Consider the following 63,930-nt stretch of genomic DNA (forward strand, 5'->3'; position numbering starts at 1 on the left):
ACCCCGTACCCATTTCCTTCCCTTTGGCTCCCTTCTGGTTAGATCTATTCAAACCTGCACCATATTAGCTCATTAGCCCATCCCTTGTTCTGTTCCCCATATATACACCACCTCTGCAGTTCCTCAGTTCTGGTTGTTTTGTTGTTACTTGGCTCCCTGTGTACGATTCTCCCTGACATCTGGTTTTTGGATTTTTTTATTTTCTTTTGTTGCCTTGGACCTTCCATTAAATCTGCAAGAACTCATCTCTGCCTCCTCGGGTGCGTTCGATTTTAAACCCTGCATCCTCCAATGACCCGGTCTATCGTGATTAAATTCTTCGAGGTCAGTGAAAATAAGGAGGCCGGAAGGGTTTTGGCTGTGAATTCAAACGGGTCCATCCTTCCGTAGCTTTCACCGCCGTAGGCTTTGTCGCCTAGCAACCGTGAGAGTTGACACACAAAGCAGGAAAAAGAATGAATACCGAACTTCTCACCGCTGTTTTGGGTGTTTTTACCATTTTCCAGGAGCTTCAACAGCTGCATCGTATCAGATTTATAGTCCCCCACACTGCAGATATATTAGAATCTGTCCTAAAATTAAAGCCAAACCCATTTATACAGTAACAGATAAAAACCTTTCAATAAACCAAACATTACCGCCACATATCTGATTCAATAACCATTTAAAACAACAATTTTCATTCATTGCAGACAGAACTATTCACATACTACACATGCTTCCAATATTCACCACTGTTTGACGGCAAATAGCCTTTTCCTCTGAACACGGAGCAGCCGGCTCACTTGGACTCGCAATGAATCATGGGATACCCAAGGTTTCTGAGGATACAACGCACCCGTCCTTCAAAACAGGTAAAAAGAAGCATGCATTTTTTTCTTCCACATAACGAGGAGTCTTGCAATCTGAACCGACCTCGGCGCCGTGCTATGATGTAATCAGCCGGCCTTTGGACATTCTCCTAGAATAGAATACAGAATAGATGTGAAGCTGCTGGTGATTATCTGCTTATATGCTTACTTTATATGAAATATTAATCAGGACAAGTCCAGCAGGAATATCAGCCCCATCAGCGCCCTGACAGCACGTAGCTTCACACCCCAGATGTCCTTCACTGTTGCAGTCAGATCAGATCAGATGAAGCTTTCAATGGTTGTTGTCTGTTCAGGTCATCCCTATTGATTAGTGCTGATTGAACTGGATGTCAGCAGCAGAAGCACCAACCTGGGAGTGCTGTGCAGCCTGACAATAGCCTCCTTCTTTGTGTTAATTGCCTTTAACTTGTAAGGTTTTCATTATTAAAATATTTGGCTGTTTATTTTGTTTTCCAATGTTTATCACCCAAAATAACCTCAGATCATTAGCTTATAGCTGGATAGGACAGCAAGTATTTTTTTTTCAAAAGCAGTTTTATTTGTATCGTTATCTATTTCTAATGTTAGCATGTTATCTCCAGTTTTGTTTTTATTCAAGAAAAATGCAGCAGGACTACACTGTAAAATGCATTCAGTTAACTTTACTTAAAAAATGATGAAAACTCTTTAGCTTTTGAGCGTGCTCAAAGATGACCCTGCACATTTAGAGGATGTTTGGCTCAACCTGCTGCTGTGAAGCAGGATTCTCCACCATGAACAGAATCAAAAATTAAATCTGGATCCAGGCTCAAAATGAGTACCTTGAAATTAGGAATTGAGAATGGCTTAGTCTCCATTCAAACCCAGGTTTAAAGCCTTGCAGGGCAGCCTAAAACCAACTGAGAAACATTAAGACAGAAAAAAGAAGAAGAAAAATTTTGTCTTCTGATCCTGTTTCCCTTTTTTTTCCGAATCCAACACTAGCTTTACGAAGGCTATGACAGAAACATCCTATTCTCATTGTGAGTGTGTATGCACTGTAATTTCGTACGTTTTTTTCCCGTCGTATGCGCATGCGCATGTGACGCACCATTCACGAATATAGAATATAAATTACAATTAGCCCTAACCCTGACCCTAACCCTAAGATATAAAGCAAGCAACGTAGTTAGAGACACGAATAAGTGCTGATTGCACTGTTTTTCCCGATTTTACCTCCGTCCGCGGATCTGCTTTTTTTTTCTGTCTGCCAGCGCATGCGAACTGATGTGGTTTTTTGAGGAAAAACGTCCAAATCGTACAAAATAGTGTGCATAACTTTTCGTACGATTTCATACGAACTGATAATGAGAATATGTTGACAGAAACTGTTGTCCTAAAATTTAGATTTCTCTTCTATTATATATTAATTTATCCTATTTACTCACTATAAAGGTTTTCACTCAGTCTGTTTTACCTTAATGGCCACACCATTCTCTGCAGGATGGTGTTTGTAGATCAGTCATAGCTTCTTCCCATAACAAGCCAGATTCTTTCTCAAGGTTTATTCATAACATGTTACTCTTTAACCAAAGTGTTTGTAATTTGTTTTGACTCTGACTAGTTTTCCATTGTTGTAAGTAAGGAGGAACGAACGCTGCTCAGGCAGATAAGGGCAGAATGCTGTGCCATAAGGGCTGAATGATAAACTGTTCTCTCTTTGCAAAGATATGAATAAATGTACCGACTGAGTGAAATCCATCGATTTCCATTTATTTAACTAGAGTGAATAGTTGAATACTTTTTTTCCACTACAAAACAAAAAAAAAAACAGTCAGTTTAGGTGTTTTATAAAATATGTGAATCAGGAACTTATCTGTATACCAAACTGAACGATTGTTGTTCTCTACTTAAAAAAACACTTTAGATTTTAAAATGGAATTTTTATTTTAATTTTTTATTAAAAATTTCAATGTATAACATGGATGTGTCATGATTTAATTAAAGGTCTGACCCAAAATGCAGAAGACCAAACAGAGAGACCAGGGAAAAGTTTAACAGGTTTATTAGGATAATGACATGAGTCCAATGCTGCTCTGAACTCTGCTCAACCGGAAGTTTCCGACAAAAGGTGTCCTTTATAGAATCCAGTCTGTGTGGGATGTTCCAGTGATTGTCTTGTTTGGTGTTGGGCGGACAGGGTTTACTCAGAGTGCGGTTGTTCCTTGGTGAATGGAGAAGCTGACCGCCACTCAGATTTCCTGCGGTACTTGAACGGCTCGTAGTGGAGATGAATCCCTAGCTCAGTGTGAAGCTCAAGCGATCTCTTGGGGGAAAAGTTGACTCAAACCTCCAGTTTAAATCCTTAGCTCAGTTTGAAGCTCTGTTGATCCTTCCAGGGAGAGAAGGTCAGAAAAATCCAGTTTGCAGGATGACTTCCCAGTATTGCCAAACACTCTGGCCCCGAGGTAGTGGCAGTCAGCAGCTTAAAAACACTCCACAGGTAATGAGGCAACGAGCTGCAGGTGTGCAGGGAGGCCCAATGAGGGCGGGGCACCACCTGGTGGAGGAAAAAAGGAAACACGGAAACAACCCACAAAAACTGGATTCCTGACAGTGTCATGAAGCGGTGTTTGTGTGGAGGACCCAAACGCAGAGACCAGTAGGCAGAGGTGAATAAAGCCTGTTTATTCTGGTTTATAGAACCAGGGGCAGGAATCAGAGTCCAACAGAAAAAAAGCAAACGAACCTGAACCAAGGAGACATCAGGGGTAAATCAAACTAGAAGCCAGGGAGAGACGAGACAGGGCAGGCAGATAACAGACAGGAAGCAAGACGGGATGTTTGACGAGGATCCAGCAACAGGAACTGAACAGGGAGGGCTTTTAAAGGGGACAGAGACAGAGAGAGAGCTGACGAGGAAATTGGCAACAGGTGCTGGCAGGACAGAGAAACAGAGCAAGGGAAGACACAAGAGGGCAGCAGAGGGCAACAAATGGATAACTAAGGAAAACAGGAACAATCAGACAGGGACCATGACAGATATAGAATGCATAAAAACCTAATTTGATTTCAGTGTTAAATTCTGCTTAAAGTAACAGATTATAATTAATAAAAATGTCTCCAGACCTTTACTGGTTGATGATTTTCACTGATTTATAATTGGTTACCCCTGCTTTAAATGTTTAAGGCAAAGGATAAAAATACAATTTTAAACATAAAAAAAAAAAACTCTTCCTGCAGGTAATATTTTATGTTAATTAACTGATTGCCCTTTTATAATTTTGGTCACAAAAGCACCGCTTTCATTTTATTAGAATATTGCTTTATTGATCCATCAGGGTATCTGATGCTACAGCTGCATCTTATTTGCAACACCTCCTTAGAAAAATTCACAGGCTGTCATGCTTCCTCTCCACCAGGGGCCTCCTTCAACTTTAATGGAGCCAATTAGAGGCACGAGCCCAAACGCGTGCCAAGGGAGGCTCGCCTCGCTCAGATCCCATCACCAAACATTTAGGGTCCTTTCTTTATTTGTTCATAAATACAGACGATTTGCATCAAAAATAATCATCTTCAGGTGACATTTTTAACTCTTCATCCTTCTGGGAGGATTTTAGTGAGCTGGGATCAGAGAGGAGGGGGAGGTATCTCCATGCATGCAGGAAGGATGCTGTGTAGTAGAAAGGGGAGGAAAGGGGGAGGAAAGGGGGAGGAGTGAGCAGCTCCCTGGCGCAGCGTCAGTTTCCATCACAGGAGCCTCTTTCTGCTGAAGGATCTGGGTGACTCCCTGCAACGAGATTATCCCTGTCACCCTAAAATGCACTGACCCTCTCACCCCCAAAGGTAAGATCGTTTATCCCTCCCCCCATCCTCCCCCATCTTTAGTTTTTATTCTATTCATTGATATTCGGCGCTGTCAGCATTTCACATTGCGCTCATTACAACCTATTAAAACGCTTCTAGTTCCGCACTTTGCGGCTCAATAAAGCGGAAAAACTGCAATAGCTCGTTATAAATGTTGACTTATTAAATGCAATAGTTTGGAAATGTGAGGAAATGGTGCAGGAGGTTGTTTCTGGGCGCGTTTTGCTGCCAGATGCGCTCCATGTCCTGGTTCCTGCAGAGCGCCTCTCTGCGTTAGCAGCACATCTTCCAGAGGAAAAACTGGCTTAGAGGTTTACATCTTTGTTCAGATTAGTCCGTTTAAACATGATAAAAACCTCAGCTTTGGATGAATTCATCCATGTTTGCTAATTAGGCTTTAGTTTTGGCACCGATGCCCTTGCCTCTCCTTTCTGCTCATGGCTGTTGAATTGCGCCTCAGGTTAGTTTCCTCTGAGATCAATTATCCACAATGTTCCTGATTAGGTCTGTTTTTTTGGTTTGCTGTGTATCATCGGGGTGGATTTAAACGCGGCTTCCTTGGAGGCGTCCTGCGTCGTGCGTCAAAATGACCTTGTGGAAACCCAGCGGGAGGATAAGATGGAGAACAGGGAGAGGAGCAGGCTTATTTCTGGTTGGCTCTGCTTGTAGCTGTGGAGTCCTGTGGTGGGAGCTGGACTTTTCTGCAGGAGATGCTGTTTATCTTCTCATGGAAGCAGAGTTTCCAGCCTCTAGAGCTGCTGAGTGACTCATTCCTCATCTTTCCTCAAATTGTGATGCATTTTACAACTTTGCCTGATGCCTTGTTTCTGTGTGGCAGCCATCACTGCAGCCCAGTCATCCTTTGGGGTGAGATGCTGCAGTGTCCTCTCACCACACAGGCTGGATATTCAAGGAAAAATCTTCTTACTGGAACCAAAATGTTCTAAATTAATTCCCATCCAACCTGGAGGGAAGGTCTGATTGGTTTCCATCCTTTAGACAAAGAAGTTTGAGTGTTTCTGCTCAATACTCTGACCTCTAGGATCAAAGTTTTCTGCTGGGATTTCTTGCTGAGTTCTCAGAATTCAGTGTTGCTGCAGATTACCATGACAGCCTGACTCCTACAAGCCAGTCTTATATTCTTTGTTGAGTTGAATATAAAGCAGCATCATAAATGAAATCCCAATTATCTGCATGCTTTTTGCAATATCTCAATACTTGGTAGGCTGCACTACTGTAGGCCTTTAAAGTCGTAGGGAAATCATATTTAAATGTTAAATAATTCTGGCTTAAACATGTATATAAATGTACGCTTTATCAGATTATATTGTCCCAAAATTTAGAAAATTTCTATATAAAAAAAATCCTGTCTTAAAATATATATATTTTTTTATCTTATCTCTTAACTAAAGCCCACTGTAATGTATGGTGGAGGATCTATGATGATCCAGGCCTTGTGTTCTTCTAAAAGCTCAGGGTTTGATTGTATTTTTCTAATGTAATGTAAATCTCTAACCTGACTCCGCCAGATGGATTTGCTCCGCATATCCATCTGGAAACCTTCCGTTGAAATAATTTTGGGAAGGGGCGAAAATACTGGTTAGCTGATTGGCCTATGTTGGTGATAGACGGGCCAAATAAACCAATCAGATCAACGAAGCATATGACGTACTAACAGAGCGACCACGAAAACACAACCACAAGCCAGGCTACTCTTGCTGAAACCAGTCAGGAGAAGAGCAAAAACATCTTTTCCTCTGAGAAAAGCCTCCAGAGCAGTGTTTTGCTCTTCTTTCAGTGAAGAAATACTCTGTAAATCCGATAAAACTTGCTCGATAGCCACGCTAACGCTAGTTTCATCGGCTGAAGCCGCCATGTTCTTTAGACTGAACTGTCGCGCTTCTTGTTGCGTCACACCTCAACCCGCCTCAAAGCCAACGCTGATTGGACGTTCGTTTGGTGAACGGCTCCAAATTGTCTTTAACGGAGAGTCTCCAGACTGATCTGCGAGTGAAACCTTGAAAGCTCGCGAGATCAGGATGGTCTCACGAGGCTACCATTGTCCCACAATGGGGAAATTTACTCTGAGACCCAGAGTGCAGGCTGTGGGGATCGAACCGGGTACTTAAAAACCTTCTCAGAGTCCTTCCCAGCACACTGCTCCTTATGTCTTAAAAGTTAGATTATTCAGCTGCAATAAAATGAAAATTAAAAATACTATTATTGGTTTCTTTCCATCTTCTACCACTAAGTTTGTACTGAGGGGTTCTGAAACTGTCTCTACTGATCTATTTTATAAAGCTTACAGATGATGGATTTAAACAGGATGCAATTTTCTTCTTAAAGATGTTCAATAAAGGCAGATATGCAAAGATACCCATCATGCATTTCCTTTTTTGGTTTGCATTTAAACAGAATTTTCCTGCAGTTTTTTTATTTATTTATTTATGTAAACACCTTCTTGGTATATAAAATCAGAATTTACCAATATTGAATGGCGCATATTGATTTATTGATCCATCAGGGTATCTGTTCACACTGCATATGTGGTGAAAGTCTGTTTGTTTGGGTTGAAGCAAACAGCTGCATTTTGTTCTTGAATGTTGGATTTTCTTTTTCTATTTTTGTCTTGGCCCTGCGATGGACTGGTGACCTGTCCATGGTGGACCCCACCTCTCGCCCCTATACAGCTGGAGATAGACACCAGCATCCCTCAGGAACCTGCTTGGGATAAGCGTGATGGAAAATGGATGGATTTTTGATATGCTGGGATTATTCCTTAAATCAAGGACTTCCTAAGCATTTTCCACGCCTTGGCAACACATCCCAACAAAAGGCATTAAAGAGTCAACTGCTTCTTGTGAAAAACATAATGTTTTAATAATTGATGAAATATTTCTCTATTTTTTCATAAGTGACCATGATATAAGTGGGATAATGCGCTTTGAGGTGTCCATTATCAGAAAGCTTTCTGCCTCTGTCCATTCATACCTGATAATAAACATCTAAAATTGTATTATCCCTGAAATACCAACTATTTTCATAATACTTGTTAAAATAGAAGTTTTATAATAATCCCCCCTTCCCAGAATTCAATACATCTATTTTTCATTTATTTAATATCCTTCCATTTTCTAGCGCCCCCTGGTGGCCCTACCTTTAAAAACCACTGCCTGCTCTCTCCTCTAGCTGAACAAAACCCTTTAATGTTTAATATTATTCAGCTTTATGATATAATTTTGACCTAAGTTTTTTTTTAAACTCTACTAAATACATTTTCAGGCCAGTATGCAGCATAGAGCAGCAAGAGATACGTAAACAGCAAAGCTAACTAAGCTTAAAGTCGTAGGGAAGTCATATTTCAATGTCGAATCATTCTGGCTTAAACATGTATATAAATGTACGCTTTATCAAACTATATTGTCCTAAAATTGTGAAAATTTCTGTTTACAGAAAAATTCAGTCTTAAAATCTGCGTTTTTTTTGTTATCTTCTGCAGGCCTAAATTTGGCCAACCATATATCAACGGTCATCTGTCAATCAAATTTTTTCGGTCATAGCATCTTGATTCATATGTCGCAGCTAATATACGCAAAGGTTGAAATCAGAATCCTTTCCTTCCCCATTGAGTTGCGTCCCAGTGTTCCCAGGGATGGACGTCTGTGTCTTCGGCAGGCGTAGAGCTAACAGAACTGGCAGCGTTGCGAGGCAAGGGCTCAAACATGTACGGCTGGAAGCCTTCTACACCAAACCAAGCTTCTGCTGCCCTGGCGTCCTCTTCCACAACATCTTCGTCCCCGCTTTCCTCCTCTAAATAAAAAATGGATGACGGAGGAGACTCATCCACGACCTCCGACACTAAACTCTCCTCCTCTTGCATGTTTCCGCTGTCCAAAGCGTTCCTTGACAGCGTCGTTTCTAAGTCACCAATTTAGTGCTACTTGGTCCCAATGGAATTTCCCATTGGGAACCTACTAGCACTAAGTTGCTAACTGGTTAGCATGATGCTTCCGACAAACTGGCCACAACCAAACTTGCTTGTGAACCTTCCACCACAACAATCCCGCCCCCTTGATAAATGACCAATCAGATTCTCTTTATTGACTTGTGTAAATCCAGCCACCACTCAGGAGAACTGGGAAATGCAACGATTGGTTTAGTTTTATTTATTTAAAAGTCATATTTATTTTCTCCAGGATTAGAGCGATGCCTCTCCCTCCTAACCTGAGTCCGCCAGATGGATTTCCTCCGCATATCCATCTGGAAACCTTCCGTTGAAGTAATTTTGGGAAGGAGTGAAAATACTGGTTAGCTGATTGGCCTATGTTGGTGATAGACGGGCCAAATAAACCAATCAGATCAACGAAGCATATGACGTGCTAAAAGAGCGATGACAAAGAGGAGCCAATTGATAGATCAAACTCTTGCCAAAACCAGTCGGGAGAAGAGCAAAAGCATCTTTTCATCTTCTTTCAGTGAAGAAATACTCTGTAATTCCGATAAAACTTGTTCGATAGCCACGCTAACGCTAGTTTCATCGGCTGAAGCCGCCATGTTCTTTAGACTGAACTGTCGTGCTTCTCGTTGCGTCACACCTCAACCCGCCTCAAAGCCAACGCTGATTGGACGTTCGTTTGGTGAACGGCTCCAAATTTTCTTCAACGGAGAGTATCCAGACTGATTAGCGAGTGAAACCTTGAAAGCTGGCGAGATCAGGATGGTCTCACGAGGCTATCTACCTCCAGCACCCTTTTCTATTATGGCTTCTGTTTTCTCATGATTTGGCTCCTTACTTTGGCTTTTAGTAGCATTAATTGTCTTTAAATCATTTTTTCTTGCCGTTGTACCTGTTTATGTATTAAAGTTCTCACTTGGATCAAAGTTCTGTTGCATCCTGATCTATTACTAAATCCTACTTTTGTAAAAAAAAAAAAAAGATAACTATTTAGTTATTGGCAAAACCCTGTTAATTAAGCATGAACGAGTTTCTCCTTGTGTTTTTGCACATGTTCATAAAAGATTTGAGTTGGTTTAATGATCAATGATGACTCTGTTGGTCCTGGCCCGTGTCCCAGTCTGAAGCACAGTATTTTCATTGTGAACGAGCAGCTGCAGCAGCAGCAGTAGCTCTGTTTGGTGTTCCTATTTTCTGCCTGCTGCCCTGCTGATTGGGCCGTGCTCCCGTCTGTCCTCATAGATTAGCCCTGTCACACGTTCCAGCTCGCCTCTCCCCGGGTGCTGGAAGCAATAAGTCGGATACAGTAGAGGAGCATCTTAAAACAAGCTGTAAACCCAGTGAAGGGCTGCTCTGCACCCTTTACTGCTCCATCTGGGGGTTTGTTGAGAGCAGCTATTAGCACAGCTGTGTGGACATTTATGTGGCTTTTAAGGACTGAACCGCTTCATTTGTTCATCTGGAAACATCTGTTTGGACGTTACGTTTTGTCTCTGCTCTGCAGCAGTGATGCTGGAAGCAGAGAAATAATCAATGGTCTTTTCCGTCAACTGAAGATGAAAGAGGGTTGAAGCAGCAATTAGTGTCAAACGCACCATTAATATCTCACAGCGCATCTTATTTCTGCCAGAGATGTCTTCATAGCATCCTCTGGTGTAGAAGGAAATTCTCAACACTGATATCAATTCAATTCAGTTTATTTCTATAGCGCCAATTCACATCATGTCATCTCAAGGCACTTTCCAGTTCACCAGATCATCCATTCAGATTGATTCAAAGTTTTCTATTAAAGGAAAACCAGTTGATTGCATCGACTCATTGATTCGAAAGGCAATCCTTCACACTAAGCATGCTTGTAGCGACAGTGGAGAGGAAAAACCCTCTTTGAACAGGAAGAGCGGCCATCTGCTGAGGCCGACTGGGGTTCAAGGAGACAGAAGCAGACATAGAAAAAGAAGCATAGATACAAAAGGCAACTGTATCTCTGCTTCTTTCGTACCTTTCCAACCTTTCTTAGATATCTAAAACAGTGCTTTAAGTGGGAAGAAAAAGTGCCGGTTCTCCTCTTAATGCTATACAAATATGAAATACCGTACAATACTGAAACACGGGTAAAAATTTTTTACGGATCTATCTATCAATCTCTAGATCATAATGAAAAGAACAAGAAAATAGCTTCCCATCAGACACCCTAATATACAGTAGAATTTTTACAATTGTACTTTATTTTTTTCACCTCATTTTAATCCATCTTAAAAATCTGTTGTAATACACATAACAAACTGTTATCTTGTATGAAACTATATCGACCACTGTTGGTGCAAAATATTGTTTATTTTCAGGTGGGTGGGGTTCTCTTTCATTGTTCTCAGGTCCCTCTAATGCAGTGGTCTCCAACCCTGGTCCTCAAGATCTACTGTCCTACAGATTTTAGATGCATCCCTGCTTCAACACAGCTGAATCAAATGAATGGCTTGAAAAGGTAATCAATCATTTGATTCAGCTGTGTTGAAGCAGGGATGCATCTAAAATCTGTAGGACAGTCGATCTTGAGGACCAGGGTTGGAGACCACTGCTCTAATGGCTAGCATCGCCTCTGACCTTACCTTTTGTCTCAAAATATGTCACAGGCCGTTTTGCAGCATCAGGTTCCTTGTTAGAAGAGTTAATGTTTGCAGAGTCCCACCTGCTTACCAGTGTGTAGTGAAGGAGTGTTCAGAGTGCTGCTGTTATTCCTCCACTCTGCTATAGCTCTTTTGTTTCCTTTGGGAGCCAGGTAATTGTTACAGGGAGGTTATTTTCCTCCATTTCATCAGCCCCATGAATGCATGCCAAACATTTTGCATCTGCAATTGTTTTTTTGTTTTTTTTTAAACAGCAAATAGCCTTTAAGCTGTAAACTATGGAGGGACGGCAATGCGGTTACATCACTCCCAGTATGTGGTGAATGTTGGTATAAAGTCAGGGTACCCTGATGGGTACGGTTGAATTCAATTCAATTCAGTTTATTTCTATAGCGCCAATTCACAACACATGTCATCTCAGGTCACTTTACAGTTCAACCAGATCATCCAGTCAGATTGATTCAAAGTTTTCTATCTAAGAAAAATCAGTTGATTGCATCGACTCATTGACTTTTCAGCAATCCCTCATACTAAGCATGCTTGTAGCGACAGTGGAGAGGAAAAACTCCCTTTTAACAGGAAGAAACCTCCAGCAGAACCAGGCTCAGTGCGAGCGGCCATCTGCTGAGGCCCACTGGGGTTCAAGGAGACAGAAGCAGAGATACAAAAAGCAGCTGTAAAAGGCGGCCCCGTCCAGGAAACACACAGCCAGGCAGACGAGCACCGAGCCAGCTCCCATGCCAGTGAATTGATGGTACTACAGTACGTACTGTTAAATACTGGAAATGGTACATAGTAGCATCAGATAACTTGAAGCGCTTATCTAAACATTTTTTTTTTTACAGAGAAAAAATTGTTTCAATTTTATTGAGAGCAAATAACATCTTTTAAAAAAAGGAATTTTGAAGGAAATCAGTTTGAAAATTGGAACTCTAACAAATTTCCCAATAAAAATAAAAGGTCTTTAAAGTAATCTGTGATCCTCAGATATTTTTACAGTTCTTTTTATTATATTTTTTCCAATCCCGATCCATCCATCTTCTTCCACTTATCTGTCAGGGCCATAATGGGGCCGGTTTTCTGCACTTTGCGGGTGAAAAGTGGGGTACACTCTGGACAGGCAACCAGTCTTTCACAGGGCAACACAGAGACATGCAACCACGCACCAAACAACAACTTAGACTTAGACTTAGACTTCTTTATTTGTCATTTTGTATGCACAGGGTGCATACAGAACGAAATTGCGTTACATACAGCTTATGAACGTTGCATTGATATTTCAAATGGCACGAGTTATAGAAAAATACAAAAAGTGCAGCAGTGGTCAAAGTGTGAACAGTGCAGAGGATAAGAGACAGTGTGCAAGTTGCAGTGGTTCAGTGCAAAATGGCATTTGTGCAAAAAATGCGTTATTGAAAAATACAATGAGATGAACAATTTAAAGGGCTAAAAGTTAAAAGTTCAGCAGCATTTGATGCCCGATAATGTGCAACTTAGAGATGCCATTTAACCTAACAGGCATGTTTCTAGACTGTGGGAGGAAGTTGGAGTACCTGGAGAGAAGCCATACACGCATGAACATGCAAAATTCATGCAAAGAGACCCTGCACCAGGAATCAATTACCAGAACCTTCTTTTTGCAATGCAACATTGCTACAAACTGCCCCACCGTGCAGAGGTTGAACTTTCATATATTATAATATCAGATTGATGGACTGAGAAATGCATTCTTGTCATATCCTGTTTTATGTGTGTCCTGTGTGTGGATATAAGCTGAATGCTGTTGTTGACGCCCAGACAGCGCAGGCTCATTTCTAATTGTTCCTCACACAGACCAATAGAAAAGTTGTTCCATCTAGAAGTGTAGAGGGCAAATAAACGAATTTTAATTAATGTCTATCTAAAAAATCTGATTTTTAATGGAATCTGAATAAAAACATTGAAATTTGAAAAGCAATCCAGAAAACACATCAAACTACAAATATAGGTTGCACTTTCAAATAATGATTGTGAAGTTAGGAAGCTGAGACGGAGGCATTCCTTGCAAAAAATAAGGTCCAAATTTATTTAACATCCTCAGAAGGAGAGATAGGGCTCCAACTGAGGGGGAACCAACTCACCCCCTGCATAAAGAACTTTCTCACACTTGAACATTGAAGCAAAACAACTTGAGTTCATCAAGGCCATTCCCTGTTCATATATATCTTTCACTGTCCAGATGGATCTCCTCAAAACAAAAATCCTCTCCTTCATGCCCTGAAGGAGGCTGTGTAACTCATTCTTATCTCTCATGACCTTCGTTTGGAGCCTATGAGGCTCAGAACAGACATACCTAAACATTTTTACTCCACACTATTTTGGAAATTTTCAAAGTTCCATTCCTAAAACCGATTTTCATTCAATTTCCTTTTTCTAAATATGTTCTTTACTTTCAAATGTATTGGAACAAATGTCTCTCCATATTTCGTATATTTTCCACACAAATGGCTCTGATGCAAACAGAATCAGCTGAGCTATAGCTGGCAACGATCAAATTCACACGAGCATGAAAAAAACTCAGCACTTATTGCTGTCAGAGAGACGTGCTTCAGAAGAGTGCCTGCACGCATCATAAGTTCAGCTTTCACAGGTTTTATAATTACCTCCTTTCAATCCCTGCAGGTTCTGGGTGAAGATTTTAGTCTTTCTGTTAAAGCAGCAGAGCCACACATTTAATTGCTTTGTTTCTTTTGGGGTAAATTAAAAACAGGATTGTTGGAGTTAGTGAGGTTTGTAGAAGCAGGTTGGACAGATATGATCTCTACAAGTTATTTATAACCTGAAATACTAACTACAAACCTTCAAAATTCCCAAATTTCTTTACTTTACAATCACAAACTTTATTATTTTTTTTTTATTTGAGATCAAAATGAGGTAAATGTAAAGTGGAATAAAAAGGAGGTTATTTTGAGGCAGGTAAATGTGGATTACTTAAAGGTGAGGTTAGGTTAAAACAGTAACCATAGCTTCAGAGGGAGCATAGCACAACTGCAAACCAGGGAGGATGTAGCCTTCCAACTAAACTAAAAAGCTTAGCAAGAACTGTATTAATCAGGGAGGCACCTGAGAGGCCTGCACTGCAAAAACTGATCTAAAAAAAAGCAAAAATATTCTTCAAATAAGTATTTTCCCTTAATTTGAGCAGGTAAATATATGACTTATCTTGAAATAAGGTAATTGGATATTATTCAATTCAGTTGACTTCTATAGCGCCAATTCACAACACATGTCATCTCGAGGCACTTTCCAGTTCACCAGATCATCCAGTCAGATTGATTCATTGTTTCTATCTAAGTAAAACCAGTTGATTGCATCGATTCATTGACTCGAAGGCAATCTCTCACACTAAGCATGCTTGTAGCGACAGTGGAGAGGAAAAACTCCCCTTTAACAGGAAGAAACCTCCGGCAGAACCAGGCCATCTGCTGAGGCCGCCTGGGGTTCAAGGAGACAGAAGCAAAGAGAGAAAAAGAAGCCAAGAAACAAAAGGCAACTGTCAACCAGCTCCACAGGCGGCCCCGTCCAGGAAACACAGCCAGGCAGATGAGCTCGGAGCCAGCTCCCATGTCAGAGGACGAAGAGAGCACATCTAGTTAGTCACAGTCAGAGAAACAGGACTACACTGAAAAACAGGCCAATCTCCAACATCTATAAAGGTGTTGATACCAGCAGCACAGCTGATATTTCTCTCCAGGATGGAATCACAGCCAAACAGGAACAGACCAGATGAAGCTACTCTGAGGAAAAGCAGAGAGAGCAGAACGTTAATGCACTTTGGACTGAGTCAGTTTTCCCTATTTTGGATGTAAATAATTGTATTTCATGAAATACCTGCTTTAATCAAGAGGAGATACATTTTTTAAAGATAATTTGACTTTTATTTAAAGTTTATTCTTGCTGTTTCACTAGAGGAGCTTTATAGAGCCACAGCTCAGGTTGCAGAAAAAAACTATTCATAGAACTTTAACTTATGCATGCCAAAAATTTTGAAAAAAGCCAGTCTTGATGGTCAGGTGTTAAAGCTAAAAAAAGGGTAATTTTTAAAGGACTCATAACCTGGTATTTTACGTTTAAAACCCCTGACTTGTATATATGCACGTGTATGTGCATGTAGCATTAGCAACATTAGCAATTAGCCATGGCATGCTTTGCATCGTTTCAACTTTCTGGCACAATGGGTAAAAAGTAACACTAGCAGCAAGAATATTTTCAGGACAGAAACCTTCATCTCCATCCAATCTGATTACATTGAAGCTGCTCTAAAAAGAAAAGGGATACATTTTGAGTCCTTAGAATGAGAAATAATGAGACATTTTTTTTCAAAAGCATTGAAATACCTCGTCATGGAACTACCTAATCATTAGAGGATACTTTATGCTGCTCAGAAACAGACTGAACATCTGCAGGAGGAGGTGTCCTTAAAATGTGCAAAGCTTCTCATGAAACCGTAAATCCAGAGAGCTGCAGATGCCAGATCTGATGACATCTGCATATTACACCTTCGACTGAAGCCTCACCTTGTCGGGCGGTTCTGTTACAGAAGCACACATCTGCTGAGAGGGTTTCAGATTTAATGAACACACTAGAAGTTCCTCCTCCTGATGAAAACTGGCGTAAAAAAATAAAGCTTCATGACTGTTATATATCTCTTTCATTTCTGATTTATTGATTCTCAGCCATATAATAAACAATTAGATGCATTACAGTTTCATCAGCAGTTAGCTTGTTGAATCATTACTCCATTAGAGAAAGCTGAGCTGCTTTCATTTGCCCTGCAGAACGTTTAAATGCTTCCTTCAGCTGGCCTGTCTGACTCCCCCTCAGACTGGTTAGCAGAGACCAAAGCCAAAATGGATGCAGGGGCCTGACGTCACAGTGTTCGACATAATGTTGCTAGCTGACTTGGTGCCACCGTGGATGCCGAGCCGTGCAGCATGGATATGATTCATGTTAGGCTGCAGAATCGCCCTGAGGAGGTGTAGCTGTGACCTCGCAGAGCTGAAAAAACATCCAATCATCACAGCTGCGCTCATGTCTGGAGCTCCGGATTGAATGGTGCAGGAATAGGATGCGGCTAGAAGAGCCGTCACTCGCCCCGTGACTTTGTGCAGATGCCAGAGTGGGGTCGGTGCAGATGAGCGAGCGGGAACTGGAGCGAGGCCAGTTTATTGCAACTATACATCACGGCTGGGAGGGGGGAGTCAAAGCTCACACCTTTGTCCTTGTGACCAGAAAAGAGCTTATGAATAATTGAAGAACTAAAAAGAAAAACTAACACTAGAACTTTTATAGGTGCAGTGAGCAAACAGGAAAGAAATGCTTTTGATTGTCTGTATGAATTAAGACCAGGGGAAGAAAAAACACAGAATTCAAATTGTTACCTTAACCCTATTTAAATGTGACCTTTAAAATTTACAAATATGTCAGCCCTGCCACCAACCTTTGCTCAACATGAAAGGTTGAGAGGCTAAATCTTTTCATCTGCCTACATCCCCCAGAATGCATGGAATTGTTAAAAAAAATTATGTTTTCTATAGATATTGATCAGGCTTCTATATATTATATGTATATAATTGACCTTTTGCCCTATTTAACATCTAAATGAAATGGTACTCGTCATCCTTTACTAATCCAAGGGTTTCGGCAGAGAATCCCAGACTTACTCCTGGAGCTGAGAGACATAGTCCCTCCAGGGTGTCCTGGGTCTCCCCCTGCGTCTCCTTCCCCTCTGATGCTAAGGCGTCCAAAACAGACGTCTAAACCACCTGAGCTCCGTCCTCTCAGTGTGAAGGAGAAGCAGCTCTGAGCCTCTCTTGGATGGCTGAGCTCTGCACCCTAACCCTGTCCCAGCCACCCTGCAGGATCTTGTTCTTTTTGTCATGATCCAGATTTCATGACCATATACAATATTTGAGGGTAGAAAAGTAGACCAAGCAGTAAATTAAGAGGTTTCCCTTTAAATCACATCAAAAGAAAAAAAAATAGAAGATGGGAAACTTGTTTTTCTCTTAAGCGCATGCACAGAAATAGATAGCTAACAGGACGAGCATGTAGGACGGCTAACCCTAACCAGAATTATTGACAATAAGGATGATATACTGGGAAATAAAATATAATCCTCTATACCTTTAAGAGATAAGCGTTCAGATATTGTATTTTAAATGCTTGAATGTAACTCTGCAGATTAAAAACAGTTCTTTAAAGGGAACTAACTCTGGCCAGTGTTGCCAACTCCTCAGTAAGGAAAGTAGTTATTGGCTGTGCTAAAAGTCGCTAGAAGTCGCTAAATGTTATCATCGCCTAATTTGCATAATCTGCCACAGGAAGTGATGTGCATGTTATTGATAAATAATGTCATTACAGAAAGACAAACAATATATATTCAGACCAAATAACATTTTACATTTACATCCCGCTCGCTCCCGCCTTGAATGTAAATCGGGGTGGAGCGGCACCGTGTGATCAATTTGCGCCGTCAATCCCCGCGCAAGCGTGCTTCATTTGCAGTCTTGACGCTGATTGTAAACATCCTGCGGCTCTGAGCGGGAGAACGGGGTTGGGATGGGGGAGGCGCCCCACGGCAGCAGCTGCCGCTGGAGGACAAGAGTAGGAACGATACATGCTTTCACGTAAGAGTCTCCAAAAGCCGCCAGTGACACCGTAAAAAGTCGCCACATTTGTCGCTAGTCGCTTTTTTGAAAAATAGTCGCTGGAGGGGTCTGAAAAGTCGCTAAATATAGCGACAAAGTCGCTGAGTTGGCAACACTGACTCTGGCTCAGTCATATGAACACCATACTTTCAACATTCAACACCAACACTGGATTTTGCTGGGTGTTGTTGCGGCTCTGTATGTTGGACAGAAGCGCTGCTGGATAGAAATACCTGGGCGGAGTGCTTCATTGGAGACTGGAGATGCAGGCTGATATACTTGGATATCCGACCAATTTCCGTTATCAATATCTGATCGGGACGTCCCTAATAAACCCATTCGTTTAAACGTAGACAATAGTTTCGAGTGTTAAATATGCAGTGTCAAACTACATTAACTCTTTTAGAGTTATTACAAAAACCGGAGTAAGATGTACATATAGAGCTAATTTAACACTTTTTCAGAGTGTTGGTGTTAAATTTAACTCTTTAAGTGTTACTTTAACACTGCAACACTGATAATTGGCTTCCTGCCATTGTGGATATAAAATGAACACACGGCTGCATAAGGTCCTTGTGTGAAATATGATGTAATGTTTCTGCTGCACTTAAGAGAGCAGAAACGTCTCAGTTACAGAGAAAAGAGAGTGAGTTGATCACTCCTGCTGATGTTTCAGGAGGATTCATGCATCACTGGGCTGTCAGGGATAATTAGATACCTATATTATCACGGCTTCTGTCTGGAGCTGGAACCTTTTCAATAAAAAATAGCCTCAAATTGATCATCTGCTATGAGGTGTGCATCACTCCTGAGGTTATCCCAAAGCCAAAGCAGCCTGACACAAGTTTTTCTTCCTATTGGTTGTTTCTGACACTTTGCTCTTCAGTTTTATTTATAACCAGCTTCAAAATGAAACGCTGCTCTGCAGGACGTTATCAACCATCTGCAGCTCGAAAGGAATCAGCACTTCCGTACCTTTCTGTTGGCCCCCCCGCCCTCCCAAAACAAAGACATATATATGCACACTGTGGATGGATGGGATGAGAGGCAGGTGTGGGCAAACAGAGAGCTGGGATGAAAACCCTGCAGTCACAGTATCAGGAAATCCAAATACGGCTGGAGAAAGATGGTGCGTTATGCAAACAGCCGAAGCTTTTTACCCAAAAAAAAATGGAAAAAAAGACATGGTGAAACACAGGGAAATTAAAGAAAGTAGGAGGAAGTTACCCCAGAACACACCAGGATCTAAGATCTGCCTCCTATGTTGAACTATTGAAACCATGTTTGAAAGGCTTTCAAAGACTTAGAGGGAGAAATACTCCAGAATTCATCTGTAAGCATGATGCTCCAGCTAAACCAGGATGAACAGAAAACCATCAAAATACTTAACTGTTAATATTTTATGTGGAGTTTTGCTGTTCTGCAGACATGTTTATTATTGAATGAAAGGCTTTTGGCCCCTGCAGTTGCGTTCGCCTCCAAGCTATTAGCAAGTTTTTCTTCAATAGCTTTTAGGTCATGTGACTGACTGGCATAAAACAGAAGATGCAGACTTGTTTTTATGCAATTCTTTTCCTTTAAGATGGAGAAGAAACATGATTTATTTTTGTATTGACATGTCCAGAAGCAGCGAGTCAGCAGAGAGCAGCTGACCAGGGTAGAGCTGCTCTCCTAGATTGCATCGCATCATCAGCTAAAGGTTGATTTATACTCAGAAACCAGCTCATCTGTGTGTGTCGCAGTGAACGCAAATGTGCCTCCGCCCCTTTCGCAGACACTCTGCTGCACCTCTCCAACATTGCAGGTGATTGCAGACATTGCCGCCGACAGGAGGCCTCTGATTGGTCAAATCTACATCCTCTCTACACTATGCATATTTCCTTTTTGGTTCCTTACTGGCTTGTTTTGTTTGTATGACCGCCATTGTGGAAAACGACTCGTGAAGTTTGACCAGCTAGAAGAGCGAGGTGCGCGAGAACGCTGGGAACCTTTTTCCACCTGGATACCCGCTCTTTTTGGCCCTCATGTCCCTCTGTTACAGGTGTGGGTTCTCTCCGGGTACTCCGGCTTCCTCCCACATTCTAAAAACATAACTGTTAGGTTAATTGGCTTTTCTAGATTCTTCTTAGGTGTGAGTGTGTGCGTGAATGGTTGTATGTCCTGTGTGTCTCTGTGTTGCCCTGCGATGGACTGGCGACCTGTCCAGGGTGTACCCCGCCTCTCACCCATTGACTGCTGGAGATAGGCACCAGCACCCCTCGAGACCCCAATTGGGATAAGCGTGTCAGAAAATGGATGGATGAATGATTTTTCTGAAGTTATTCATTAATTCATTTAATTCATTAATACATAGGTCAATCTGAGGTGAGCCTAACATCCAGCTGGACGTTCTTCTTTTAGTTATAAACGTGGCAAATCCTCCCTCTAACAGAAAACAGCAAACAGATCCGTTAGCGTCGTGTTGCTGATGTCGCTGAAGTGGATGAAGCTGTTAGTGCTGCTTATTGAGTGGATGTGTTCAGTTTACACACTGCTTTAAAACTGATGGTGTTGTGTTTTAGCTCTTTTATTATCTTTTTCTCCCTCATCCATCTTCTCTCGGGGCCTAACTGCCTGCCTGTCTGTTTGCTTGCTAAAAGCTGCCTGTTGATAGATGGATCACTAACATCCCTGAATTAACTTATCCTGCTCCGATCACAAAGTGCCAGCACCTGACAAAGAGGAAGATGCTTATCGTAACGATTCGGTGTTGGATATTCTCTTAATTTGTAGCTGTTGTTGCTAAAGGAACAAAAAAAGGAGTTCTTTATTTTAATTTTTATCTATTTATTTTACAGTGTTCTTTCTGGCAATATTACGGAGCCCCTGAAGGGACATGGATGAAAAAATAAACTTTTGCGAGATCCCGCAATACTTTTGCGGAAGTAAAACAGACACACAACAGTGGAGGCGCAAAGTGTACTGCTATCGGAGGATAATACACCCATGTGTCAGCTTTTTAGAGAAGTCCCAAAAGACGACATTACACGAATAAAGAGAGACAATGTCAGTATGCAATCCTACGGGGCCCCTAAAGGGACATGGAGGAAAAAATAAACTTTGCGAGATCCCGCAATACTTTTTTTTTTTTTTTTTTTTTTTTTTTTTTTTACAGTGTCCTGTCTGGCAAGGTGGCAATAAGAATAATTGTCTTGATGCCAAAAGGAGCCCAACAGATTTTACTTTCACAAGTGTAGCGGTATCGCAATTGCCATACCGCTCCACTTGTTTCATGTATATAAATTGCTTTATTATAATTATGCAGGGAGTTTTACAGTTCATATGGACACTGCAATGTAAGTAGAGCAGAAAAACAGAAGAAGAAGAAGGAAAAAGAAAAAGAAAAAAACAGGACAAAAGATGAAAGAAAGAGGAGATAGGAAGGAGACAATGACAAAACATTTTCAGTCTGCTTAAACACCTGTAATGAGATGGAGAAAAAAAAAAAAAAAAAGAAAAAAGAACAGCACAACCAAAAAACATGGTACGAGATATACAATAAAGCAAACACCTTGAAACTATCACTAAAGTAATATTATTAAGTCTGACATGTACTCTGTGTTACCTGAAGATATGAATGTGGGGTTTCTGTTTGGAAGTGAATCTCTAAGTACCTGAAGCCTAGCACCTGTAGTTGTTTGTGAGGGTGAACTTGTGCATGTAAAGTTTTAACCATAGAAAAAAATGCTCAATAGTGGTTGTGGAGAGCCGGAGAGGCACACCCCCCAGAGCACTGAGTCCAGCGCCGGGAGACCCAAAGCCCCAGGCGCCCAAGGGGACCCCAGAAGCGAAGGCACCAAGGCGGGGCCAGCCCCGGAAATCAGACCCCACCAAGGCAGGAGGAGAGACAGCCACGAGGAAGCCCCCCAGCCACCGCCATGCCGGCGCCCCGGGGAGCCGCGGGGACGAGTCCGCGGGCCCCGCCGGCAGCCGGCCACCCCGAAGTAGGGCCGGGCGCCGAACACCAGCCCCCCCACGGCGCCGACCGAAACGCCCCAGCCCCACAGAGCACCGAAACACGCCCCGCCCCCCCGCACCAAGCCCCGGCGACCGGCCGCAACACCCACCGCGACCGCACCACCCAGGAAAACACTAAGACGGCCCCGCCCCCGGCCGGGGCCCATGCGCATCCGCCGCGAACCGGCCACGAGCGCCGCGGGACCCCCCCCAAAACGCCCCCCCGGCCAAAAGCGCAGCCCCACCCCACCAAGACCGATGCCAACAGCGCGCAACGAAACACACCGCGCACAGAATCAGCCCGAGAGCAGAAAAGCCGCCCGGCGCAAAACCGCAAGAGGAGCAGACCGCAGCCGGCGCAACCACCCCCCCCAGCAGCCCGAGGGGCAGCACAAAGCCAGAGCGGAGCGAACCGCGCCGCCCCCCCCACCGGACGATGCCAAAGCAGCCCAGCCACGTCCGCCACCCCCCCCGCAGCCCGCACCAGGCCCCGACACGCGGCCAGAGCAGCTCCGCCGCCCCGGCCCCCCACCACGCGCCGGTCATAGCCACCCCAGGCCCACACCCGCCCCGCAGCCCCACCCGCCGCGATCAGTGGGAACAGAGCAGCCCCGCCATGCCTCCAGGAGGGAAAACCCACCCGAATACCCAGCCAGCGCAGCCAGCCCGCCCAGACCGGCCCCCCAACACTACCCCCGCCGGAGCCGCCCGGACCCCCACACACCAGCGGCGCGCCGCCAGCAGGACCCCCACCCAGCAGGCCCGCCTGCCCCCCGAGAAAACAGACATGCCAAACCCCCCAAAGAAAAAAAGAGAAAAAAAAAAAAAAAAAGGGGCCCCCACAATGCGACAGCGGACACCAGACACCGACCCGCCCGCAACCGCTCCCCCCCACCGAGGAAGAGAAAAAAAAAAAAAAAAAAAAAAAAAAAAAAAAAAAAAAATAAATAGGTAAATAAATAAATTAATTAATAATTACAATTAAAATAAATAGGCAGGAGGAGAAGTGCGAGCGGAAAAACCGGAGCCCAAAACAGGACCCAAGACCCGCACCCCACCATGCCGCGCAGCTCCCCCCCTCCCCGAACCGATACCACAGAACCGGCATAGGAAAGAAACACCGCCCAGGAACCGGCATCGTAGCGAAGGCACCGGCACCGACCCCGAAAATCCCCGAACAACACCCAGCCCCACCCCGAAGCGGATCCAGTCCCAGGCCCCAGGGATCCGAGGCCCCAAGGGCACCCCACCCCCAGACAGGAGCCCCAGCAAAGCCCCGGCCGGCCGGGGCCAGTGGAGAGGCCGCCAGGAATGAGCCAGCAGTCCCCCGGGCATCCACCCCCAGCTCCACCAGTGCACCGGTGAGCCCCGACGCCAGCCAGCGGAGGGAGAGCAGGACGGGGGGAATGGGCTCCGCACTTAGCGGAGACTTGAGATGTATTTGGGAGAGGGTGCGGTTGAGACCCCAACCTGGGAAAGAAAAAAAAAAAAAAAAAAAAAAAAAAAAAACACACCATCTCAATCATGCCTTCCCTCCCTAGTGCCCCCACTCGTACCACAGGAAAAAAAAAAAAAAAAAAAAAATTGAATAAAATAATAATAATAATAAATAAAGAAAATAACAACGCAGACACACATTCACACATAACACTCACATCCAATAATACCAGGACCAAAAACCCGGTGACACCGGTGGTCGGTCCCGGGACTATCGGATGACCCCATAAGTGAACCTAAAATCCGGATGTGAGGGGAGGGGAGCGGCGACACCGCCACACCAACCCATCTCTTTCCTGCTTCAAGCCCGGCCCCCCACCCCGCACACGGACCGGACCACCCCCCGCAAGAGCCCCCCCCGGGACCGGGGCCCACCCATCCCGCGCCGGCCACCCAACCAGAACCGCCCCCCCCCCCGAAAAGAAAAAAAAAAAAAAAAAAAAAAAAACCTTCAACCAGGCACTTCATGCCCCTCCATCCAACCTTCTTTGGGGAGAGCAGAGGTGACAGCCCCGCCACCAGCAGGCCACCTAGGCCCCGCAGCCAGCCCCAGCCAAAACCACGGACCAGGTGGCCCGCTCTTCCTCCAGGCCCCAGACTCCAGGCGGCAGCCGGAGAACAGGGTGTGAGAAGACCCCGATCCTCACTGCGCCCGCTCGAATGTGGTGTTGTTGCGTGTTGCTCTCAGATGCAATTAAAACTGGGAGTACCAAGAGGGGGTGTCCGGCACACTCCACCCCCCCTCCAGGAGATAGACGGTGCCAGCACACCCTCCCCCTTCGACAACCCTCAACCCTCAATGTCTAGATGCGATACTTTTACGAGATCTCGCAAAAGTTTATTTTTTCCCTCTATGTCCCTTTAGGGGCTCTGTACAATAAGGTAATATGAATAATAAGAATAATTGGGGATACAGAGGTAAATTTCTCCAATGTGAGATCAATAAAGTTCAATTAAAACAATTTTGAATTAAACAGAAGTTACTCAAGCGGCTGCAGCTAAGCATTATTAAACCAAAAAAAGATGAAGGTGAGTACATTAGCATGTGTCACACAAAGTGCAAATGAAGAAATCCTTTATGGGCCTACATCCTGTCATTCAAAGGATTGTGGGAAACCATAGTGCTTCTAGCAGTGGCTAGGAATAAGGTTCCTTTGCCACATGAATTGGCTCCAGGTAGTATCCTTCTAGCCTCGTGAGACCATCCTGATCTCGCGAGTTTTCAAGATTTCACTCGCTAATCAGTCTGGAGACTCTCCGTTAAAGAAAAATTGGAGCCGTTCACCAAACGACCTTCCAATCAGCGTTGGCTTTGAGGCGGGTTGAGGTGTGACGCAACGAGAAGCGCAACAGTTCAGTCTAAAAGACATGGCGGCTTCAGCCGATGAAACTAGCGTTAGCGTGGCTATCGAGGAAGTTTTATCGGAATTATACTGTATTTCTTCACTGAAAGAAGAGCAAAACACTGCTCTGGAGGCTTTTCTAGGAGGAAAAGATGTTTTTGCTCTTCTCCCGACTGGTTTCGGCAAGAGCAGCCTGGCTTGTGGTTGTGTTTTCGTCGTCGCTCTGTTAGTACGTCATATGCTTCGTTGATCTGATCGGTTTATGTGGCCCGTCTATCACCAACATAGGCCAATCAGCTAACCAGTATTTTTGCCCCTTCCCAAAATTACTTCAACGGAAGGTTTCCAGATGGATATGCGGAGCAAATCCATCTGGCGGAGTCAGGTTAGTATCCTTCTCCTTCGTCCTAGCTCCTTCCTTACTGCCGGCACAATAGGACTTAACATGGTTACTGCTGATGCTTTTCAGCCATTGTTTATGTGTCCTTACTGATTTGAGATATTTGGGTCAAGCCATTGTGTCTAAGACTTACTGCCTACCGATGGTGTTCAGAGGGCTTGTCAGTGTGCCCCAGGGGAGTTGTGGCTACAGGTTGGATTGCCACCATCAGTGCATGAAATAGCTCCTAGGAGTCCCCTCCCTCTAAAAGACTCTTTCTAAGCCTGTGTCATTTTCCTCTGATATATCTCTCTGGACTTGTTTTTCTGCTACTACGGTCTGTTTTAAGTAACTTTTCTAGAAATGTCATTTGATTGCTTTTTGTCAGTCAGAGTTAAGCTTGTTTAATGAAAATGATTTGAGCTTTAGTGCTTCTTCTTGTCGCGAGTTATACTCACAGGCCGCTGACACCACTAACATGCCGTGTTTCTTTGCTTTTCCAGGGTTTGGTGTCTCAGTGGTGACCAGCAGCAGTGCAGGGAGCCGTCCACGTCCTGCCTGCATCATTCCACAGTATTCCCGGCACACCCGCATGTGCTGATCTCCCCTGTTCTCTACAGCATCTCCTCACCACCTCCAAGTATCTAAGATGGACGATGACGGGCGCTACCGAGACGGCCGCTCAGACTTCATCCGCGGCGCCAAAGACATTGCTAAAGTTGCCAAGAAGCAGGTTGGCAAAAAGGTAGGCCGCGGAGTGGACAAGATGGCCGACGAATATGTCAAACGCTCCTACAAGCGCTTCGAGGAGGAAGACGACGACGATGATTATGCAGGTGTGCCAAGCAACGACGGGGGATATTATCGGAATGACAGCCGAGCCAACGATGACGAAGGCCACAGCGATTCCACCGAAGGGCATGATGAGGATGATGAGATCTATGAGGGGGAGTACCAGGGCATTCCAAGGGCCGACTCTGGGAAAACTGGCGGCATGGATGGGATGGGGGTCGCTGAGGCGCAGCAGTTCAGGGACCTGTCAGCCTTTGAGGGGGAGGTGAGGAAGGATCGCGAGGAGTTGGCCCAGCAGTACGAGACCATCCTTCAGGAGTGCGGCCATGGGAAGTTCCAGTGGACGCTCTACTTTGTTCTGGGACTGGCGCTGATGGCGGATGGTGTGGAGATCTTTGTGGTCGGCTTTGTGCTTCCCAGTGCGGAGAAGGACATGTGCCTGTCAGAGCCAAACAAAGGCATGCTGGGTAAGAGGTTTGCTTCCTGTTAGACTGTAAAACCTCTCATATCTCTGTGCTCTGCTCTTTATTAACTCTGTTTTAAGTTAAGTACCCTGTCTGGTATCTCAAGCTTCCAATTATCATTTCATCCCCTTGTTATCTAAGATAATACCTCCGCAGTGTCTCTTCCAGCAGTTATTCATGTTTTACAGTCTAGTAGGACCCAGTGTGCCAAACTGCCAGCTTGGTCTAAATTGAGCTCTCAGGCACACAGTATTATCAGCCTCAGTTCACCTGTTTTATTGTGTGTTTGTTTGTATTTGTGGATCTGAAAGGCAGCGTTGGCTTTGTTTTCCTTTGTGTGTGTTGTTTGTCTTTCTCATGCTGTGTACAGCACGGCTGGCTCGCTCTGTTTGCTTTGAGTGGAAGCTGAAGACTCCAGGATTGTTTTTCCTACCCTGTGGGTTTCTGTTTAATCAGAGTCCAGGATCACATGATCATCTGTCATTAACTGCACAGCAAGGATACATAGGAACCAGATGTATATCAAGAATAACTATATCCATTTAGTAAATGAAATGATTTACTCCTTGTACATTGTAACTTTACTCCTATTGGTAGGAATTGTTTTTTGTATTCTATTTCAGAATGACTTTGGCCTTTGATATATCTTTTCAAATGAAATACAAAATTCTTTGTGATCCATTATGCATTTTTATTTACTTCCATTCAAAATAGCTTTAGTTTTAGTTACTTTTGTAATGTGATATAAAGTATTACTTTTTATTAGTTTTTCAAAACCAAAATCTCTCCAAAATGTATCATGTTAAAGGTGCAGTAGGGGATCTTGGGAAAAAGGTCCAGCAAGCTATATTTTTAAAGATACACAACCATACCTCTCCCTTGAAAACCCCCTTGAAACCACGCCTTCAAAACACATGAACGCGTTTGCGGTCTGCAGTGCGTCTAGAGCAGCAGGAGCAGCGCTGATGATGCAGATCACTATGATCACTCCTCTGAAACAGTTTATTAACGCCAAATTAATTTAAAATGCTGAAATCTGCCGGCAAAACATGTTTGCTTTTATTATCCTGGTGCCTGCAGTTTGGATTACATACATGAAAAACACCTTCCAGTCACCGCGGCAAACCGCAAGGAGGCAACTGGGCCATAGGCTGCTGTTGAATGGGGTTCCTAGTGACAGCGCACTGCCGGTTTACGGGGGTCTGAGCGCCTCCGGCAGAAATAATATTTGAAGGCAGGATGGTAATCTGGATGAACTGACAATGTTTTCAGGTGGACTTTTTACCCACTGATCACAGCAAATATAGCTGCCATTGTTCCAGGCAAAGAAAGGATAGAGTAGCTCCGCCCAACGGAGACCCACTTTTCCACCGCGCAGCCAGAGCAGCAAAGATGCTTCAGCTGCGCGTCAGAACTAAACTTGTACAAGCATCAAATATGAAGCAGCACAAGCATTTTTGTTGCTGTTGCTGCCTTAGGTGTGAATAGGGTGACCAGACGTCCTCTTTTTTCCTGGACATGTCCTACTTTTCATACCTAAAAAAATGTCTGAGGGAAATTTCAAAATCGTCTTAGATTTTACTCGACTACAGTGCAGCAGAACCGAGCCGTGAGCTCTGGGGCTGGGGAAAGAGCGAACGTACATGACCTGGTGATGGTAGCCTGGACACCGGCGGCCCCGTGCATACTGTCACCGGGTCGGGTTGGTCGCTCTGCCTCCCGCCGCCGGGGTTGCCAGTCCGGTCAAGTCAGCAGCCCCAGCTGCCCCCAACAAGTGTCCTCCTTTTCAGAAACCCAAATCTGGTCACCATAAGTGTGAACATAACATAACAGTGGCTAGCTTCCAGCCATGGCGTCCTACAGGGGGGAGGGACAAGCAGATGACCATGATTGATGTTTCATGGAACCAATCGTGTACAACGGACCGTCTTTTGTGATTGGTTGGGGTTATTCATTGATTTCTCACTGAAGCGGGGACCATATATTTTAGTTTCACTGCCAGACCTTCTATTTCACTGCTTGCTAAGCAGCTGTGGGAAGATCTTTAAGCCACATGGTAAAAAATGCGTCAGAAAAGATCTCCTACTGCACCTTTAAGTTTCAACTCAATTTCAATTCAATTCAGTTCATTTACATTGTGCCATTTCACAACATGTCTTCTCAAGGAACATTACAGAGATATTTAAACCAGATAATACAGTTAGATCGGTTAAAATGTTTCTATATAAGGACTCTCATCTGATTGCATTCAGTCATTGGCTTTGCAGGATTTGCTCCTCCTGCATGAACATGTGGTGATTGGAGACATTTGTTGGGGCTTTGTCATTGACTTTGCAGCAATCCATTTCATTGCGCATGCAAGCAGCGACAGTGGAGATGAAAAAAATTGCTCACTGGATATGGGGCCAAAATTGTTGCTTTATTATTTGCAAATGTGTGTGGAGAGATGTGTATCTGTATCTCGATTTGTGTGTGTGCAGTGGGATTTGAAAATGTGTAAATGAAACTGTAAATGTGTGAGGAGATTTGTGTGTCTGTACAACAATCTGCAAATGTGTAAAACTACTGTGTGTGTAATCTGGTTTACAAATGTGTAAAAAAATCCACAAATCTGTATTCAGATGTGTGGATCAATCTGTAAGCACACACAGACACACTTATGTCTGAAGTACTTTCGGTTCAAGACCCAGAAATACAGACGAATCATTGCTTACAAGTCGAGCGGTTTCTCGGTTGGCTCTCTTTACTTTATTTTAATTTAAACAAAGGAAACAAAAAACCCAACTTATTAACCTAATGATGAACTTTGGAACAATGTATTGATTCATACCAATAAAAGTGACAATCAGATGTAAAGAAGGAAATATTAAAACATTTCATCCAGAGTATCAGAAAGGGAAATTTGAAGCAGAACCTAACTCAATACACTGGTAATATTGTGTTTGAATATTATTATTCATCTATTCACCATCCTGGAGAGAAATATCAGCTGTGCTGCTGCCATCAACACCTTTGTTTATAGATGTTGGAGATCGGCCTGTTTTTCAGTGTAGTCCTGTTTCTCTGACTGTGGCTGGATGTGCTCTCTTCATCCTCTGACATGGGAGCTGGCTCGGAGCCTGGTTCTGCTGGAGGTTTGTTCCTGTTAAAAGGGAGTTTTTCCTCTCCACTGTCGCTACACGCATGCTTAGTGTGAGGGATTGCATTCAAGTCAATGAATGATGCAATCAACTGATTTTCCTTTAATAGTAAAATTTGACTCAATCTGATTTTATGATCTATTGCACTGTAAAGTACCTTCAGATGACATTTGTTGTGAATTGGCGCTGTAGAAATAAACTGAACTGAATCCTTGCTGGTGTCTGGTCCTCTTTGAAACTCCTGCAAGGGAGGGGTTTAGCAGGAGGAATTTTAAGCATTTGTTTTCCAGATTGACTTCCAGACAGCGCTGATAAATAGAACGGACTAAGATCAAATGGGATTTTATAAGCTAACCTGCACCCTTTTTGGTGTTTGCTAACATTTGTACATTTTGTACTTCAGGGAGCTTGTAAAGGCCGTGTTGCAGCTGACATCACCATGATATTCCCTGTATATGTCAGTTCTGGCAGCATGCTGCAGGGGCGGCGATTTGGCGTCTTTAAAGGAGTTTGAATCCTCCTCCATCCCTCACCCTGAAGATTTCACCTCTAAAGGAAGCAGGATAAATGCTTAGGTTGTAGGAATACTGGGGTATTTAGGGGTGGAGTCCTCAGCTAGGAGACACGACCCGCTTCCATCCTCTTCTTTGCCTCTTACGCAACATGTCTGACTCATTGCAGAAGAGGCTTTTTTTTTTCTTTGCTCCAGCTTCTCTGCATCCCCTGATTTCCTGCTGTTCTCTAACTCCCCCCACCATCCTGTGTGCTCCATTAGCACTCAGTCTCAACATGGAATCATGCCTTGCATACAGTGGAGGAGCCTCTGCACATGTGCGGTTCACACCAGCCGACTGTAAAAGCTCATTTCATAAAACACTGCCATCTTTTTTTTTAGGAGGAGGCTTCCAATTGCAGGTTTTTAGGTCACATCTTAGGGGGATATTTATTTGAATAAGGAATAGATACTCGGGACTTTAGAGTGACACTTAAATGAAATTGTGATGCAGCGTTGATGCTCAGTGAGCGGGAGGGAACGCAGTGGTTGTCATTGATTTGCCCTTCTCATGAAGCTGCCCGTTGCTGCAGCCAGTTAACCAGAAACTGAGGAGGTCTGCACAGAAAAGGGCGACTTCTGTTACAAACTAAGCTCAAATGTTTGCGTTTTCCAAAATTTCAGGCCATGTTCCTGTTTAGTTGTTATTATCTGAGTGTAGCAACTGCTGCAAAGATTAGTCTGTTTTCCCAGAAAGACGCTGGTGTGGCTTTTTTCCTGCAGCATTCAGGAACCTTTCTGTGTTCTTATGCCTGTTTGGCCTTTTTAAAGGATTTAGTGAGTGAAATGATGGATGAAGGGAAACAGATGGGATAAAGACAAGATGGCAGATCTAACTAGGCCTGTCTGATTTACTGGTTCCTGTGGGACAGGGCTGGCATGAGGAAATTGGATTGGATGCTTTTGCTACCTGGCTAAAATTAGCAACAGTGTTTGATGCACATTAATGTAGGTGGAAATGAGGCTCTAAGTTGAAATTTGCTTTGATAAACATAAAAATGATGATTTTACCTGAAGTTATAGAAATTGTGTTCTGCTGTTAGAAAGCTCTGCATGAAGAACAGGGGTAACCAGCTATTTATAGTGACCCCCCCCCCCTTTTTATTCCTCCCCACACACATCCACTTGATTCCTCTGTCCTGGCGCCTCGAGGAGCTCTGTCACAGTGATGACGCGCCGCTGCCCCCTCCTCTCTTTTTCTCCCTTTTTACTCCTCTTTTCATGCTCTCCATCTCCTTCTCCTACCACTTCCGCCTGAGATGCTCAGCTCGGCGTAGAGCTTCGCTACCTCTCTTTAACACCTTTTCCAGCTCATTTCTTTCTCTTTTTTTCTGCATCACTGCGGTTTGCTATAAGCTTTATTTATAACATCCTTTTGTTTCTACAAATCTGCTCTTTTTCCTTCTTGGTGGTCTAAGATGTTTCAGTTCGACTGAAAAATGAATTAAAGATGAGAAAAAGAGTGTAGAATATAAAACAGTGTTCTCATCTTACATATTGAACCTTTTGTTTCTGTTTAAGTTTTTTATTTTTTGTGGTTCTTGAGTTTGCTTTATTTTGTTCCGTGTTGTTCATTTTTGTATTCATAGTTTTGCTCTTCCTGGTTATGTATTTATATCTTGGTCTAGTTTTAGTTATAGTTATGCTGTCTCTTGTCTTTAGGTTAGGTTTTCCATGGCTTCGGTTATCTCCAGTCCCTTCTATTATACTCTAGTTTTTCCCTTGTTCATTTCTTATTTTGTAGTCATTAGATTTATTGCCTTTTATTAGGGCTGGGTATTGTTCAAAAATTTTCGGTGCCGGTACCAATACCGATACCTTCACTTCGATACCGGTTCCTGAACCATACTTTTTTTGATACCAGTTTTATGATATCAATTCGAAGAAAAAGAAAATTACACAACATAAAAAAGTACAAATCTTGAGTTTTATTTTAAGCTCTGATTTTTCCATTTACATTTTTCCTCTTACATAAAAAAATTCAGTGTCTAATATTCACTGTTACATTGTGAGGACCTTTTTACTTAACAGTTTTCCTTTAGAAAAATTAACATGTCTGCTTTCTCAGGAGACAAACAAGCCCGTTGAATGGGATTCCTACTGACAGCGCACCGCTGGTATGTGGGGGTCTGAGCGGCTCCAACAGAAATAATATTGGAAGGCAGGATGGTAATCTTGATGAACTGACTGCACTGATTAAGTTTTGAGGTGGATTTTCTCACTTAAAAACATAATTAAAACTACTTTATTCCCACTGATCACAGCAAATATAGCTGCAAGGCAAAGAAAGGATAGAGTAGCTCCGCCCAACCCATGTCAGACACACTTTTCGAATGCGCAGCCAGAGCACAAAAAGCAGCAGACGCGATTTTGCTGCTCTTGCTGCGTCCGTTGTGAACGCAGCATGATTCACTCCGCTCTGGCTTTGCTCCGCCCACGGGCTGCTGAGAGGAGGATGGTCGCGCCGGCTGTGGTCCGCTCTTCTTGCAGTCAAACACCGAGCAACTTTCTGCTCTTAAATTGTTTCCGTGCGCGATGTATTGCATTACGCACTTTTGGCATCAGTCTTAATAAAGTGAAGCCGCACTTTTGACCTGGGGGGCATTTTAAAGGGGTTCCATGACGCTCGCAACCAGTTCACAACAGATACACATGAACTCTGGCTGTAGGCGTGACCACCTGTGTATTTTTCCTGGATGACGCAATCACGTTAAGTGTTACAGCCAATCACCGAAACTTGGTATCGAAAGACGAGGCATGTTTCGATACTCTGTAGAACCGAAGCATTTCGGTCGGTACCATAAACGAACCGATGTTCGGTACCCAGCCCTACCTTTTATACCTATTTAAGTTATTTTCTAGTTACTTTTAGATCACAGTGTTTCTCCCTGGTTATTCTTTGTTTCCCCCTAGTGTCCTTCCCTTCTAGTTACTCTGTCTACACCTGCTCCCTATTAGCTAATCGGTGCTCCCATTGTTTCTGTCTCACATATATACACCTCCTGTTCAGCTGCTCATTGCTGGATCATTCTTTAGGTTTATTCCTAACTAGTATCTATTTTTTTGTTTCTTGAATTTCTTGTCGATCGGTCTGCATTCTGTATTTTTACCTCTTCATTAAATTTAGCAAGAAATTATCAATGCCTCTTCTACTCTGCATTTGGGTCTACAGCAACATTCACCAACCCTGACAAACAGTTTTCAGTACAGTTCATCTAATGGGAACAAATTACAAATCCTAACTGTAAATAAAAGAAGAGAAGAAGAGTATAAGACATTGAACTTCCTTTTCTCCCTGCTGTTTAATAATATTCATTAAGGGAAACTTCTTTGTGTTCCCATTAGGGAAAGAGAATTGGCTTTTTTTTCACAAAATATAAAAAAGAATAATCAGGAAAAAATATGTTGTATGAATATATTATTTTTTTGCCCCTGCTTAAATATTTGTCAATTGTTTTAAAATAAAAAAAAAAAAAGGTAGTAATGAGCTCATAAATAATAGAAAATCATTTGCTTCATTAGGCATCCAAGCTGCTTGATCATTTCTTACTGATGAAGATTTCATAATCAATGACAATCAATAGACATTGGATTATTTGGTAAAAGCTTCATTTTTTGTACTATCCAGAGTTTTGGGGATCTCTGGGCATTAAACGACTTTATGAGAAAAGTGATCCAACGCAGATCACGGTTTGGCTGTTTTGTGTTAGTAATGATTAAATTTGAATGCTGGTGTCTCTGGCTGCAGTTTAAAATGTCCTCTTAGCTTCTAGTTCAGAGTGATCTCGCCTCAGACGTATCAGTGAGACCTCGGGTTGACAGGATGTCAATAAATAACTGACTGGAAGTGAGCGAGTGTGGGAGCGTCAGACAGATTTACAGCAGCAGCTTTGGATTAGTGGATGTCATGTTAGCTCCTTGATTCTCATGTTTTTTGGGGGGTTTATCTGGATGCTCAATTTTTCCATCTGTAATCTTTGGAGCACTTTTATAAACGTGTAACACAAGCGATCAAATAATTCGGCATTGATTTAAAGCAACGCTCTGTAACTTTTTACATTAAGGCTGCAGCTAACAATTATTTTGCAAATCGATGAATCTGTCAATTCCTTTTTCGATTAACCGATTAATATTTGGATAGCCAAAGGTTCCTTAAAGAAGAATTTTTACGAAATTAAACCAGGTGAAGCAAAAACTTTTCCACTTGAGGATTTCTGGATAGAGCAGATTAAGAGATTGCATTTTTTTTTCTATCTTAACTGCAAAATGTTTATTTATTTATTTTTTTTTACAGCCAAGTTTCAACCAACCAAGTTCCAAAAACTCACTTCAGGGAGATGCTTATCTAACTCCCCAACACCCCCCACCTCCATAAAAGGAACGTCCACCTCTCCTTCTTTGGTTCTTTTAGATAACGTATTTATTTGGGGAAGTTTTTTTCCGTTCTTCCAGCAGATCTTCTTTCCTTTCTCTTTTCTGGAATCCGCTTAAGTATTATGCGTTCAAAATTCTAATGTTTATGTTTGTATGTGTTTTAAATAAATCTGCTTGGATGTGTATTTACCAAGTGTAAAAAGCCTGACTTCATAAAGGGATTTTCTTCTCTTAATGGAATAATATTTTGGGATCTCTACCAATATTTGGTAATAAAAGCATAATTTTATTTTTGAAACAGAACAAAAACCAAAAACATAATCCTCTTTGCTACACAGGTGGATGTAAGTGGAGCTTATTTTCGTCCAATTTGTATAAAACGCCTCACAAATCTTTCAGACGCTGATTAATAAACTCATATTTTAACGTCCATCATAAGACGAGAGACAGACTTCTAAAATTCTACACAAACTCCTGCTTTTTTCTGAGGAATCTCCTACTGTTCTTCCAGTTTCATAATTTATGTAAATCTTTTTGGAATTCCATTAAGGTTTCCCAAGGAGGTAATTTAAAGCACATTAGAAATCTAATGAGAGTGAAAGTATGTTTTAAAGTATGAGACACGGGTTTGTTGGAGAAGAATAATCTGTTATCATGCCCTCTGCCTATGTCCTCGTCTTCATTATCTCTTCCAGTCATTTCGCTCTGTCTCTCATCTCTTACCGATCAACTGACTTTTCCTACCTCCTCCCTCAGGTTTGATCGTGTACCTGGGGATGATGGTTGGAGCCTTCGTCTGGGGCGGCCTGGCTGATCGGATCGGTCGGAGACAGACGCTCCTCATTTCGCTCTCTATAAACAGCGTGTTCGCCTTCTTCTCATCCTTCGTCCAGGGCTACAGCTCCTTCCTTTTCTGCCGTTTGGCCTCTGGTGTTGGGTAAGCAGGCAGATGAATCATATAAGGAGTCACAGCCGCTGATGCAGAAACAGTAGATGATTTGATTTGAGTTGAAGTGCCAAAAATCACAAAACAGATGCTGCTGAAAAACATTTAATTTGTTTTATTTACTTGATTATCAAGTAAAGATTGATGGAGATTTGTAAGAATTCATTTGTCAGAACTAATGAACTAACAAAACATATTTTGTCATGAACAGTGTGTTTTCTTTTTTCAAAATAGGCTTTATTTAAGTTTTTACTAAAAAATATCTTTAAAACGTTGTTTAATGAGCAGACTGACACCTCAGCAGTTCAGCACCAATGCATCTATAAGCCTGTTGCCTATTTACCTCAATTTTCTTCAGGTGAGAAGTTCCTGTGTTGTTCTGTGGGTGTGGCGTCAAGTGCCTCCATGTTAAATGGGTCTGACAATCAAACTGTTATATTCAAGATGGATTTTGTTAGGGATGCACGATATAATCGGCCCCCTATCGGTATCGGCCTTAAAACTGAATATCGGACATCGGCCACCCCACCGATATTTAACCCGATATTTGATCAGCTTCTGAGTTTCTAAAGTCTAAAAAAAAAATATAAAAAATACTACTTCTTCTTCTTCCTCAAAAACTTCTTTTTTACAGACTTAAAAACTTCTAAAGACGAGGGAAAAAATATTGATACATTAAAATATCACAATAAATTCATATGCTGATATATTGCCATTTAAAAACACCATATCAATCTCTTTACTAATGAAATATTGCTATATGTCATCGTTATGCTACGAAATCCCCCGAAAATTCACGAAATTTTGCCATATTTTTATATGTTGATATATTGATGCGGTATCGATCTATTTTACTAACAAAATCTCACAAGAATTTGCAAAATATCACGAGAGTTTGTAACAGAACGATGAAATTTCACAAGATTTTGAAAGTAAAATAGATCGATACCGCGTCTTTAAAAATATATTTGATATCAGAATATGAAAATATATTTGAGTATATTATTTTTCAAAGTGTCAGAAATGGATAACAAAACTGCTATTTCAATGACTACTTATTTTTGTCCAGCTTTAACATCGGTATCGATATCGGTTATCGGCTACATGAGTTTTAAAATATCGGCATATCGGATATCGGCCAAAATCCCAATATCGTGCTAGATTTTGTGATTTCTCAAACTCAACTCCGGCACTACCTTACATAACTTCACGTAAGGATAAAGAAATAAAAAATACATACATTAAAATTGATACATTAAAATATCTGCTTCGAGAGGAGAAAATTGCTCTCTGTGCGCGCCAGCTCCTCCGACGCCCGCTCGGGATCATGCTAGGGATCTCACCTCGCGCACGATTTTCTATCCAGCGGCCACGCTCGAGGAAAGCTGCACTTTTGAAAGCGTCTCTGGCCTGACTGATTTTGTCCGAGCGCAAAGAAAAATGTGTTTTGACAGGTTGAGCAGAGACAAACCTCTTCTGTAGTCCTCCTCCTGATTGGGCCTTAACACATTTTACTTCACGCAGGGAGAAAATCAGTCTGAGGGCAGAGACACTTTAGAGAGCGCAGCCGTCCCCAAGCGTGGCCGCTTGATGAAAAATCGTGCAAGCGGTGAGATCCGAGCACGATCCTGAGCGCACCTGGGAGGAGCTGGCAATTTTCTCCTCTCGAAGCGGCAGTTCCTCTCACATTTGTGATTTTATTGTGCGATGGTAGATAACCATGCGCAGAAGTATTTTAACATACATGTAAGTCTGTTTATTTTGCTTGTGGGCGTTTTGAAATAATTGTGACGCCACACAAATGTAACATAATGCACTAACAAATGCTAAAACAGAAAAAAGACATTGTTACAAAGCGCTCTGAAATAATCAACTCCACAAAACCACAGCAAGAGTTCAGCACAAAGCAACTGTTCTGAATGATCGCTGTTTCCTCCAGTCTGAGTCCCATGAGGAAACCCTCCCCTTTGTTTGGCCACTGTCAGTCAATTATTTTAATGTGTTCTGCCAATCAGCATCGAGCAGCCAGCGTAACGACCCGCCCCTGCTCCACGGATCCTGTACGAGGCTTAGCCACTGGAAAAGGCAGACCTTTGCTTGTCCAATCAGGGCTCTGGTTTCTTGCTGTCTTCTTCAATGCACAGAGGCTCCAACCTCAACAGGGATTGCTCATAGTGACTGACAGGCAGCGTCCTTCTGCTCCAGAGCAGAGGAGAGATCGCATCAGAGAGCGAAATAATACATATTTAAAAGATGGAGAATAATAAGCGTGAGAAAATAGAAGAAATTTAAAAGGTGTAAAAAATGTTTTTTAACCATTTAAGCATTTTTAATGTGAGGGATTGCATTCAAGTCAATGAGTCAATGCAATCAGCTGTTTTTCCTTAGATAGAAAACTTTGAATAAATTTTACTGTATGATCTGGTTGAACTGTAAAGTGACCTGAGATGACATGTGTTGTGAATTGGCGCTATATAAATAAACTGAATTGAACCTTCACTTTTACTGCATAACAATGTAAAAAATTCACCTTTGAATTCTGTTTCCTTTTTAATTCTAAATCATTTTTTTTTAATCTGCTACTAACTTTGTAAAAAGCATAATTTTCCTTTTAATCACCTTTCTCTGTATTCTGCCTCTTTCTGTAACTCTACAGCATCGGTGGCTCCATCCCCATCGTCTTTTCTTATTACTCAGAGTTTCTCGCCCAAGAGAAGCGTGGCGAGCACCTGAGCTGGCTCTGCATGTTCTGGATGATCGGTGGGATCTACGCCTCCGCCATGGCCTGGGCCATCATCCCACACTATGGTGAGAAAAAAAAAAAGCAGGATTATGAGTCCTTCTCAGGTCAATCATGTTATTGAAGTCATTTCAGAAAATAAGTGATTATCAGAGAGTAGTGCTCTGAAAGACACAGTATCCATTAGAATCATCCTCCACTTTATTTCAAACCTATTGCCGTTTGATCTTGATCTGTTTCTGTTTCCCTGGGTTATAAAGAGTCTGAAATGAACAGGTTTAAAAATTATTACTACAGAGTTTCCTCCAGGAGTTTTTTTCCTGTGGTTGTGGACTAATGCCGGGGGGTTATGTGTATCTCAAAAACAAAACAATAAGACACTGCTTCACTGTTGTTAAAATGTTGGAATGCAACATATATTCTCCTAATTAATGGATTTTTATGAATTGCCTTAATCCACACTGCATAAATCTAACCAAAGAGACAGTAATCAGAGGCACACATTGCAAGGTGAATAAGTGATTCTACCTGTGTGGTAATCAGGAAAACATTTTATTTCAACACTTTCCGGGAAGAATTTGAGAAAAACTGCGCTAGCTACACAAGAATTGATTAAAATAAAGAGATGGTGTGATATAAATAAACTATCGTTAAATTTGAAAAAAAAAAAAACAAAGCTCATGATATTTGGAAACATTAAAAAAAGTAGTGAAATAAAGTTAAGTATTGATTATGTAGAATTAGAATTAGTTGATGAAATAACATTTTTAGGTGTCATTTTAGATAATAAAATTAGTTGGAAGGGACATATACAGCTCGTCCGGTCACAGCTGGCCAGATGTTTGGTTGTTATAAATAAAGCCCGGCACCTTCTAACCAAACAAGCTTTATACACATTATACTGCTCATTGTTTCAGCCCTATCTAACCTATTGTGTTGAAGTGTGGGGTCATACTGACAAAACAAACATTTAACCATTGATTATTATGCAAAAGAAAGCAATACGAGTAACGAATAACAAGCATTATAGAGATCACACTCACTGTTTATTCCTTGATTCAAGAATTCTCAAATTTGTAGATCTGATCAATTTCAGAACTGCTCAAATTCTTTATAAAGCAAGAAATAACTTACTTCCTGAGCACATACAACAATTGTTTTCTGATAGAGATGGAAAATATAATCTAAGAGGAAAATTAAATTTCAAAACTAAGTATGTTTGAACAACAAAAAGAAGCTTTAGTTTATCAATTAGCGGAGTGAAGCTCTGGAACAGCTTGCCTGAAAACATTAAACAATCTAAATGCATCCAGCAATTCAAAAAAGAATATTAAGAAAAGTATTTTTGATGAATACAAAAAAGAGTAATATATAAAAAGTTGGTATATTGTCTTACCGTAAATAATTATCCTTTACCACCATGACACATGTAAACTGAGGGGGAGGGCCTAATAAGCTTATGCTTCCTCCTACTCCTTTTTGAAAAATGATGCATTTTTTTGAAGCTGTCAATGTAAACATTGTTAAATCATATCATGTTTCAAAATAAATGGAATGAAATGAAATTTACATTATAATTACAGTAGTAGCCATCCAAAATTTCCCCACTTTCTTTGATGGGTCCTTGGCTGATCCCCTGCAGTTCCTTCTTAAACATCAATCTTTGTACTAAAATATTCTTTCTGTCATGATTTGTGGACATTAAGATCTAAAAAGAAGTGTCATCTCCTGGTCGGACCCTGTAATGGTATATAGAAGAGGGGGGTCACTGCAGTGACTGGAAATTGGAGGGGATTTTGCTGGGAGGAGGGAAGCGGGCTGCCATTCAGCTGGCGTTTGACTGGGAAGGGCCATTTTTAATGGCTGCTACGGTATATCCTTTTTTGCAACCCAGGGTGGAATATTTAGGAGTTTTGCTCACATGCTATAACATTAGCTGTATGAAAATGGTGCAGGTCTCCTCTCTGTCCTCTTTGCTTAAAATTTGTGGGGTTTTTTTTTCTGTTATCTTATGCAGGCCAGTTAGTTCTACGTCAGCCCGAGCACCTAAATTCGGCCAATCATATATCAACGGTCATCTGTCAATCAAATTTTTTCGGTCATAGCATCTTGATTCATATGTCGCAGCTAATATTTGCAACGGTTGAAATCAGAAATCAGAATCCTTTCCTTTCCCATTGAGTTGCGTCCCAGTGTCCACAGGGATGGACGTCTGTATCTTCGGCAGGCGTAGAGCTAACAGAACTGGCAGCGTTGCGAGGCAAGGGCTCAAACATGTACGGCTGGAAGCCTTCTACACCAAACCAAGCTTCTGCCGCCCTGGCGTCCTCTTCCACAACATCTTCATCCCCGCTTTCCTCCTCTAAATAAAAAATGGATGACGGAGGAGACTCATCCACGACCTCCGACACTAAACTCTCCTCCTCTTGCATGTTTCCGCTGTCCATAGCGTTCCTTGACAGCGTCGTTTCTAAGTCACCAATTTAGTGCTACTTGGTCCCAATGGAATTTACCATTGGGAACCTACTAGCACTAAGTTGCTAACTGGTTAGCAAGATTCTTACGACAAACTGGCCACAACCAAACTTTTTTGCGAACCTTCCGCCACAACAATCCCTCGTTTAAAGTTGTGCACCACTTGGGAGAATTCGGAACTGCAACAGTTGGAACAGCCGCTTCCCTAAGACTTGAAAAGAAAAACAAAATAAAAAAATAGGTCCAACCCTGCTGCAAGCCTGAAATGGGGCAATGGTCCACAATGGTCCATACTTCCATGGAAAAAGGCCCCCGGTTGCTGTGGCAACACAATCCTGCATAAGCGAAAGATGAAGAGTATGACTACTAGTAATTGTTGCAGATCCAAAACTTGGAGTTAAATTAAAACAGAAAAGGTTATTCAGACACAGAATCAACCTTCTTTGATTACTGCCTCAACTGCCAGAGATAAATACGACTAAAACCTGTAAGCTGGTAAAGATTTAACAGAGAAAAGCAGCCTCCATCTCTGAAAGAAGGAGTGATTCCCAAAATGTTTACGTGGGATTTTTGTCTTTTTAATTCCCCTAAAGGTATTTCATATGTTTCAACATTGTATTTTTTCTGGCTGCAGGGTTCTGTGAGGGAACTTTGGTTTCACTTTCCCCTGTTTGTCTGTGCCTGTGCAGGCTGGAGTTTTCAGATGGGCTCAGCTTACCAGTTCCACAGCTGGAGAGTCTTTGTGCTGGTGTGTGCTTTCCCGTCTGTGGCCGCCATCTGTGCACTCAGCACCATGCCTGAGAGCCCACGCTTCTACCTGGAGGTGAGCTTTCACCTCGCTCAACCAACAATGGACCTCATGAAACATATATAAAAATAAATTAGAGCTTATGATAAAAAACAAAGCAGAGGAGTCATTTATTCAGAGCTCACGTTCCATGCAGTCGTTATGTAAACTAGCTGTAGCAAGAGAAGATTCACCAAAGATAAACTTGGCTTTGATCGATAGATTTAATTGAATTTTTTTCCGACAATATTTGCTCAGTAACTTTAATTTCAAAAGTATGGGGTGAGTTTACTGTCAATACAACAAGCAGATGAATGAGTTTGTGAATGAAAGTCAAAATAGTAAATATATGCAAGAGTTGTACTCTGTGTTTCTTGTTATTAACCCATAGATACATGTGACATCAGATCTTGATATGTGAGAATATAAGTGTAGAAGTTATAAAAACTATTTAGACACATACAACTTTGTCAAAGCACAAATGTATAAGTTTGAATCACATATTTGGAAGTATGAAACATTTATATTCTATTCTGTTCTGCTATATTATAATATGGCAGTATCTGAACGTCCGCCCTAACCCCTAAATCCCTCAATCACTATATAGAGCGTTGACTATAAGGTGGACTTTATAGTGAACTCAGTTAACTGACCGTTCGGACAGATGGTCACTACTTTTCGGCTCCCCTGCTGGTCACCTAACTCCGCCTCTGACACGGTGCCTGCGCCATCTTTCTTGTTGTCGTGTAGCGACAAGGGGCCGCTGTGACAAATCCCACGATGCTTTGCGAGACATTGGATGATCACTACTTTTCAAGGTGCATTGTGGGAAATTTGGAGTCCACTACTTTTTCATCCAACAGACCAGGGGTCATTAATTAAAAATGAGTGGGATTCGAAAAAGGAAAATCAACAACCAATAAAGGTTTGATGACATTTTTAATTATAACCTGTTACTTTAAACAGCATTTAACACTGAAATAAAATGAGGTTTTTATGAATCATTGTTATACTTAGATTTTTTAAATAAAAAAAATAAAAAAATAAAAACTGTTTTCATTGTAACATTAGAAGTGCTTTTTTTTTTTTTTGGCGATGTGGCAATAAGAATAATTGTCTTGATGCCAAAAAAAGAGCCCAACAGATTTTACTTTAACAAGTGGAGCAGTACGGCTATCGCCATAGTGTTCCGCTAGATTTATGCATATCAATAGCTTTATTATAATTCATGCAGGGAGTAGATTTATATGGACACTGCAATGTTAGTAGAACAGGAAAAGAAAAACAGAAAAAAAGGAGAAAAGAGGAAAGAAAGAGGAGATAAAAGGGAGACAATGATAAAACATTTTCAGTCTGCTTCATCACCTGCAAAGAGATGTAAAAAGAAAGGCACAACCAAAGGATATAGTATAAGAGATGCACTAAAGTAACACTTTGATACTATCGCTGAAGTATAAATAGTATTATTTAATCTGACATGTGTACTGTGGTAGCTGAAGATAAGAATGTGGGCTTTTTAAAACAATCTTTCATAGTTCGATATATATAGATGATTTCCTGACTTTCATATCTCTTATAAAACACCTAAACTCCCTTGCAGCCTGGTGCCGGACGTTCTGAATGACTTTACTGTATTAACAGGAGAAGCAATGCAGGTGAAGTTAGATACTTTTGTCAAACAACATGCAGTAGTTTATAAATGTTTTAAACCAGTTTGAGTCCAGATTAGCCTGCAGGTGGATCCAGATCAGGACCCCAGTCCACTGATCTGTGACCTCTGCACATTAAAAAAGGCGTAACCACTATAGAGAGCCCTATATAGTGATTAGGGCAGACGTTCAAACATATTCTATGTCTTTGCTTTAAGAGGTTTTAATTTTTTTGCATAAATTTGTAAATTGTACTAGAATTTTTTTATTTGTACATAGAAAAGTAGTCAAAGTTGTGATTTGTACTTGTATATTGGGGAGGTTTTTAAACTTGTATTCTCACAGATGAAGATCTGATGAAGATCCTCATCTATTATAAATAAAAAATCTCCTTTGTATCTATGAGTCCATAATTAGGAGCAAGTATAAATCTTTTTTTTTCTTCACATTTTTGACTTTCATGTCCAAATTCAGACATCTACAGGTATGTGTTTAACGGCAGTTATTTCAATAACATTTTGTCTGGTGTTTGTCTGATTCTCAGACATGAGAATGTTCTAGGTAGTTGTCTTGTTGTCCTCCTGCAGAACGGGAAGCATGACGAGGCTTGGATGATTCTGAAGCAGGTCCACGACACCAACATGAGGGCCAAAGGTTACCCAGAAAGAGTTTTCTCTGTAAGTTTCACAGAACGCCACTAAATCTGATCTCTGATAAAAATGAAGCATTAAAGGTGCGATCTGTTGCCTCCAGGTGACCACCATTAAAACGGTGAAACAGTTTGATGAGCTGATGAACATGAGCGATACCGCTGCCTGGCATCAGAAATGGAGGTTAAAACTCGCCGCAGTTTTTCACCAGGTGAACAAACTTATAATTATTTTTTTTGACATTTTGGCTTATGTTTTTTTATTTTACTTTTTCGTTTTTCTGCAGGATATCTGGTGTTTATTCTTTTTTTTTTTTAGAACCATTCGGACCTGAAATTCATAATTCGATCAACTAATACTTGCTCTGAGATGTTTTCTGACCATTTACTCTCTTTTTGGCCGTGCAAAATCATTTCCTCCATTTCCTTTTGTATCCTTTTAGGTGTGGAATAATTTCCAAACCATTTTCTCCCCTGAGTACCGTCGGACCACCTACATGATGATGGCCGTGTGGTTTTCTATGTCTTTCAGGTAAGACAGGGTTCATCATCCCGGTTGATTTTATAATTAGGACAGTTTATTTTAACAAAAAGTGATCAGTAAATTATTACATTTAGTTGATTCATATAAAGCTAATTAAAAACAAATCTTTTCAAAAGGGACCTGATGACAAAAACAGATATAAATTATATCCAGAAATGTAGAATTAAATAAGTGCAATCATATTAAAAGGAGTGAGCAGTTATTAGTAAATATTTAAAGTTATTATTGGATAAACTATCTGTGTTAGAGCAAAGATGAGTTCTATTTTTTTAATGTTTTTACTGAATTACTTAAAAACAAAGATTAAGACTAATTGTTTGTAAAAAAAAATATACAAATATATTTATATAAATCTTATATAAATATATATATATATAAAATCTTATCTTTATTACGTTTTTGACTGTTGTTTACTGTACAAATTTAGACATCTAAATCTCTGTTTTTATTGACAGATAACTTTAACCTTAAAGTTATAAAGGATTGAATAAATGCATTAAAAGGACTACATATTTTATTATACTAACCTGTAGCATTTCGGTGTATTTGGATGTAATTATGTTTATTTTAATTATATATTTTTATATTTAACTTCCTATTATAGGTATGATGCTGAAAAATAATGTTTTTCAAGCAATTTAACAAAAATAAATTAGACTTTGCACTAGAATTACAAAGAGTTTATACTATTCAAAAGAAATCAGGACTGTATAATCCTAATATTTCTGTGTGAAAAAAAAACAGTTTACCAGCTAGTTAGATCAATGTAAGACTGAGAACGTGAAGAAAATGCTTTAATAAAGGCAGCAGCAGTTTACAATGAGGGAAGCTGCTGAGCAAAGACGCATCATAGCAACAAGCACTCACTCACTGAAACATCGGGATTGTAGATATGGTAGGGTGACCAGACGTCCTCTCTTTCCTGGACATGTCCTACTTTTCAGAAACCCAAATCTGGTCACCATAGATATGCTAGCATTGCTATCAACAGCTTAGCAACAGAATCATCATTCCAGCTTGCGGCTGTGATGGCATTACGGTGGGAACAGCCCCTCGTTTCAGTAAAAGAAGTTTAGCAAATCCTGATTTGAACTGTCCAACATTTTGAAAGCCGTCTTCAGTAAAATGCTTCGAGCAAATGAACAGCTGAGCATCAAACTTTGCAGGGATCTTCAGATAGACAAAAATAATCCATGCCTGTCGAATCTTCGGATCCTTGGGAAGAATGTGAAAATGTTCCACTTCCTCCGTGCAGCCTGGAACGCTGCATTTATACCCATGGTTATTATAGAGGCTAAGCCAAAGCTTTAAGCCCCTGAGGTGGTACACCAGGGTAAAGTTGACACGCCGATTACTTAGCCGCTTAATTGAAATGAGAGCCGTCCTTGATGTTAGTGCAGGTAATCCATTTATTTCCATGACTCGGCAATGTTCACAATAACACCGCATACATTGTTTCTGCGATCCACATAGCTTTCATTTCTGTATCGGTAGTATTGCTTTGCGTTGCGTTGCGGTCAAAAACTGTTTCCCCCTTTCGGGTGGAACACACCTGTCCTCATCAACACCGGATCATACTTATATAGACAGCTGACAGATCATGTGACCCAAACCATTTGGAATACAGAAATTCATAATCTGCTCCTACACACCGGCCCCTAATTGTTATGGCAGGCAGACGTAACAATTATATGCAATAACAATAGGAGCAAATGAATACATAACTGTTGATTTACACCCCCTGTATCAAACAAAGTTTGGTAATAGGTCTTTCAATGATATTGTTCTTTGTCTGCAGTTTTACAGATCGCACCATGCCTTTTTTATCAGAAAAAACCGATATTACTTTAGCAAGAGGCCAGGAGCCACGTGGGGCAGATGAATCCATGATGACGACGACATCTCCAGATTTCAAATTTTGCTTCTGTTGATTCCACTTCTGTCTTTCTTGCAATAGGGGCAAATACTCCTTGATCCAGCGTTTCCAAAATAAATCTGAGATGTATTGAACTTGTCTCCAACGGCGCTTCACATACATATCTGACGGTTCAAACAGCCCAGGTGGTAAGGCAGGTTTTCCTTTTAGTAGCAGTAGATGATTTGGTGTGAGAGGTTCCAAGTCATTTGGCTCATCTGATAGCCTTGTTATTGGACGATCATTCAATATGGCCTCTATTTCACACATAACAGTATGAAGTCCATCGTCATCCAATCGTTGCTGTCTTAAAACGGAGTTGAGGATGCGCCTAACAAGGCGTATCATACGTTCCCAGACTCCACCATGATGGGATCCTGCTGGTGGATTGAAACTCCATTCAACTCCAGATGGCGTAAGAGCATCTTGAATCCGTTTATGATCCAATGAAGCGAGAGCTTGCCTCAACTCCCGTTCGGCTCCAACAAAATTTGTCCCATTGTCCGACCTGATGTGAACAGCTTGACCCCTTCTGCTGATAAAACGACGTATTGCATTAATGCAGGCATCTGTTTCAAGGGAGTTTGCTACTTCCAAGTGTATTGCTCTGCTCGTCATACAGGTGAATATCACACCATATCGTTTGCATTGTTTTCTGCCTTGCTTGATTTCAACAGGTCCAAAATAATCCACTCCAACATTTGTAAATGGAGGCAAATCAGGAACAAGTCTCTCTTTTGGAAGATCCGCCATCTTCTGCTCCAAAGCTCTCCCATTAAAACGTCTGCAATTGCGGCATTCAGATATGATTTTTCTCACTGCTGCATTTGCATTGGTGATCCAATATTTCCTCCTAAGAGTTGACAGAGTATGGTTTCGTCCACTGTGTCCCAACAACTGATGAATATGTTTAAGAATGAGCCTGGAGATATGCTGATCTTTAGAGAGAATAAGAGGGTGTTTTTCTTCCATGGGCATTGCTCCTTTACTTAACCTTCCTCCAACTCTCAACAGCCCATTATCCAACATAGGGTCCAGTTTATAGATGGAACTCTGTTTGCTTACTGTTCCAGTCTTGGACAGCAAGCAGGAAATTTCATTTTCGAACCTCTGCTGCTGACAATAGCGTACAATGGCCAACTCAGCTTCCAACAGATCCTTGGGCTTTAAGGCGTTGCCCTTTGATGTCACTGCAGCCTTTTTTCCTTTCACTTGCCCAGTATTAAGATCAGGATCTTTCAAATGAGCTGTTTGTCGAATGAGCTGCAACAAATGGGTTTTCAGTCTGAGAAACCAGGCAACAGAAATCTTGAGTTTCCTCCATTCGGAAAAGTAGTTAATAAGAAAATCAGTGGGCTTAATTGAATCAGTGACAGCACAGTTCACAAGAGCATCCCTTTTGAGCTCTGGATCATTGGAGTCCATCTTGTTATCAACAGGATTCTCTGGCCAGAATCCCTCAGGCTTCCAAAGAAAGCTGGGGCCCTCAATCCAAATGTGGTTAGTCAGAAAACGGGTCGGTTTCATTCCCCTTGATGCAGCATCGGCTGGGTTGTCATTGGAACCAACATGCCTCCATTGGGAAGGGCTTGAAATCTCTCTTATTGTTGAGATCCGATTTGCCACAAAGGTTTGGAAACGTTTATCCTCATTGTTGATGTATTTCAGAACTGATGTACTGTCCGTCCAAAACACAGATTCATCCAGCTGCATTTGAAGCTCTGCCTTTAGCATCACGTCCACTCTGGCAGCCAAAACTGCGGCTGTAAGTTCCAGTCTTGGGATCGTCACAGTTTTTAAAGGCGCTACTCTGGCCTTTCCTAGTAAGAAAGCTACATTAATATGATCCTTGTTGTCTTTCAACCGGATGTATGTTACAGTTCCATAGCCATCTTTACTGGCATCAGCGAAATGATGTAACTGGCAGTATTTGAGGTTCCCAAAATCTTTTGGTTTCATACATCTTGCTACTTTGAATGAAGCCAGTAACTTGACCTCCTCCAACCACTGTTCCCACCGTTTTAAAATATCCAGTGGGATGACATCATCCCATCCACAGCTCCTCCTACAGAGCTCTTGCTGCATCATCTTAGCAGGTAGGATGGCTGGAGACAGAAAACCCAAAGGATCGTATACTGAACTGGTGATGGACAGCATGCCACGTCTAGTTGGAGACTGACGTTTCATCTCCATCTTAAATCTGAAGGAGTCTGACTCAACACACCACAGTAGACCTAAAGCTCTTTCAGCTGGGAGGTCATCGCGATCCAAATTGAGCTCTTTTAAATCCTTTGCCCAGTGTTCTTCTGGGATAGACTGCAACACTGCTCGACTGTTACTGATCCATTTCTCCAACTGAAATCCACCTCTTTTACAGAGAGCATTTAGTTCATTTACCATTTTTATGGCCTCTTCCTCTGAACCCAAACTCATCAGGCAGTCATCAACATAAAAGTTTTGCTTGACAGCAAGAACAGCTTGATCAGAAAAATCATATTTGTTGTCATCTGCAGTTTTCTTTAGCGCATAGCTAGCGCAACTTGGAGAGGAAACGGCTCCAAACAAGTGCACAGTCATTCTGTAGACTTTCAGTTCTCTGCTGATGTCTCCTTCTGGCCACCAGAGAAAGCGCAGAAAGTCTCTGTCTTGTTCTGCAACCTTCACCTGATGGAACATGGCCTGAATGTCACCCATAAATGCTACAGTCTCCTGCCTGAAGCGAAGGAGTACTCCAAGCAAGGAGCTGGTAAGGTTCGGTCCTTGTAGCAGTTCTTTATTTAATGATGTTCCTTGATAAGTGGCTCCACAATCAAACACCACTCTTAACTAACCTTTTTTTGGGTGAAAAACACCATGGTGAGGAATGTACCATACTTTCCCAACTGTACCTTTCAACTGTTGATCTGGTACTTGCTCGGCATAACCCTTTTTAATGACATCCTGGAGGCAACTTGAATATTCCTCATGAAGTCGAGAGTCATTTATAAACCTCCTTCTTAATCCAAGTATCCTCTGCTTGGCTACAGAGTAGCTATTTGGTAGCATAGCATCTGTGTTCTTAAAGGGCAGTTTAAGACAATATTTCTTATCCTGTAAAGTTGAAGAGGATTCCATGATTTCCATAAAACGAATGTCTTCTCTTGACATTTCACTTTTCTCTGAGGTTTTTTCATTGAAGTCATGGTCATACTGATTGTTGAGCAGGAACTCCAAGTTAGATACAGAGATCTTGTTCACTAGAGCAGAACGCGGCTTCACTTCAGTGCTGCTGTTATTTCCATCTTCATTCAATGGACCATTTATCACCCAGCCCAACACTGTCCTTAGAGCATATGGGCCCTCTCCACAACTGTTGACCACTTCCCAAGGCTCTAATATCTTGGGAGCGTTGGTTCCTATCAACAAGTCAACATTGGCCTTTATGGTGGGGATTTGAACCTTTGACAAATAGGGCCATCTTTCTATTTCTGCAGCAGTAACAATATTATCTGAAGTGACTGGCATTTGCTTCTGCGTAAGGACTTCTGGCAGAGGATAAAAGTTGTTTCCATTCAACCCTGATACCTCAATGCCAGACAATGAATAAGCAGTAACAACCTTTTCCTGCCCCATTGTTTTTAAGAGAAAGTTAGTCCTTTTCCCTGTGATGTTTAATCTTTGCATAAGCTGTTCTGAACAAAATGTAGCTGTACTACCAGGATCTAAAAGAGCATATGTCTGTAGGACATTCACTCCCTTGGCTGACTTTACTTGCACTGGAATGATTGACAGAATACAGCGACTCTTTCCGGCCCCTGTATGTCCACATGTCTGAGGAAGAGTTGATGGTTTAACTCCTGTTGGCTCTTTTATTGGTTCAGGCTCAGAATTTGCCTTTGGAATATGCAACACAGTTGGGTGTAGTTGATCACAAATTTCACAGATTAAACGTTTATTACAATCTCTGCTGATGTGACCAGTACACAAGCATCCAAAACAAATCCCTTTGTCCTTCAAAAGACTGATTTTCTCTCTGTGTTTCTTGTTTTTGAACTGTTGGCATTTATTTATAAGGTGAGCACATGAACAACAATGACAGTATGGCCTTTGTGTCTTTGATCCATCTTCAGAGTAATCCACTGATGTTGCTGTGGTAGAAAAACTACTCCCTTTACTTCTGATCCTTGACTGTAGCTTGAAGCTGCTGGAAGACCTCAGGCCAGCTGTATGTTGTGGTGCATACACTTCAATGTCACCAAAAATTGGATCAGACAGGATCCTCACATGTTTCTCCAGAAATACAACCAGATCAATAAAATGAGCTCTGTGGTCATATGATTCCAAAATATCATGAGCAACAGCTCTCCATCTCTCTCTGAGTTTGTATGGGAGCTTGGAAAGGACCATTTTCATGTTACTTGGCATATCCAACTCCTGCATATAATGAAGTTCTTCCATCACATTGCAACATCCTCGTAGAAACAAAGCATAAGCTTGTAGAGCTTTAACATCATCTGATTTTATTGATGGCCAGTTCAGAGCTTTGTTTATATAAGCAGTTGCTATTTTGTATTCATTTCCAAAATGGTCCTGCAGAAGACCTTTTGCTACAATGTAGCCACGTTCAGGATCCATATGTTGGCAGCTGCGGACCAGTTCCTTAGGCTGTCCTGCAGTGAATTGCTCCAAATAATACAGACAGTCAGCTTTACTGGCTTTGTTTTCCACTCCATGTTCAAATGCTTTAATGAAAGCTTTATATTGAAATGGATCTCCTTCAAACACTGGAATGTCTCGTGGTGGTAAAGACAGTAGACGCTGTTGATGCACAAGTGCAGCAGTTATTTCATTTTGCTTATGCATAATAGTGACAACATCTCCATTTTGAACTTGATCAGTTTGATGACTTATTCTTTGTCTGGTTTGATTTTCACAAGAAGTTTTTACATCATGTTGTAAAACATGATTTTTTAAAGTCCATTTGATCATGTGCATCAAAATGCTGCTTGCTCACAGAACTTTTCATTTCAGTCCGTTTTGGTCGCACATCCATTGTTTCCAGTTTGGTTGGTGTTGGTACTGCATTTCTTTGCTGCATCACTTTGCATGCTGCAGGATAATAATCCTTTGCCATGGCATTAAGAGTTTTATCTGATGTGAGTTTCATTTTTTGCCTTTCAAAATAAGAGTTCATTCCGTCAGTTGGTGCACGGGAAAGACACTGTTCATCAGAAGCCTGCAGAACTGCCAACTTTGCAGTAGACGCAGCTAGCTCAGTTTCTAGCTCAAGCTGTTCCTTTTTCCTTTTTATCAGTTGCTCCTGTTCCTCCAGTGCATGACGTTCCTTCAAAACAGCCATTCTTGCAACCAGTGCAGCGCGCTCTGCTGCAGCTTTTATTTGTGCAGAGGAAGTTGTACTTGACCGATTGCTGGTAACACTTTTACTATAATGTTTACACACATTAGACACACTATCATTAGGCCTAATATCATCGTCATCCAACCCATCATGATTAATATCAGCACCAATATTTAAATGACCAACACTTTCATTTTTAAGTTCATCATCTTCTTTTGATTTAACCCACCTTTTCACCTTTTCAGCAAATTCATCAGTGAACAACATTTTTGCTTTAAACCATATTTCATGTTTTTCTTTCTCCTCAACCGGCAATAAATTCATTAATGAATCATGTATGCATCTTATTTCAACACACAAGTCAATGTAACCATCAAGAAACGTTCGAACTTCTGATACCAAACCATTTTGCATCAACTCTTGTATCTTTTCCTTTAAATTGCTAGCTTTATTTAGATTAGCCTTTCTATCAGCTTGCAACCGATCTAACCGATTGGCAATTGCTTTAGCAGAAAGTTTAACCACTCGTTTGCCCATTTGTGTGTCACAACTGCTGGTCAGAAAGTCCTGTTTGTCAGCAGTAGATGGCGCACTAGCACCTGCTGGTAAATCCACGTCCGCTATGCAATCCTCCATAATAAAAGTCCGTCAGTCAATAGATTGCAACCAGTTAATTGATACAAAGTTCCTCCACTTCAGCAACCAATGCATTGGATTTATGCCATTATGTGTGCACACGTTTAGATTTAGATTCAGATGGCCATCTTACTAATTGTAGCGCTACACATACCTATTTGATGCGTGCATTTCAAATCCAGCAACGAGGAAATCCCAGGTGTCCTCCTGAACGCCGATCCTGTCCGACGTCACCCCAGGCTGCAGATGAGCTGATGCCAATCAGCTGACGCTCCGTTCCCAACACACAGGCTCCATCTGCGTCCCTCGTCGTAGACAAACGCCATCCAAAGTTCCTTCTCCACGATCAGTTCTTTTCATAAACAGTTTTTGACTTTTGTATAGAGGCTAAGCCAAAGCTTTAAGCCCCTGAGGTGGTACACCAGGGTAAAGTTGACACGCCGATTACTTAGCCGCTTAATTGAAATGAGAGCCGTCCTTGATGTTAGTGCAGGTAATCCATTTATTTCCATGACTCTGCAATGTTCACAATAACACCGCATACATTGTTTCTGCGATCCACATAGCTTTCATTTCTGTATCGGTAGTATTGCTTTGCGTTGCGTTGCGGTCAAAAACTGTTTCCCCCTTTCGGGTGGAACACACCTGTCCTCATCAACACCGGATCATACTTATATAGACAGCTGACAGATCATGTGACCCAAACCATTTGGAATACAGAAATTCATAATCTGCTCCTACAGTTATGACTCATTTTCAATAGAGAAACTGCCTGCTTAGTAATTCTTGTAGAAGTAAACCCAACTGTTGGCTAAACAGCTAAACTGGTGTCTTCCATCGACCTCTATTCATGTTCTTGGACCATTAAACCAGTGGGCTGGTCTGGATGTCAATTTCAGGGCATGACAAAAGTACAGGCCAGAACCAAATAAGGCAACATCCCCAAATTGACGTCAACTTGGTGCTTCGTTTGAATTCACCCGTTTTATGGTGGAAGTTTAGAATTGAGAGATTTGCAGAGAAAGGAGATGTTGATGGGGTTTGAACCTCTCTGTACGTCCATTTCACCCACTGAACTATCGTTATTCATCTATGACAATGGAAACTCGGTTTTGCATTCTATGACCCGTTTAATGAAAATGTGAAAAAATTACAATTCAGAAATAAAACTTTTGAAACTTTCCGCGTTAGCTAGCTATCCTGTGTTTCCTGTTTATCACAGCCAAGCGTAACCTAAACGTATGATGACATCATACTTTTTTTGCTTGGTCAATTCGCTCCAAATCTACTTTCCTGAAATTTCCTTCATTTTAAGTTTCCTCAAATTTCACACGGCAATTGGATGGAAACACAACTTTTGATTTTCTGCAGAAAATTCATGTCAGCATTTTTACAAACGTAAAAGTTCACAGTTATTTTCATACTAAAATATGATGTTCATCATCAATAAAATAGTAACTTAAAAAGCCATTCAACTGGTGTATTCAAAGAGTAAAAGACGAGTCTGTTATACAGTTTAACTGTTAATTATTGATTCTCTCTTTTTTTTCCTGTTCTAGTTACTACGGATTGACTGTGTGGTTCCCAGACATGATCAAGTACCTGCAGAAGCAGGAGTACGCCTCACGCACCAAAGTTTTCGTCAAGGAGAGAGTAGAACATGTGACCTTTAACTTCACACTGGAGAACCAGGTCCACCGTCAGGGGCAGTACTTTAATGACAAGTAAGGCTGCTACACCAGTGCTGAGAGAAGTGGTTTCTATCCCAGATAAATGTACAATTATCAAAAAAAGCAAAAAAAAAAAAAGAAGAAAACAAAGAAAAAAAAAAAGAGAAAAGGAAAAAACAAAGAAAAAAATGACAGTATATCTGATGTTTCTTACTGGATTAGATCTGAATAACAGCTGCATATTTGAAGGTGTTTAATATTTTAAGGGATCCATGACTAGTTGAACATGTTGGCCTAAATATGTAGTAATTTCCTAGTTTACTTAAATATTGCTGCTTTTGATACGTGCTAGCTAATAATTACCTGAAAAATTAAATATCCTGTGTGATATTTTTCCCCCATGGAGGTCGCCATTTTATCACCAGCTCATGCAATGCATGCTGGGTAAATAATGACAGTTATCTCTTACTGGCCTGGAACCTCCAGAGGAAGGCTAACCTTAGCAGAGCTGTTGTTATATTGCATTTGAGTGATGTTAATTTAGACAATGTCGCATTCCGTCACTGTCTCAAAAGTTTTATGAGACATTATACGAGATATCTGTTGAAACAAACAAATTTTATCAGCTTGTGACCTGCAGTTTAATAATAATAATAATAATAATGAATTTTATTTATCATGCACTTTACATTTGATTTCAAATCTCAAAGTGCTACAAAACAAGTTTAAAAGACCATAACATTAAAAACAGAGTAAAAAGACAGTCATTAAAATCAATACATTAAAAGGCATACGTAGCCTATTAAAGAAAATCTAAAATCAACAATTGTAGGAATTTCTAAAAAGGAAAGTTTTTAGTCCTTTCTTAAAACAATCCACCGTCTGTGGGGCCCTAAGGTGGTCTGGGAGGGCATTCCACAGACGGGGAGCTGCGGCTTCGAAGGCCCTGTCGCCCATTGTTTTTAGCCGTGTCCTGGGTGGGGCCAGACGGTGCTGTTGGCCTGACCGGGTCCGGGAAGAGGTGTGTGGTGTGAGCAGTTCAGTGAGATACATGGGGGCCGCACCGTGCACACAGTGATGGGTGTGCAGAAGAATCTTGTACTCTATACGGGCGTGAATGGGCAGCCAGTGTAAAGTGTGAAGGATGGGAGTGATGTGCTGGTGTTTCCTCACCCTCATCAGGACCCTGGCAGCGCTGTTCTGTACATACTGGAGCTTCTGAAGGCTCCTGCCAGAGATCCCGACGAGGAGAGCGTTGCAGTAATCCAGCCTGGAGGAGACGAAGGCGTGGACGAGCTTCTCTGCAGCAGGGAGGGATAGGGAGGGACGGAGTTTAGAGATATTACGGAGGTGAAAGAAGGACGTTTTGCAGATGGAGGTGACATGATTGTCAAAGGAGAGGTGGGGGTCAAGCTTGACCCCAAGGCTTGTAACAGAGGGAGAGAGGGGAATGGTATGACCACAGAATGAAACAGAGGTGAGAGGAGAGGAACGGAGTTGATGAGGAGTACCAGTTTGGATGGCCTCTGTTTTTGAGGCATTAAGCTGCAGGAAGTTTTGACTCATCCACGCCTTTATATCCTCCAGGCAGGAGCTGAGGCGGGTGACAGAGTTGGCGGGGGAGCTGGGAGGAGTCATTTTAATGTAAAGTTGTGTGTCGTCAGCATAGCAATGGAAGTTGACCCCATGCCTGCCGACGACACAACTAAGGGGGAGCATGTAGATGGTGAACAGGGTAGGGCAGAGCACGGAGCCCTGGGGGACCCCACAGGTGACAGTGTGAGGTCTGGATTTTGCCTCCCCCAGGGCCACGTACTCGGTCCTGTCAGTGAGGTAGGAGTGAAACCAGTGGAGGGCAGTGCCAGAGAGACCAATGAAATGCTGGAGGCGGTGGAGGAGGATGTGGTGATCTACTGTGTCAAACGCAGCAGACAGGTCAAGAAGAATGAGGAGGGACGTGAAACCGGAATCAGAGGCCATCAGCAGATCGCTGGTGACTCTGATGAGAGCTGTTTCTGTGCTGTGGGAGGGGCGAAAACCAGATTGGAATTTTTCATACAGATTATTGCATTTAAGGTGGTTGTGGAGCTGGGTGGAAACAACTTTTTCTAGGAGTTTGGAGATGAATGGGAGGTTTGAAATGGGTCTGTAGTTTGACAGAGGTTCAGGGTCCAAGGTGGGTTTTTTTAGGAGGGGTTTAATGAGGGCAGTTTTAAGGGTAGATGGGACGGTACCCGTTTCCAGCGAACTGGCTATTATTTTGGTTATGAGATGACTAATGGATTGATGGTGAGTTTTGAGCAGAGGGGATGGGAGGGGATCTAAAGAGCAGGTGGATGATTTAGATTTGCGGATGATGTTCTCGACCTCCTGCTGCGTTGGCAGAGAGAAGTGTGATAGGAGTTGTGTGGGAGATGTCTCAGGGGTATCAATAGTGGTGCTGTTTGAAGGTGAAAGTGAAGAGCGGATGCTGTCTATTTTTGATATGAAGAAGTCCAGAAACCGGTTGCAGTTTACCATATCAGCTAGAGCTAAAACCATTAGCAGAAGCTAACACGGAATCAAAATCAAATCAGAAGATAATAAATGACTGTTTAAAGTGACAGTGACGCATGTTGCAGCTCATTGTTTTAATTTATCTGAGAAAATGTTCTGATGCTAACTATACACATTCTCAGTTAGAAACTGCTGCTCTTTGTAGCATAGCTCTAAATGTGGGTTAGCATATTCTAGCAGCATCCACACAAACACAAGCCTCTTCAGAAAACTCTCCTCTCTATGGTCCTCGTCCTCAAACTTTTTATTATTTCTAAATTTTTAACAAATTCAATGTGTTAAGGTTCAAACTGAAAAGGTTTAGCATCACTCATTGCTATTTTGGCTGGACAGAAATGGCACTACAGGACCTAGCATACTATAGTTACCCAGAATGCATTGCAGTGTAAACAACATGGCCGTTTCTCAATATGTCTGCTTGTGCGTTCTCATGTACTCATCAAACATCATCAGCCTTAGCCCTAGTACTGTTCCAATTCACAAGAACAAGAAGACCGAGAACGGACAAAGTCCCCGGATGTTGTTCTCGCCCCTCCCTCTTTACCCAGCATGCATCTGAGCCGTTCTTGAGATGACATCTGTCCCAGCATGCACTGCTGCAGCAGCAGCTTACAGCACTCACAGAACTATTAGTATTTAGTTAAAAGTTCTCTTTTCTGTTGCTGTTGTTCTATAAAAGTACGTTTCAAGATAATTTGAGGTTAGAATATTATACTTTTAAGTGTTACTATATGACCCATTTACTGATTTAGCGCACAATAAAAAAAAAGTTCAGATATTGGCCGTTTCTCAATTCACAAGAACGCGAGTACGTACTCGCGTTCTCATGCAAGAAGGCAGGAAGAAGGGAGTTGACGAGAACGCGAGCACGCAAGCACGTGTATTGGAACAGAAGTGTACTCGTGACATCATCACATGCAACGTTCTTTAGCATTTCTTTAACAGTCAAAACTATTTATTCCCTACACAAAACATTTTGAAAACAGTATTTTTAATTTCTAAAGCTTAAAAAACATTCAAAAAAAATTACCGAACCGTGGGTATAAAACCAGCAATGGCGGGCCAAATTAAAGAAAATAACCGCCATCAGAACGAGCGGTAGTTCACACATAACTAGACCTAGAGAAGTGCACTACAGAGGTAACATTAGCCCTGGCTGCGGTTACCCTCGGAGGTCTGCTGGCCACTCTGGTCCGCTCAACGTTGGAGTTTTTTTTTTTATTTCGCACTAACTCTGTAAACAGGCCACACAGGGAGGCCTTAAATGTATAATGTTATCGCCTCAAACGATTTCAAAACGTACTTTTGAAGAACAACAGCAGCAGAAAAAGGGAATGTTTAACTTACCACTGTGAGCGCTGTCTGAAATCAAGCTGCGGCCGCGGGGCATTCTGGGGAAGCGGTCAGTCTGAAGAACGCACAAGTCTGCTCTGATGCATGCTCGATAAAGAGGACGGGGCGAGAACAACATCTGGGGATTTGGTGCGTTCTCAATCTGGCGTTCTCGAGAATTGGAACGGTATTCGGGCTGAGGCTGATGACGTGTCACGAGTACACGAGCACACGAGAACGCTCAAGAACGCATATTGAGAAACGGCCACCGAGAGGATCGCGGTAACCAGCGGACCTCTGAGGCTAACGTTAGCGCGTCTGCAGCAGCCCTCTCTCTGCATATGTGAAGTACCGCTGGCTCTGATGGCGATTTTCTTTGTTTTGTTTGGCAAAATGCTCATTTGATTCGTGTTTTTCTGACTGTGTTCATTATTATTCCCACACTAAATGAAAAAAAGTAAGAATTTATTATTATTTAGAGATTTATGCTGCTTGCTCCTGTTCTCCCAGAGTCCAGACTTTCCTGTGTTCTTCTCAGGAACATACATTTAATTTGATCAAAATTAAACAGCTTACAGTAATTTTACGGTGATGTATTTAGAGATGGACCAATCCAATATGGGATGACTGAAGCCGCATCAGCATACCGATCCAGTCATTCCTATTTTTTTTATATATATATCATACACAGCAGGACAGATACAGCAATCAAGTGACTTCAATTTCTTAATTGTAATGGGTATTACACCATCACACAGAGAACACATAGCAGATACTAATAATTTCTATCTGTGCTAATTTGGTGCCTTTTTAACATGTTTATGTGAAGCAGGATTTCTTTAGTCACTTTGCAAGTTATATGGTTAATTCACTCATCACTAGGATCACTTATCGGCCAATAAGCTCAGCAATATGTTTGAATATTGGATCGGTGCATCTCTGATTATACATCCAAGATAATTACTTATCAGACAAAGTCTATTGTAACACCTAATGATGGATCCCCATTAAGAAAGAAACTCTTTGTTTTCTTAGAACAACTTTCTGACTCCTTGCTTTCTTTGTTCACTTGCAGGTTTATGAATATGAAATTGAAATCTATGGTGTTTGAAGATTCGCTTTTTGAAGAGTGTTTTTTTGAGGATATCACTTCCAGCAACACTTTTTTCAAAAACTGCACGTTTATTTCCACCCTCTTTTACAACACTGGTGAGGAGTTCGCACACAAACACTCTGATTTATTGGTGCTATAACATTAAAAAAATCTGAGAAAATGTTATCCTACTTTAAATAAAAGTTGTTGTTTTTTTTACAAATTTTACTATATATATATTTATTTATATATTTGAAAGAAGGGGCTCTTTTATGACAATGCCTGTGTTGTTCTTATGTGACATTTTTCCACCCCGCTCCTGTTCTCCTCCTGTCCATCCCCCTCTTCTGCCTTCACAGATCTTTTCAAATACCGTCTAATCAACTCTAAGCTCATAAACAGCACTTTCCTGCACAACAAAGAAGGCTGCCTGCTCAGTGACATCAGTGATGAAAATAACGCCTACATGGTCTACTTCGTCAGCTTCCTGGGTACCTTGGCAGTGTTGCCAGGTAACATCGTCTCTGCGCTCCTCATGGACAAGATTGGACGTTTGAGGATGCTAGGTAAGACAAAGAGGATGGGGCAACAGTGTGGAACAGCTGCTAAAGTTGTTTGTGTGAAACAAACATCCTATTTGACTAATTTGAAAGATAAATAACCAATAACTGGAAAAAGTTGCATTTGTCTCTTGCTTTGCTAAACTACAGCAAATACGACAGTGCACATTTTGTCAAATTGCACAAAACCCACACAAGTTCTATTAAAAGGCCTTTTATCTGATTAAATCCTTACATCCTGTATGTATGGACTATGAATGTGCAAAGTTGAGGCTTGATGCTGCAAATGTTTTAGGCATTGACAAAAAATTACACCCACATCTAACACCTTTTAATGATTAATTATTGACATCCCTCCCTCTGTTATACGAGCAAATCAGAGCCTTTCAAATAATTTTAAAGAAAATTAAAGCCACAAGTGGCATTGCGCGGCCCTCCCAGCTCGCACCGCCTGGTATGTTGCGACCGCGGGAACCAAGCGACCTCCACCTCCACGCTCCTTCCCAGCCTATGCTCCTGCTCTTCAGCCTATGCCTGCTGCTTCTTCTCCTCATCCTCTTCATCACCCTGCTTCTCTTCATCCTCCTCTTGCTCCTTCTGCTGCTGTCACTGTTTCCCATACTCTTCCTCCTGTAGCTTCGTCTTATCTTCCTTATCCTCCTGCTTCTCATGCTCCTCCTCCTGCAGCTGCTCTCACTGCGTCTCCTCATCCTCATCATCTTTCTCCTCCATCTCCTCCCCCTCCTGGTACTAAGTTGACCTTCCATATTGAGATTATAAAATGATGGCTTTGTATGACTGGAGTTAACAGTTTGATGCTTAGCCACGCCCACATGCTTCCATGTAGAATAATAATTTTGATAACTTTTAAACTGCTATGACTATAGTCCATGTAAAGTTAATTTGAAGTCTCTAACTAAAAAAAAACCAAGAGCCCTTCACTCAGATATGTCATGACTTAAAAAAAGAAAATGGTAACTTTGATCCAAAATGGCTGACTTCTTGTTGGGTGTGGACCATGGCTTTAATTGACTTTTTTGAGCATCCTGTTGCGTTATACAGATTTAATAATCCTTAATAAAAGCAGGGCCTGAGGCAGTTTAGTCATACTCTAATGGCGAGAAGTCTAATTTTGATGCTTGGCCATGCCCACATGGTTTGTCACAGCAAAAATCTTTTGATAACTTTTGATCCCTTATGTCTTAAGTCTAGGCTCAGCAAGTTAGAAGTTTGCAGCCCAATCGCTCAAGGAGGAGTTAGCTAACATACAATATAAAGATGAAAAAGCTAATGATGGCTTTGATTCAAAATGGCGGACTTCCTGTGGGGTTTAGACCATGGCTCCAATATAACTTTTTTAGGTCCAGATGGGTTACATATGTGTACCAAATTTCATAACTCTCATTAAAAAAATGGCCTGGGGTTTGCATTGTGTTTCATAGCAAAGGGACCACATTTGACGCTTGGCCACGCCCACATGCTTTGATGTAGAAAAATTCCTTTGATAACTTTTGATCCCCCGTACCTCAGCTCAAGGTGGAGTAAGTTTGAACTCTGTAACTCAAACGGTCTAGGAGGAGTTCGCTCAAACAGGTAACGAAGGTAAAAAAGCAAAGTGATTGTTTTGATTCAAAATGGCTGACTTCCTGTGGGGTTTGGACCATGGCCCCAAGAGGCTTTTTTGTAGGTCCTAAGGGGTTACATAGGTGGTCCAAGTTTCACATCTCTCAGTCATAACATGACATGGGGCTTACCCTTTGTTTCACTGCCTAATGACCAAGTTTGACGCTTGGCCACGCCCACATGCTTTGATGTAGAAAAATTCCTTTGATAACTTTTGATCCCCAATGCCTCAAGTCAAGTTGGAGTTAGTTTGAAGCCTGTGACTCAAAAGCTGTAGGAGGAGTTCGTTCAAATATAGAGGCTATAAAGTGCAAAATTACGGTGAAAATTTGAACTTCAATCCAAAATGGCCGACTTCCTGTGGGGTTTAGACCATGGGTCCAAGAGGCTTTTTTGTAGGTCCTGGGGTGTTTAACAGGTGTGCCAACTTTCATAATCCTAAGTCATTGCATGGCTTGGGGCTGGTCGTTTTAGTTTTTCTAGGGGGCGCTGTATAGAAAGTAAGCCACGCCCATCGATTATTGGCCTAGATTCTTGTGTGGGCTTGGACCAAGTTCCATCCTAGTGACTTTGGTGCAGATTGAAGGATCTATGAGGAGATGAGAGCCAAAAGTATGGTCACGGCGAAACGCCTGACTTTGCCAGGTCACCATGGCAACGCCATTTAACTCAAAATCTTTGTGCTTTAAACGAAGTTAGACCAACATGTTTTCTATCATCTGACAAAGTTTCAAGGTGCTGGTGTTTAAAATGACTGAAAGGGACCCTCCCAAGTGAAAAAAGTGACTTTCTTCCCTTAGGGGGCGGGGCTTAGATGATGTCATCATTTGACCATCCAGTATGGTCAAGCACCCAAAGGGGCTCCTTACTGCCAAACTTGGTTTGATTTGAATTTTTTTTGTAAAAGTTATTCAACTTTGAAATTCTTCAAAAGTAGCCTAACTTTGGGGCCCCTGGGGACCCCTTAAACATGCTCAAAAACGAAAACCTTTGATAACTTTTAATCTCCAATGCCTTAACTGCATAATGACCGAGTTTGAAGCCGATAGCTCATTATCCCTAGGAGGAGTTCGTTAAAGTTCGACATGAGCGAAAATGAAAAATGGCCAAAAATCGCACTTTGACCCAAAATGGCTGACTTCCTGTGGGTTTTAGGGCATACCTCCAAGAGACTTTTTTTCATGATTTGATGAGATCTACCTGTGTGCCAAAGTTCAAATCTCTGGGACTTACAGTTTCCCCCAACTCACGTTAGGGGGCGCTGTGGCGTAATTTGGGGGCGGCCATTTTGGATTCCATTAAAATCATGCGATTTCACACGGGGGACAACTACTGGCAAAGTTTCATGAGTTTTTGAATATGTTAAGGCCCCCAAAACTCCATTCTTAGAGGCAGTAGAATAATAATAAGAAGAAACAGTACAGATACAATAGGCCTTCGCAGCGCTATGCTGCTCGGGCCTAATAATAATAATAATAAAAAGAAACTTTCGAAATACAATAGGCTCTTGCAGCCTTCGCTGCTCGGGCCTAATTAAAACCGCGAGCGGTATTGACGGCCCTCGCAGCTCAGCGCCGCTCGGCCTATTGCGACCGCGGGAGTTGAGCGGCCGCCGCCCCCTTGCTCCTTCCCAGCCAGCGGAAAAAGCGCCACGCTTCACCTCTGGACCAGCCGGAGACAACCACAGCTTTAGTCAGGAAAGGGTTAAACTAGGGATAAAAGTTAATATCTGGGGATGAATCTCATCTGTCAGATAGACGCTGTGGCCATCTCAGCTGGTGGGTCAAAAGTATATTTTCAAAAGATGGAGAAACAGCATCGCCAAAATCCACGGTTAGCGGTATTACACCCTACTCAAAACAAAAAAAAAAATCATTGGAAATCCATAGTTTGCAATAAAATCCTGAAAAAAATCACAAATGTCAAGGAACACATCTTGCATGTCCTAGATTTTTTTAGATGATTTATTAAATAATTCAAAGAAAGAAAAATCTTTAAACTTGAATGCCATATACTGTGGCAGTTGAAAACCCCATAAGATGCTCAAACATGCATAGATTCAGGCCAAACTTGGCAAACTTTACTATAATCAAAGTATAAATAAGTGTTCCAAATTTGGCTAGGATTGCTATAAAACTTTTTGAAAAACAACAATTTCCTGTTAACACAAACTTTTGAAAAATCAGAGTGACGGACTTTTAAGAAGAGCTATGCTGTGTTTACCATCAAACAAGAAGCGATTAAAGGAATATATTCCAAAAGTCCTAGCTTTTTTGAGAAATCGACTGATTTTTTAGAAATATTTTAACATAGTGATTCTATTTTCATAAGGGTGCCGTTTGATTCAAAATGGCCGACTTCATGAGAGGTTTAGACCATGGCTCCAATGAAACTTTTTGTAGGTGTGGGACTCATACAGATGTGTGCCAAATTTCATTATCCTAGGAACGAGCATGGCTAGGGGCTGAATTATTTCCTGGCATTATCTGTCCACTTGGCCAACTATTAGGCAAGAACTCAAACTTTTTAAAAATCAGAGTGATGGACTTTAAAGAAGCGCTTTGCTATTGTAACCAAGTTACAGCAGGCTTTATAAAAAACATATTTTGAAAGTTATAGCTCATTTGGATAAAATACAGATTTTATAAAAATTTTTTGAAAAGAGGTCAGTGCTTTCACAACAGAGTAAAATGAAATTCAAAATGGCCGACTTCCGGTGGGGTTTAGACCATGGGTCCAAGAGGCTTTTAGTTAGGGCCTGATGAGGTGCAAATGTGTTCAAAGTTTCAATATTCTAGGACTAAAAACGGCTTGGGGCTGGTGGTTTGAAGTTTGTTATTTCTAGGGGGCGCTGTAGTAAAATTAAGCCCCGCCCACAAAATATTGCTCTGGATTCCTGTTTGGAGTTGGA

General features: G+C 41.7%; 1 protein-coding gene across 1 annotated transcript; it reads left to right on the top strand.

Moving 5' to 3' along the window:
• Window positions 1–4,528: 4,528 nt before the first annotated feature.
• On the top strand, window positions 4,529–60,143 carry sv2a (synaptic vesicle glycoprotein 2A; the record flags this gene model as incomplete). The annotated part of the gene is made up of 12 exons (XM_038305328.1): window positions 4,529–4,679; window positions 25,687–26,442; window positions 35,263–35,443; window positions 38,109–38,260; window positions 41,357–41,490; window positions 43,691–43,780; window positions 43,857–43,964; window positions 44,196–44,284; window positions 53,745–53,909; window positions 58,819–58,952; window positions 59,196–59,427; window positions 60,084–60,143. Coding segments are annotated over exons 2-12 (1,955 nt in total), but the record flags the coding sequence as incomplete, so codon positions are not given.
• Between the last annotated feature and the right edge of the window lie 3,787 nt (window positions 60,144–63,930).

The sequence above is a fragment of the Cyprinodon tularosa genome, unplaced genomic scaffold, assembly GCF_016077235.1.
Source record: "Cyprinodon tularosa strain WSP-4 unplaced genomic scaffold, ASM1607723v1 ctg556, whole genome shotgun sequence".
Classification (NCBI taxonomy): Eukaryota; Metazoa; Chordata; class Actinopteri; order Cyprinodontiformes; family Cyprinodontidae; genus Cyprinodon; species Cyprinodon tularosa.